This window comes from Schistocerca serialis, chromosome 9 (genome assembly GCF_023864345.2).
Source record: "Schistocerca serialis cubense isolate TAMUIC-IGC-003099 chromosome 9, iqSchSeri2.2, whole genome shotgun sequence".
Classification (NCBI taxonomy): domain Eukaryota; kingdom Metazoa; phylum Arthropoda; class Insecta; order Orthoptera; family Acrididae; genus Schistocerca; species Schistocerca serialis.
Window position 1 is genome coordinate 382,993,880 of NC_064646.1, and position 72,089 is coordinate 383,065,968.

At 39.9% G+C, this 72,089-nt stretch overlaps 1 protein-coding gene across 1 annotated transcript; it reads right to left on the reverse strand.

The window, feature by feature from the left end:
* Positions 1 to 5,720: 5,720 nt before the first annotated feature.
* On the reverse strand, positions 5,721 to 11,745 carry LOC126419626 (prisilkin-39-like). The gene is made up of 3 exons (XM_050086814.1): positions 11,614 to 11,745; positions 8,261 to 8,387; positions 5,721 to 5,893 (listed from the first exon to the last, which is right to left on the reverse strand). Exons 1-3 carry the CDS (start codon positions 11,743 to 11,745, stop codon positions 5,721 to 5,723), a joined length of 432 nt encoding a protein of 143 aa, XP_049942771.1.
* Between the last annotated feature and the right edge of the window lie 60,344 nt (positions 11,746 to 72,089).

A 72,089-nucleotide genomic window follows, 5' to 3' on the forward strand; every position in this document is an offset into this window, starting at 1 on the left:
ACACATCTTACGTCAGACAACATGCCTGTTCTTCTCGACTGCCTAATCCAGAGTGACGAACAGCCCGAAACACTTCGCGCGCCATACCAGACCCGAGCGCTTCCGAGGTGCTTCTCTGCAATTTCTCAGTCTTTTGTTTTTGATTCAAATTGTTTTTAACAATTCTGAAATGACTGATTGATAGTCAGCTGTTGAGAGATATTTATATTAAAAAGTGAAGTCATTCCAATGAGTAGGTTAACTAATAATAATAACTATACTTCAACCTTTTGGCGCCCTTGCTCCGAACACAGCAGCTAATCACAGAGAAGTAGCATTATGCAGGCGGTCTTTCTCACGAGAATGGTACCGAATCTAACATCAGTCACAGGTACCTCACACCAAATCTCCACTGCTCTGGGAACAGCTTCTTGAAGCGTAATATGACGGCTGACTAAGCCAGAAATATTAAAATGTTAAGATAATAAAATGTATTTTTTCTTAGAACACGAATTTTATTCTGCCTGTATTTCATACTGTCAGTATTGCTCGGTAAGGGTTTCGATTGTTGTTGCTGTTGTTGTGGTCTTCAGTCCTGAGACTGGTTTGATGCAGCTCTCCATGCTACTCTATCCTGTGCAAGCTTCTTCATCTCCCAGTACCTACTGCAACTTACATCCTTCTGAATCTGCTTAGTGTATTCATCTCTTGGTCTCCCCCTATGATTTTTACCCTCCACGCTGCCCTCCAATACTAAATTGGTGATCCCTTGATGCCTCAGAACATGTCCTACCAACCGATCCCTTCTTCTGGTCAAGTTGTGCCACAAACTTCTCTTCTCCCCAATTCTATTCAATACTTCATCATTAGTTATGTGATATACCCATCTAATCTTCAGCATTCTTCTGTAGCACCACATTTCAAAAGCATCTATTCTCTTCTTGTCCAAACTATTTATCGTCCATGTTTCACTTCCATACATGGCTGCACTCCATACAAATACTTTCAGAAATAACTTCCTGACACTTAAATCTATACTCGATGTTAACAAATTTCTCTTCTTCAGAAACGATTTCCTTGCCATTGCCAGTCTACATTTTATATCCTCTCTACTTCGTCCATCATCAGTTATTTTGCTCCCCAAATAGCAAAACTCCTTTACTACTTTAAGTGTCTCATTTCCTAATCTAATACCCTCAGCATCACCCGACTTAACTCGACTACATTCCATTATCCTCGTTTTGCTTTTGTTGATGTTCATCTTATATCCTCCTTTCAAGACACCATCCATTCCGTTCAACTACTCTTCCAAGTCCTTTGCTGTCTCTGACAGAATTACAATGTCATCGGCGAACCTCAAAGTTTTTATTTCTTCTCCATGGATTTTAATACCTACTCCAAATTTTTCTTTTGTTTCCTTTACTGCTTGCTCAATATAGAGATTGAATAACATCGGGAAGAGGCTACAACCCTGTCTTACTCCCTTCCCAACCACTGCTTCCCTTTCATGTCCCTCAACTCTTATAACTGCCATCTGGTTTCTGTACAAGTTGTAAATAGCCTTTCGCTCCCTGTATTTCACCCCTGCCACCTTTAGAATTTGAAAGAGAGTATTCCAGTCAACATTGTCAAAAGCTTTCTCTAAGTCTACAAATGCTAGAAACGTAGGTTTGCCTTTCCTTAATCTTTCTTCTAAGATAAGTCGTAAGGTCAGTATTGCCTCACGTGTTCCAGTATTTCTACGGAATCCAAACTGATCTTCCCCGAGGTCGGCTTCTACTAGTTTTTCCATTCGTCTGTAAAGAATTCGTGTTAATACTTTGCAGCTGTGGCTTATTAAACTGATGGTTCGGTAATTTTCACATCTGTCAACACCTGCTTTCTTTGGGATTGGAATTATTATATTCTTCTTGAAGTCTGAGGGTATTTCGCCTGTTTCATACATCTTGCTCACCAGATGGTAGAGTTTTGTCAGGACTGGCTCTCCCAAGGCCTTCAGTAGTTCCAATGGAATTTTGTCTACTCCGGGGGCCTTGTTTCGACTCAGGTCCTTCAGTGCTCTGTCAAACTCTCCACGCAGTATCGTATCTCCCATTTCATCTTCATCTACATCCTCTTCCATTTCCATAATATTGTCCTCAAGTGCATCGCCCTTGTATAGACCCTCTATATACTCCTTCCACCTTTCTGCTTTCCCTTCTTTGCTTAGAACTGGGTTTCCATCTGAGCTCTTGATGTTAATACATGTGGTTCTCTTATCTCCAAAGGTCTCTTTAATTTTCCTGTAGGCAGTATCTATCTTACCCCTAGTGAGATAAGCCTCTACATCCTTACATTTGTCCTCCAGCCATCCCTGCTTAGCCGTTTTGCACTTCCTGTCGATCTCATTTTTGAGACGTTTGTATTCCTTTTTGCCTGCTTCATTTACTGCATTTTTATATTTTCTCCTTTCATCAATTACATCTACATCTACATCTATACTCCGCGAGCCACCTTACGGTGTGTGGCGGAGGGTACTTATTGTACCACTATCTGATCCCCCCTTCCCTGTTCCATTCACGAATTGTGCGTGGGAAGAACGACTGCTTGTAAGTCTCCGTATTTGCTCTAATTTCTCGGATCTTTTCGTTGTGATCATTACGCGAGATATATGTGGGCGGTAGTAATATGTTGCCCATCTCTTCCCGGAATGTGCTCTCTCGTAATTTCGATAATAAACCTCTCCGTATTGCGTAACGCCTTTCTTGAAGTGTCCGCCACTGGAGCTTGTTCAGCATCTCCGTAACGCTCTCGCGCTGACTAAATGTCCCCATGACGAATCGCGCTGCTTTTCGCTGGATCATGTCTATCTCTTCTATTAATCCAACCTGGTAAGGGTCCCATACTGATGAGCAATACTCAAGAATCGAACGAACAAGCGTTTTGTAAGCTACTTCTTTCGTCGATGAGTCACATTTTCTTAGAATTCTTCCTATGAATCTCAACCTGGCGCCTGCTTTTCCCACTATTTGTTTTATGTGATCATTCCACTTCAGATCGCTCCGGATAGTAACTCCTAAGTATTTTACGGTCGTTACCGCTTCCAATGATTTACCACCTATGGCATAATCGTACTGGAATGGATTTCTGCCCCTATGTATGCGCATTATATTACATTTATCTACGTTTAGGGAAAGCTGCCAGCTGTCGCACCATGCATTAATCCTCTGCAGGTCCTCCTGGAGTACGTACGAGTCTTCTGATGTTGCTATTTTCTTGTAGACAACCGTGTCATCTGCAAATAGCCTCACGGAGCTACCGATGTTGTCAACTAAGTCATTTATGTATATTGTAAACAATAAAGGTCCTATCACGCTTCCCTGCGGTACTCCCGAAATTACCTCTACATCTGCAGATTTTGAACCGTTAAGAATGACATGTTGTGTTCTTTCTTCTAGGAAATCCTGAATCCAATCACAAACCTGGTCCGATATTCCGTAAGCTCGTATTTTTTTCACTAAACGTAAGTGCGGAACCGTATCAAATGCCTTCCTGAAGTCCAGGAATACGGCATCAATCTGCTCGCCAGTGTCTACGGCACTGTGAATTTCTTGGGCAAATAGGGCGAGCTGAGTTTCACATGATCTCTGTTTGCGGAATCCATGTTGGTTATGATGAAGGAGATTTGTATTATCTAAGAACGTCATAATACGAGAACACAAAACATGTTCCATTATTCTACAACAGATTGACGTAAGCGAAATAGGCCTATAATTATTCGCATCTGATTTATGACCCTTCTTGAAAATGGGAACGACCTGCGCTTTCTTCCAGTCGCTAGGTACTTTACGTTCTTCCAGCGATCTACGATAAATTGCTGATAGAAAGGGGGCAAGTTCTTCTGTTACCCAAGGATTTCTACTAACCCTCTTCTTTTTACCTACTTGATCGTCTGCTGCCTTCACTACTTCATCCCTCAGAGCTACCCATTCTTCTTCTACTGTATTTCTTTCCCCCATTCCTTTCAATTGTTCCCTTATGCTCTCCCTGAAACTCTGTACAACCTCTGGTTTAGAAAGTTTATCCAAGTCCCATCTACTTAAATTCCCACCTTTTTGCAGTCTCTTCAGTTTTAATCTACAGGTCATAACCAATAGATTGTGGTCAGAGTCCACATCTGCCCCTGGAAATGTCTTACAATTTAAAACCTGGTTCCTAAATCTCTGTCTTACCATTATATAATCTATCTGATACCTTTTAGTATCTCCAGGGTTCTTCCATGTATACAACCTTCTATCATGATTCTTAAACCAAGTGTTAACTATGATTAAGTTGTGCTCTGTGCAAAATTCTATCAGGCGGCTTCCTCTTTCATTTCTTAGCCCCAATCCATATTCACCTACTACGTTTCCTTCTCTCCCTTTTCCTACACTCGAATTCCAGTCACCCATGACTATTAAATTTTCGTCTCCCTTCACTATCTGAATAATTTCTTTTATTTCATCATACATTTCTTCAATTTCTTTGTCATCTGCAGAGCTAGTTGGCATATAAACTTGTACTACTGTAGTAGGTGTGGGCTTCGTATCCATCTTGGCCACAATAATGCGTTCACTATACTGTTTGTAGTAGCTTACCCGCATTCCTATTTTCCTATTCATTATTAAACCTACTCCTGCATTACCCCTATTTGACTTTGTGTTTATAACCCAAGGTTTCGATATTACTCAAATAGTCGGTTCAATACCGGCAGATTGCGCACATGGGAAAATGTTAATTTAGCTCGGAACGTATTCAACATTTTTCGACTTTTCTGATCACGAAAGGTTCTGTGAATTTTTCTATGTAAGTGACGGGTCCCAAAACAAAAAATCTCTTAAGGCGTTAGTGTTCCCGCCGTCTGTCGTATAAAAGTTCACTACATCGTTAAGTTCAGTCTGCATGTAGATGAGCCCTGCCAGATTCTTCCTTTCCCATTATCGTGCTTTATATTTTCCTCAGTGAAAGTTTATGTTTATCTTTCGTACTATACTGTGCTTCAGTACTGGTATTTCAGAAAATTCGCTGTAGACAGAAGCCAAGTAGATATTTAGGTATCTCAGTGGGTACACATTAGATTTCGAATATTAAAATCTGGGGTTCGATGCCCCGTCGGTTCTCGGGTCACTTACCACTTCATCTCAGGCAATGATTTAGGTATATGAACAATTACGAGTTGGACCGTCGTTCATGAGCCATATTAAATTGTAATTCGTCCTATAATTAGCTTGGTAAGTCAGATTGTCAGAGAAAGGCCAAGTTATACCATCTGCAATGGCCACTAGAGCACCGGAGTATCAAGCCGACATATGGATTGAGGGCAGGTTTACCTTCCAGCAGAAGTAAATTTTCTTTGCCCGCGTACTGAGCACAGTTAATAGTCGGCATAGAAAAATACGCCAAAACTCTTGCTACCTCATATGAAATAGTGTCACCAGATCAATACATAGCAATTCAGACATGCTGAATTCGAGAGGCGAGTATTGTGCAAACACTAACGGAATAGGCATAGAATGTGGAAATAAAACAACTGTTTCTTTAGACTTTTGCATTTATTGTGTGGATTATTGAGGAGATATCGAACAATGGCGATGGTTTCTGTTAATTTTGGCTGTAGGTGTGGGAGTAATAAAAAAATATTTGGTATGTACAAGTTTCGAAGTATCCAAGTAGTTTTTTGGTGGGTAGTCGTGGAATGGGTGTGAGTCGTCAGCTACTGCTCTTCACCAGTGGCTGTGACCGTGGCCATAGCCGTGACCATGGCTGTATCCGTGGCCATATCCGTTGCTGTACCCATAGCCGTATCCAGGGTAGCCGTAGTGGCTACCGTAGTGGGAGCCGTGTCCAGGATAGCCGTGGTGTCCCCAGCCTGGGTAGCCGTAGTGGGACGAGGAGCCTGCAACATTAGGAACTTGTTTCAGAATGACGTACACGTACAGTAGTCGCACACGGTGTCCAGTAAGTCAGGTAACAAGGGCTGCAGTAGTCGTGTGAAACTTTTAGGGGCGGTAGTCCTCCGATAAGACTGGATCAGTAGGAAGATACCTCGTAAGTAAATCGTGACTTTTCGTTTCATATGTGTGTTCCAGATTTGCCCCAAACATTCTACTGTCCTGTTATATTGCGTTTATCGTCCTCGATGATAATATAAAATTGTAAACATGAATGAAATGTAACTGATTGGCGTCAGAGAAACGCAACCCGTTCCACACTGCAATGATTAAACATCTTATATGTCCCGATGCGGACAATGGACCTTCTTCATATGGAAAGAAATTCAAACTTGTATCATTCAACGTTATATGCGTGTAACAGATGTCCCTGTAATCGTCATCATCCTCATTATTGCGCTGACGTCAACTATTACCTCTGGATAATTAATTACTCCAGGTTTCCCCAGCACGAGCTGTATATATCCATCTTTCCTTATGTCGTCTACTCATCTTCGGTTAGATTTTCCAATTACGCAGTTTATCACGAGACGCCCAGCTCCATTTTAATTTAGAAATCCTCATCCTATATTCTTTCTGCGTGTTACTATAGGTTTCTATTGTTCCACGCACGATTTCCTCGATCATATACAACATCCCCCCCAACCTTCCTCCAACTATTTCCATTTATGTGCGAGGGCCTTTAACCTTTACTTTACTACTCTCCTTCTCTTATTATCAACGGTATCTCAAGAACAACTTCGAAGACTCAGATGAAGAATCACGCAACGTAAGGAAAGCAATACACAGAAAAATCCTTGTATACTAATCCATTCACCAAGAAATTAATGTGAATCATGTCTATACTGTTTAAGATCATCTAGATGCTAGAATAAAAATAACAAATTAATAATGTTGACGTTTGTTGGTTGACATTAAGTCGAAAAAACTGAAGACATCATCTGTAAATAATATTAACGAACTGTCGATGAGACGGTTATTGCGTGTAAAACATTGTAACTGATATGCTTTGTTCCTGTTAGTTTATAGTTTCACCATAAACTTAAGGACAGAAGCTCTACCTTTAAGTTCATGTTCTAACTATTGGCAACTTTGTCAGGACGTGTGCGAGTAAACGGTGGTAAGTGTCAAACACACAGCGCGAGTAGTAGTAAAGCGTGTGATGTTGGTACCAAAAAATGGTATTCAGGGACGATTTGTGCAAATCCGATGATGATGTGGATAACTGTGACTCGGGTAAAGATACTGAATGTGCTTCTGGACGCAAATACAATTCAAAAATTGTGACTACTCAGATAAATGTGAATACTTATTTAAGCAAGTAAACAACGTTTAATTGAGTCCCTTGCAGTAATTTGTCCGCAGCTCGTGGTCTTGCGGTAGCGTACTCGCTTCTCGCGCACGGGGTCCCGGGTTCGATTCACGGCGGGGTCAGGGATTTCCCCTGCCTCGACATGACTGGGTGTTGTTGTGTTGTCATCATCATCATCATCATCATTAATCCCCATTACGGTCGGAGGAAGGCAATGGAAAAACACATGCGCAAGGACCTTGCCTAGTCGGCGGTGGGGGTCTCCCGCATCATTCCCTACGCTCCTCGGAGTGTGGGACCTCATCATTCATTCATAGTAATTTACATCAATATATGTGAATGGGTAACAGTAGAACTGTTAACGTCATCCTCAACACAGGTGGTTGCTAAAATTAACTTCGTATTATATTGAATTGTAATACGTTTCTGAGATCACTATACTTCATAATTGCAAAAATTGTTAATGAAAATCTTAAAATCAAAAAGTGAAATAATTCGAATCTTTTAAATTTGTGTTTTTAAGAAGTTCAGCAGTAACGTTTCGTCAGTTCGCCCAGCACATTAACTATGGTAGGTAAATGCTAACCCGTGTTAAGCGCACTCAGTTTTCAAGTAAACAATGTTAAGCACCCGTTGATGAACTTTTAAGAATAAAGTTTTGGGTGAATTCATCATTTTTAAAATATATCGTTATTGTAGATATACTTTGTATTTGAAACAACGGCTTATCTGAAGAGAAAATATCACGTTGCATGAAATTAAAATACTTTAGTTATCAGGTTTTATTGAAACTTTACTGTGCAGTTTCCCAAAACAAACAGCTTGTTCAATACCAAAGTTTACAGCCGATGTTTTCAGTTAGGAAGTAATATGTTTTGCAGAAAGCAACTGATGAGAAATTTAGTACTGTTTCACATCTCGTAATCATGTGACTGGTTTTGTCCCATGACAGAAAGTGATGCCTGAATTACCAGTCACACCACAAGCGTCTCGTACTCACCGTGGTACCCGTAGCCAGGGTACTGGTAGCTGTGCGGGTAGTACCCGTGTCCGTGTGAGACGGCCAGAGGGTAGGAGGCCTCACAGCCACACAGCAGGGCCAGGCAGGCCACCGCCAGAAGGCACACCTGCAACACAATAAGTTACACGGGACATTCAGTACGGGGCGAAGTGTGTGGTGAAGTGAACTGTTATTGTTAACGTTCTGCGTTGCACATCTTGACCTACGAAAGACAATAAAAATGGTGTCGCGCCACCGCCACGCTCAGGCGTTAGGTAGTTGGTTTCATCTCTGGGTTGTGTGTTATAGTTTCGTTACAACCAGTGCTTTTTTTCTAAAAAAAAAGTTTGAGGGTACTCCGACGTTGGATACAATGCAGCGAAATTTACTTATAACCGAAGCATGGGATACCACCCGTCTGCTTTTAGTCATGACGTCATCAACATGTCGAACGACAAAAATAAATAAATAAATAAAAATAAAAATTCTATCGGACTCTTCAGTTGGCTTTATTACAGCTCAAATGAAGCCGAGAAACACCCAAACATACAAGAGAATGTGGTATGGAACACTTCAGTTTACGTCACCTCAAATGAAGCATGCGATTCCCACCATCCCCTGAACAATAAAAGAAAGTGATATCGTACACTTCAATTGACCTATAATACACCTCAAATGAAGCAGGTGAGTCCAATCAACCCTCCGACATACGAAAAAATACAAGGAAATATTACCGAACACATATTTTTACCTATAAAACACAATTTAAAGACACAATACAACAAAAACCATCCACACCTATCACTGGTATCGCTCGTATTGCAATTATCAACACGAAAAGATGAAATAAAAAATTTACGTCCGTGAAAAAATCTTTGGCACTATTCCAAGTGCACAACATCGTAAAAATATTACTTTACTGACGAAAAAGTTTAGGGGTACGCATCCCCAAGCGTTCCCCCAGAAAAACAGCACTAGTTACAAAACATCAAAAGACGGATAGCACCTTTTGTGCAGGGTATACGAATTTTCAGAAGAACGAATGTGATATAATGAACTCCTAACAAAAAACAATAAATGTTAATCCTTAACCTCTCGTGGAGAGCGAGGTCGTAGAAACGAAACACCTCTTCAGATCAGGATGATTGCATGATTCGTTTTCACAATTTAAACTAATGATTAAACTTTTCTATTGTATTCCCTAGCACGCAAACAGATGAACCACCAGGTTTCGACGTACGGAAACCATGATCCAGAAACCAACAAACAAAAAACTCACAATAGGCTAAATCTAAGAAGACAAAAATTCCCGATGTCTACGTAGCCTAATGTTGACCTATGCGCAAATGTTTCCGGTCCTCCCCCCCCCCCCCCCCTTGCACCACCCCAAATAAAAGAATAGTCTTCTACATTTCCAAATCATTAAACAGATTGCACTTCGCACTGCATTCCACATCATTTTTTACTATCCAACAACTGATCTCTTTTTTGACTATCATCAGCACCTTTACAATTTGTAAATAAGTTATACAGAACTTCAACCAGTCACTTTTTGGGTAATTATGCTTTATTCCATGGACCAGTTTTCGAACCATTTCAGGTTCAGATGGTTTCATGAGGTTACATCATTACTGGTAGCATAATGCTGGGTGCTGGCTTTCGACAGTATAGCCAGCTTTTTTCGGTTAGTGTCCATCTGTCTGCCTCCATTTTGATGTCCGGTAGTTAAATCAGTACAACCAAGCTTGTAAAGCGCATGCTGGATGCTGGAAAAGTTTCGCTGTCAAAGTGTAAATTAATATAGTTTGTGTGGAAGTGTGTGTACTGATATAACTACTGGAGATCAAAATGGAGGCAGACAGATGGATACTAACCGAAAAAAGCCGCCTATACTGTTGAAAGCCAGCACCCAGCATTGTGCTACCAGTAATGATGAAACTTCCTGAATCCAACTGAAGATGAACCTGAAAAGGTTCGAAAACCGGTCCATGGAATAAAACATAATTATTCAAAAAAGGGACTGGTTGCAGTTCTGTATAACTTATTTACATTCAATATACAGTCAGGGTTCTAAAATATCCGTAATGGATAAGCATAACCTTTACAATTAGCACATATTTGATAATGATCTTGTCATTTCATCAGTTCTGGCAATCTGCCCCACCTGTAGAGAATCATTTCCTAAACTTTGCACCTAACGTCCATATTTATTCTCTTCAAAGGACATTTTACCTATTGCTTGATCATCAAACTATTCCATCTTTCCAGGTCTAGAAAAACGCTCCTATTCTCCTCATGTACATCATTCCCTGACACAGCATTCCACAGTAACACCCTCACTACCGCCCACAGCTAACCCACATCGTATCTTTCAAATATATGACTCTCTCCTCTTCGTCTTTGCTTTCTCCACATACGGGGGAATTTTACTGATTCAGAATAATAATTAACTTCATAATTCGAACAAATCAAATGATTTTTGTGTAAGTCAGTCACATCACCTGATTTTTAAACTAATCTCAGTATTATACAATTTAACAAAATGACAAGCATATTGTTTCATCCTTGTGTAATTTTTTATAAGTTCCGTAATCTGTATCACTTAGAACCCACTCTCCAGTCAATTTGGGCTAGGCGGTGGAATGACAAAAACAAAAGAGTGACAGAAGGAATTAGCTGTGGAATTATCAAAAGAATTATTCGAAGATTTTAACTTAGAAAGTACGGTACCACCTCCATCGGCGTTTCGTCCGACTAAGAATTTAGTGCCCAAGCCACTATACTTTCTTGTTTGCCGAAGTTATGCAGTGTATGATGAAGGATGTATTAAGAAGGGCAGTATATTCTGTGCGGAGCATAACTTGTCGGAACTAATTTCTAGCATAGGATCAAAGAGTGTCTGAGCAGGCTACGCTCCAAGTGCTTCATAGATTTAGGTTGCTACCTTCTTTTTATCTTGGCACGTATGTTACCTAAGTTAGTTTGTAGTACTGGAGAAGAAAAACGCAGTAGAATTTAGAGCTCGATTCTGTTAATTTTAAACTACTATTTGGCTCTTTATCGTACTATTTGGATTACTGTTGGCATTGTTTTTTATGTGACCAAAAGTGGTGCGATACCGAAAATTCAGATTATTAGTAATGTAGTCTTCTCTAGTGCACGGTATACTAGGAAAATATTTTGTTGAAATTGTACAAAATCGAAAAGACAACGTTATAAGGTAGACCACCATATCGACGAGGTACCAACCAGCCTGCTGTCAGGAAACAGTTCTCTCTATCTTGTAACTATAAGAATACAGGTAAGCCCATCGAGTCCAGAAGAGAGCAGGAATGAGGTGAGGTGGTACTTACCAGTGAAAGAGCGCGAGCCATTGTTCTTGTGGACTGAGGGCTGACAGTGAGGATGTGTGTGGAGGTGGCTGCTTTATACCCAGCAGGACTGCCGACGTTGGCAGTCTCCAACGTTAAACAAGCGGCAGACATGTTGGCTCAACCCTGCTTTTTCGTATACACAAAGCGGGAGGAACAGACTGGAACGTCACACATCTGCTCAAATGTGGGCTTACCATATGTTACTTGACCGCACTTTGAAAATTTCCCATTATTTTCGGTACGTCTTCCGTATAACATTGCTTTCAAGTCCACAAAGATAGGAATTGGTTTTCATCTTTTGTTTGTGCAGTGTGTACCATTCGTGATCGAAGATGCGCGATAAACTTTCTCAAACACAATAAATCCTAAAGAGGAGACAGATAAAAGGCAATACATAAATAATTACATACCAGCGTCTACTTAATCGTAACATTCAAAATTGTCGATAAAGCAAGATCTTTATTCAGGCAAAAGAAAAATTTAGCAGAAATTTATCGAAAGTAAACAATGAAAATGAAATACGTTTCTTCCTCTCTGAGTTCTACAAATTTGTACACAATAATTTGGTAATGAAGTTACAATAATTATACAAAGAGAATAAACAAAATGTCCCAAACGGAACTAATGATTCTAAACGTGCTACTTAGTACAAATAACTCATGAGCTACGTTGCTGCAAATATCAACACATATATGGATTGAGAGGAAGTAAATAAATAAGTGAAAAAAACTTAATTTGAAATCAAGTAACTGATTAAATACGTATAAGTTTAGTTATTTCCCATCACCTGTCAGTCATTATCGAGAGTTACAACAGAAACGAAGAACCAAAAGTAATGTAATATTGTTGCCCTATCCATAGCATCAGGGTAAATACAACTTCTACGAAGTACTCCCTCTCATTCGAAGATAACACAAGCTGACCAGAATATTGACCCAGTAAGTACTTCTAAGTCGTTAAAATGAGAAGTCATTTAAGGGTGTAAGAATTATGCTATCACCAAAGTGAATAAATAATATGGAATGTAGTATTGCAATGTCGTACACAACAGTAGTAACCTCCACATGGAACATAAAATTTTGTCATGTAGTAACACAGACTTTAAACTATGGAATAGCAAATTAGAAATACAGGGCTTCAGTCAAAATGTTCATCATTTTCTGTCTTTACACCAATCTCCCCAGCAAAATTTTAGTAGGTCTCTTTGAAAACAGTCTCCCCTATACCCTCTTTACGTTCGTACGCTGCTACGGTGGTCCTGTCTCCCCAAGCAAGCCGGTAGGCATCAAACTCCTTATTAAAATGATCATGTAGCATCACAGTTTCGAAATGAGATTTCTTAGAGAAGAAAGTGGAAAATATAAGAACAATAACAAAATCGTGATGGCATCTAAATGCCCTATTGTCCAGATTTTCCGGAGAATTTCCTAAGTTGCGAGGTAAATGATGTTGCAAGAATTTGCGCCCCAAGAATTTCCGTTTGAAATTTCTCTTTCTCCTTTTCCAAAAGGATGTGGCGTGGCTGTGTATAACAGAGTTTTCTGCATCACTTTCTTTGTCCAGTTCGAGTTGGACAGTAGAAGTGTAGCATATATATATTCAAAATAATATGTAAAGTTAGTCACTACCATTCAAAGTTGCAGCAATAAGACCATAATACTTCGAATTGTCTGGTGAGAATTCTTATTTCAGTGAGACTTATTTTGATGCCAGAGAGATTATTGATGTAATTATTCTCTTCCATTAATTCGTTGCTAGGATCCGGTTAAAGCTAATGATGAAGAGTACAATAGCTGGCCCTGACAAGTTCCCATAGGAAACGTCATCTCTCATAAAGTCTTCAGGCGAAAAGTGAATGTCGTTAGTAACGTAGGGCTCCAAAGGTAAAATTTAGATGTGTTTGGAACACAACTACGATCGCACAGGTAACTGCAAAAAAGATGACTACAGTATTCAAAAGAATTATCTTAGTTAGCAGATCCAGAAACATTGGTTCCAAACGAAGAGGAAAGATAGATTAGTGTTTCAAGACGAACCCGTTAGAAACAAAGAAGATAGGTAGATTAGTGGCCATCGTGATATCGGCAATGAGGTGAGTGAAGACAGAGCACAAGTCAGAGCAAGGATGGGGATAGAAAAGGATCGTTCCCGCTTTAAAGAAATGGCAACGGCAGTCGCCTAAGTGATTTACGAAAACCAGAAATGAAAAAGACATGTATACCTCAAAAATATGCTCTAGCGCATCGCTGAAAAGGTCGCGAGATTATAGCCCATAGTATACATTACTTAGAAATGATGTTAACTGAAAGCTCACTGAGCACTTAGTAGATAGTCACGCAAGGAAATTAGGTCGGTCGTTATTTAATTATTTGCGTGTACCATGTATTTAATTGCGAGCTCTCGCTACGGTGTTTGACGGGTCAGTTTTAGTGTCATAATGCATTTACCTAGTGAAAAAAATGACAATATGCTGACCATTTACTGGATTTATTAAGTTTACTTACATATTTATTGATATAGTGTTTTAGATTTAACTGTATTTTATCAGTCTCCCTTCTCTTAATCACACGCATATATCCACACACATCGCATGCGCGTACGCATACACCACACACACACACACACACACACACACACACACACACACACCGTGCTACCACGCAATCAGATATTATGCTATGAAGTGCAAGAAGTTGTCAGGCAGATGTTTCAGATTGTGTTTGAATTTAATCTTACGAGTATTATGTGTTAAATTCTTTAAATCACCGTGTGGATGATCAAAGATTTTTATGGCTGAATACCTCAGTTCATTATGTTACGCACTATCACTATATTTATGAAAGTTACTATAGTTTCCGAACTGTTGTTGATTGTTCTTTATGGACTTCAGGAGGAAGGAAGTTGAGAGAGATAAGGTAAAGCTATCTACGGTAAAGTAAAAACGAATTTCGAAGAACCAGAAAGTAAAGATGTTAAATTATGAAGTGCAGAAAGGATTTATTCTTAAAGTACGCAATAAGATGAAGATAGAATAGTGGGATAAGAGCTGTCGAAAATTTAGAAAAAGAGAAAACGAGAAAAAATTTGCGAAAAAGATACAAGTCGTGCAACAACGCAGGCAGAATTTAGCAAATCACTGATCTAACTGAGCTTAAAGTCAGCTGTTGCATCGGAGTAACTGAAATTAATGGGTGGTGTTGGCGTTATAAAATTAAACCATCTAATAACAAAAATCTTTGTAATACAAGGAATCAGATATCCCGTAAAATATTGTCATATTATTGTCAAGAAAAAAGGTATGGATAGATGAGAAAAATATCAATCAGCCTGACATCTGAATCTTGTAAACCATGACATGAATAATAGAAAGAAACAAATACTGAAGAAAGACGGGAACTAGGTCATTTTGATTTCGGGGAATGTAAAATTACATCTGGTTACGCATTTAGTAAGGAAAAGAAGAGTAAGGGCTAAACGGGTTATCTTCATACCAATGTCAATTTATATGATAATTTGGCAACGTCACTAGGAATAAGATGTTTGCAATGCTGAGAAGAAAGAACGAAAGATTTTGGTGTAATTTTCCGACGACGACAAGAACGTTAGATAGGTAACAAACATTCATGTAGGCAAAGTCTCGGAAGGATACAGGCGATTTGATCCCCAGTTCTCTCGAGTGTCAGTGTGCATTGCTCAGCTAAATATTCAGAAGAATGTGGATAAAGTTAGTAGAAATAGTTCTCAAAAACCATGTTCGAGTAAGAAAAATGGAAGAATATAAAAGGCAGTGTAGTAGCTCAACATCTCTATTGCTTAGGTTGTAGTCAAAGAAAGGCAGAAAGAAGTGAAGGAAAATTTCAGAAGGGGTATAACAGAACAATGGGGCAGATACCAATGCTATGTTTCACAGGCGCCGAGGCTTTTGTGGACGGAACGAAGACTTGCCGGAGAAGACTTGCCGGAGGGCATGAATGGAATAGTTAGCAGATAATAGGTGCCAGGGGAAGAATAGCTGCAGTTTAGATGATAAAGAGCAGCACACAGAAAGTAGCAGAACAAGCGGAAGAACGAGATTACAGTAATCGCCGAAGCAGTAAAGATATGAGAAATTGCGGAAGAAAAGAAATTTTGATGCAGTGGGACCTGACCGTGGCGTTAAGCTGAGACATTCCCCTAAGACAGACGTCTGGAGTACAGTACTCTGTGGAAGGGAAAGGTGGCTAGGGGAAATTTAGAGTAGTAGAAAACAGAAACAGTTAAAATTTGCAGCTAGGGAAGGACATTAAAACGAAAGTGTACAGTGCAGTGCAGAGGTGCTTGAATAGTAAGGAAAGAAGTTTGTGGAACAAACCTACGAGAACAGTGAACGGAATAATAATACAAGACGGCAAAGACCCATCCTAGTTTCATGGTTCACTTGGTACAATGTAGCAAAAGCAGTGAGTACAATACTTTTGCAATAAGAAGGGACGCTGACAGAGAAAAGTTTGTAGCAACCCGTGCAGCTGTAAGAAATGAGATGGGTGAAGGCTACAATAATTTTCACAATCAGATCCTTGTGCAAGACTTATCAGAAAATTATACGAGGGTAAGTCTATTATTATCCGCAATTTAGTTATATTTTTGTTTATTTCGGTAGTACCATCGTTTTACGTTGATGACACATGCTTTGTTTATTTGTTGTTATGTCTTTGCACTTTTCAAGCTGCTAGGTTAGTTTCGTTATCGCTGCCGTGCTGCTAATCACGGCTGCTCCGCTGTCTATTTGCACCAACGTTCAGTGATCCGTTTTTTGTGGTCGGAAGGCGTATCAGGCACCAAAATTCACCGAAGACTTTCGGTACAGTATGGGAACAGTGTTTTGCCACAACGGAGTGTCTACGAATGGATTGAAAAATTCCGAAATGATTGCACAAGGGTTATGTACGATGAAGAAGCCGGACGACCGTTTACCGCCACAAATGAAGAAACCATTGACGTTCACGTGAAATGATTCTCTTAGACCGACAGTTAACTCTTGACGAAGTGGCAAATCGTCTGCAAATTAGTCACGGTTCCGGTTACGCAGTCAGACTTGGGTTTCATAAAATTTCTGCAAGATGGGTTCCAAAACAACTCACACAGTTACATAAACAAACGCGCTTGGACAGCTGCAAAAAACATTTGGATCGCTGTGGTGACGAAACGGACAACTTCTTAGATAGGATCATTACTGGTAACGACACATGGATCCATCATTACGAGGCGGAGAGTAAACTGCTGAGTATGGAATGGAAACAGCCAAATTCGCCGTGCATGAAAAAGTTCAAGACCCAACCGTCGCCGGCCGGGGTGGGCGAGCGGTTCTAGGCGCTACAGTCTGGAACCGCGCGACCGCTGCGGTCGCAGGTTCGAATCCTGCCTCGGATGGATGTGTGTGATGTCCTCAGGTTAGTTAGGTTTTAGGGGACTGATGACCTCAGACGTTAAGTGCCATAGTGCTCAGAGCCATTTGAACCCAACCGTCCGCAGGAAAATTAATGCTTACATTTTTTTGGGACGACAAGGTCCAGTACTGGAACATTATGGGGCAAGGGGCACAACAATAAACAGTATACGTTAGAGTGAGATGCTTACTGCCAGGCTAAAGCCTACAATTCGAAGCAAACTCCGAGGATTGCTGACAATTGTTGCACGACAATGCCCGCCCGCATACTGCTGCCCACACTGTTGAAACGCTCCAGAAACTCAAATTTGACGTACTGGGGCTCTCCATATAGTCCCGATCTTGCCCCTTCTGACTATCACTTGTTTCGTCCACTCAAAAAAGGCATTAAGGGGCCGTCGATTTGCCTCGGAAGAAGCAATGAAAGAAGCGGTGCATTCATGGTTCGCAGCACTACCGAGAACCTTCTTTTTTGAGGGCATCAGGAAGCTTGTACAACGATGGACCAATTGCGTTGAAACGCAAGGAGACTATGACGAAAAATGATGTTCTTGTAAGTTTCCTATTTGCGGATAATAGTTGACTTACCCTCGTATATAGTTATGGTCATACGTGGAGTCAATAAATGGACTCAAAACTTGCATGCAATGTTTCGTGGATCCGTCACGTGTCGAACAGAATGCGGAAGACAGAAAGCAGAAACTAAAAGTTCTATCCTTGAAAACGTATTCATTCATTGCGAGCAATATTTGACCATCGCATAAACAGAGAAACAAGCGATATCGATATTAGCACTCTCGGCATGGTAAAACAAAAGTACTTAGAGATAATAATAGGCCAGGCCGTGGTGGAGTTCCAGTTGGATTGTACACTGACTACGCTACAGAAATAGAGCGTTTCCTAGCTCAAACATAACGAGATCGTCTTCACAGCGAATAGTCCTGTTTAACTGGAAGTGATCACAAATCACTCTTGTTCACAAAAAGTGTAATGGATCCCAAACACAAAACTGTTAAAAACCAATATTGCTAACTTCCATCTGTTGCAGGCTCCTAGACCAAATTCTAAGCTCAAACGTTCCTAGACAAAAGCAAACTTCTCTTAAAAAATCAGCTCAGAAACAGAAAGAAGTACTCGTCTGAGACATAACTTGCTTCATTCGTAAATGACATCCTGCGAGCAATCGATGCAGTTGAGGAGGTAGGTTGCATCTTCCCAAATATCCAAAGGCGTTCGACTCTTCCACACCGTCGCCTACTAACCAACATAATACACACATAAAAAAAAAAATTGCATCACCCCGATTCCGAGAATTCCTGAAGATAGACGTTGACTGTGGTTATTGTATCACAGACACAGTTCCTTTGACTGTTCAGACATGTCATTAAACTCGCCCAAATATGAAAACAACTATGCAGGAGCAGCACCTATTAGACGTGGGGGGTCCGACGGCCGATCAGTTTCAGTCATTCCACCAGGAAGGAGGTACACGGCTCGTGTTGTCTGTTGTTCAACCATGCCTAGACGGTCAATACCGCGGTTCGATCACGTCCGCATTGTTACTTTCTGCCAGGAAGGGCTCTCAACAAGGGAAGTGTGCAGGCGTTTCTGAGTGAACCGAAGTGACGTTCGGACATGGGGGAGATAGAGAGAGAGGAACTGTGAATGTCATGCCTCACTCAGGCCGCCCAAGTGCTTCTACCGCACTGGATGACCGCTAACTACGGATAATGGCTCGGAGGAACCCTAACAGCAATGCCACCATGAATCACAATGATTGCTCACTGCACCTGGTGGCCATAGTTGGAACTGGACGGTGGCGTTGTGATGCATGGAAATGATGCACCCCATACTCGGGACATTAATGCTACCAAGTTTGGTGCCCTTACGGTAATTAGTTTCCGTGTTATACGTGTTAAATAGGGAAAGTTTAATTATAACCACCCCGTATATGTATGTATGTATGTATTGTTATTGAAACTATGTCAGCCCCTCCATGGCTAGAAATCTATATTCCACAATTGCTTGAAAGCAATTCCAGTGTTCAGACTGGTGGGCTATGTAGTTTTTTTGGGGGGAGTTCAAACGGCCGTGAAAGGATGCAGTTACAGGTGTCATACATGTGTTTTCCTTTCTCTGCAGTGCATCGAAAATTGATAAAGCAAAGTAGTTTATCATATTTAAGAAACATTAATCTATTAAATAGTAAGGAAGAGTAAGCCTAGAGTAAACAGTCGCTCCTGCATGCACTGTAACCCAGTTTCAACTACAACTTCTAGAATCTAGTGAGGTAAGGCGATACTTTTTTCTCACATACAGGGAGCTGCGTGAGACGGAAAATGTGCAGTGCAGTTTTAGTTAATGTCTGTCTCACAACTATGTTTTCGTGCCATGTGTTGGGACACCTCCGCCGTTATCGTATTTCTCAGTGGCATCCATCCACTACTGCCGTTTGTTGACAATTGATGAGCGGCACGCCTCGTTTCTGGGACGTCGAACGTCAGCACTACCGTTCGTTCTGTTACATAACACAGCTCTGCCTCAGTGACGTGCTAACAACGCACTCTTACCGACTTGCAGAACTGTTGAGCTAGAAGTGGAGCAACTTTGCCAGCCTTTGTGTTCGAGATTTCGACGCCCACTAACGCTCTTTTGTGTATCTTTTACTTCAGCTTCTGTTTACATTAATAAATGTAGAATCAGTATTAACTGTCCGTAAGATAGGAAGCGCAGGCTTAACGTAAGTTAGTACAATAAAAAATCTGTCTCTAACGAGATTTCATACCATCGAAACAGTTCTTAATTGACCTCGAAAATGCTTCAAGGTACTTTCACTGCAAAAATTAACAGTGAATGTACCTTAATAGCACATGTCCGAACCAATTTCGTTTTGATGGTAACATTGTGCTGTCTCTTTAAATGGTGGCATATTTATTTTTTTGGTTGTAACTGTTTTTCTGTTCTTCTGTAATTTCGGCTTATTGTAAAGCACAAGATTACAAGTCGTAATACAGCAAACAAATAGTTAAAAAAAATCAACGTTCTTGTTGGACTGTTATAACATCCACGATATATACATATATATATATATATATATATATATATATATATACTTATAATGTGACAAGTGGAATATGAACGTGTGGAAAATTACGTAACTCAATAATATTCATTCAATTATGTAATTATTTCTTAAAAAGATGATACTTATGTGAAACAGAGACAATATTTGTCTCACATTCTTTGTTAATCTATGTCATTCTTTTCTTTTGTTTTGTACGCTTTTGTCGTCTTCTTCTGATGTACGTCGCCGACGCAAGACGCGAATCGATTTGAGGTCTGTTGAATGAAAAACATTTAACGAAAAATTATTGTAGTTTTATGTTCATTTGCTGGTAAAAAAACAAATAGAGCCAAATGCGTTAAAACTATTTATCATTAATTATTTAAAAATCACTTCCTCTTTTAATTTTAATTTTGTATTAATTGTTTTATCATAGCTGCAAGAAGCGCAGCCATTGTTAGTTGCGATTATATAGCAACTTCGTCTGTACTTCTGATCGAAATATCAAGGGTTTGTGTTAAACTAATTTGCAAAACAGTATTAATAATTTTTCTGGTGGCATCAATTTAAATGATTAATTATTTATTGAGCAAAGGAAAATCTTAATTAAAAAAGAAATCCTCTATCTTTTGTAGGCCGCCATCTTAACTTTTATCTCAGCGGCAAATTTAAATTACTTGAAACTGCAAACAATATTCCGATGTGTAAGAAATAAATGTACACCGGTGGTACTGAACTCTATTTATATAATAATAAAAAAAAATCGAATCAGACTGCATCTTCTAAGAACAGCGCTGATGGTATTTATTGTTGCACAAGATTTCATTGCTGATGTATGTAGCCAAAATTAAACTACGCACGAATCACGGAGAAAAATATTTCTGGTAGCATACGTCAGTGTTGTGTGCGGGTGGTATTCTGTGGTTCCTTTTCATGATCAATTTGCTAAGAATAATTAAATCCATCGAAGACAAAAATTATAAAAGCTCTGATGTACGATCTGTAGTTTTAGTGATATGAACACAACTTACAGTCAACATTATTACACTACGTCAGGTGGAATTCTTGTGCAATTTGAACAAAATAATTATCTGGGAGAAGTTGTAGTATGAATATTGCATTATACATGTGTATAATATTGTCAGTATCATTTACAAAATCAAATCAATGCAACTACTAAATATCAAAGTGAATTCAAACCGCAGAATACCATAGAATATCATATCATCCATATTCATTGCATTTGTCCATGTTGATGATACGCAAAACGGTCACACTGTCACTCTTGTGGTAGTAGTGAACGGCTCTTATCCATGACCGCGTAACATGATGCATAGATTTGTGTCATTACAGGCCCGTTGAAGTCAGTCAACAAGGGACAAACATAACAGCATTGACTTAGTTAAACGTGCTTGTAACTAACATATGAAGGGCTTATTTCAATAGTGGTACAAGTTGATTAACTCCATCTTCTGCCTATAATGCTTCTAAAATTAATGATCCAAACAAACAGAAAGAAAGGTTCATCTCTAGCAAGCAGCCATATGTTTGAATATTTCTGGTATCTCAACTGCAGATTTTGCAACGCTCATTTAACTTTAGGACTCTGTATCTCAAGATGAACAAAAATGGACTTGTACCACTATTGAAATAAGCCCTTCATATAACACTGATATCAGCTGTTGACTCTATTACCACAAAGGGTGGCACAATCGTACGTGGACGTTGCTACTTTTAATCTGTTTCTATGCGTTATGGACACGATGGCATCACAGTCCAATCATGAAGCTTATTTTTGTCCTCCTACTACCCAATGTAACAGATATCTTGAACGACTCCTTACCCAGAAGTGTTTTCCCTGGACATAGGGCCACCATCTAAGCAAGACGTTGTCACCGTGACTTCTGATTACCGATTTATTTGCATTCTTCCGGCACTGTTGAAGATCTTAAAATATATAGTCCATATACAGCTAACTCACTGCTCAACTACAAACAAACTACTAGACGAAGACCAATCAGATACCCGCAACGACTGCAGCAGTGTACTGGAAGCGTCTCAAATTTACTGAGCTTGCCCATATGGGTTTAAAGATTGAACACTAGCTTGGAAAGGTGATGGAAATAAATCGTTCGCGGTTTTTTTTCACATCTATGTCGACATCTGTACATACTCTGCAAGTCGCATCATGTTGCGTGATAGAGGATACCTTGTACCACTACTAGTTATCTCCTTTCTTATTCCACTCGCAAACAGAGCAAGGGAAAAACGATTGCCTACACGACTCCAAATTTTTGTGATCTTGGTGGTCTTTATGCGTAATGGGTGTTGGCGACAGCAGAATTGTCCCGCAGTCAGCTTCAAATTCTCAGTAGTGTTCCGCAAAAGGAACACCGTCTTTCCTCCAGGGATCCCCACTTCCGTTCGCGAGCATCTCCGTTAGTACTCGTGTGTTGATCGAACCTACCTGTAACAAATCTTGCAGCTCGCCTCTGAATTGCTTCTCAAGGGAACCAGCCCAGTATTTACATTTACCAATTTAGTGTAACAACGGAAAATCTTTATATGCATGCCTGAAGTGTGATACGAACCACTGCCCCCCTCCCCCCGAACACGAATTCCGATGTGTGTTGTTCTCTGCAGCATGTTGCTCAGTCTTTTATTCTGCATTTCATTTAGAATGGTTGCTATTGATGATCATGATAATGTAAAAGAAAATTCACATAAGAAAGTGATCAAGACAAGTATGAAAATGTACCGACATAGAAATGGTTACCATGTATCAATGAAGTGCCGTACTCTGAAAACCGAACATTTTGCTGTGTCAGTGTTTGTTTTTAGTGATTCAAAAATAAAGACACTACGTAACGACATGAAGGAAGTACGATTCCCAATACGTAACTGTACTGTTCCAAAAACCGTAATTTAATAATATAGGTAATATTATCTTACTTGTAGGTTATACGGCAAGTTACGTTACATGAATATTTGACTATCGGTAGCGCGAGCGGTTTCTTTGTTCTTGGAATAAGAAGAAAAATCACAATTTTACATAAAGTCTTGTTCTGTAGTTCAATAAACTCCCTTTCATCGCTGCATCAGAGATGGTCGCTAAGTGCGACGAAAGTACACTAATTTCTGCTTCGATCAACGATCTTTGTTAATGTCTTATGAGAAGGAATTTTCAGGATTTGTTCTCCGTACAGCACCCTACCATTGCAGCGTCCACTTCAGAAAAGACAGTACATTCAACCTACAGGGGTAGAAGTACCAGCCACGATGTTTAGTGACAGAGAAAAAAATGTTGTCATGAGTAAAGCGTGATTGCTTCGAACGTTTTCAAAGACTGGCGCCGGTGGAAAGAAGTAGGACACCGTATTAATCTGCAGAGTCTCAAAATCGTGAAAAAAAGCCTTTGAACCTCGCAATGTTCCCATAGGACTGTTTCCATGGATCGAAACTGGTGTAAAATGGTTTCCATCGAATACTTGCGTCATGCGGCAGTCAGTCTAGGAACATAATATGCCTGAAACAGTTTTCGGGAGCTACTGAGGTGTCTGCCATGCATTTGGAAAGATTTTTACGCAATATTCGCGTTTCACTGTATGGTTTAAATGGCTCTACGCACTATGGGACTTAACATCTGAGGTCTTCAGTCCCCTAGATTTAGAACTACTTAAAGCTAACTAACATAAGGACATCACAGACATCCATGCCCAAGGCAGTATTCGAACCTGCGACCGTAGCAGCGCCTAGAACCGCTCGGCCAACCGGCCGGCGTTGTGGAAAGCGTGTGACCTCTTCTCACTACTATGGCGACATGTGGCTGGACCATCCACTTCACGAGATTTAAGTGTTAAGCATAAAATTAAGAGCCAACTAGACCGTATTATTCGTAAGGCTTCTGTATAGTTTCGAAGCAGCCATGGTCATTTCGCAAGATGTGTGCTGGAGGACGTAATGTGTTACCGTACCCTGGTTGTAAAGGACGCTCCCGGTGATAAATGTACGAAAATGGAGCTTAAATCAAACGGGCGACGTTTTGCTTACGTAGAAGAGATTCACAGCGGAATCACAACTCATTTTGAACACGATTCCTGCACAACTTCAACCACTGGGAAAATTGCTGTTAGCGTTGCATGCATTGCGAGGGGACTGTTTTAAAGGTGATGTGGGAGAGGTATACGTAAATTATATTTTCTGATTTTTTATGACAATATCCTCGGAAATTTAGGGCAGCAACTCGTGTCTCTCTACGATAATTCTATATAGTTGCTCTCCTTCTTTGTGATGGCTTCCTACGTTGGAAAAGCTTTATAAATCAATCTAACCTAGCATCTTCGTTCGTCTGAGTAATAGCTCGGATAACTACGAAAGATGACACTGGATGAAGTTGTCTCAACTTTGAGAATAAGTCGGACACTGGTAGATTCTGGAGAGTAAGTGGCTCAGTATTGAGTAACTGAGATTGGAGCTTATACATTTTTCTGTTCTGTTGTTGAAAGAATTTACGGTCTACACAGGCCAGACAAGAACTGAATTCTCGATACCTGTCGTCAAATTTATTGGTGTTTCACCTAGTTATAAATGCAGGTTATAAGCATACATGTGGTACATGTAATACGATGGAAAATGTATGCTGGTGACCTCCACTTACATCTAAGTGCAAGATCAATAAACTTAGACAGGTATCGAAAAGTTAAACGATGACCTGTGTGCGTTATGAAAATGGATACAGAATATAGAGTTCTAGCTCATACCAAACAAATGGGAAGTGGTCCGGGTTGATCATTATTGGCTCATTAGTCAGAATTATAGGGAATGCGTCTGTCATCTTTGGTCCTAAATCGAAAAAATATAGATTTCTGCCCCTCAGCAAAGAGTCTGTAATTGACGAAGATCTAAACTGAGCTGAGCACATATCTGCAGTGTACAAGAAAGCATCAGAATCTCTCCGTGTCCTAAAGAAAGATTTACCGTTGTAATGTGGAAAATAAAGTTGTATAAACGCTTGGACATCTGATTCTTGTTTACAGCGATTTATCCCACAGCGTCTTCCTCAGGAAACGTGATGGCGCATGGAACTGCGTACGATATAACATATAACAGTAACGTTTGACTTTTTGACCACAGTTCACTATCTTATGCACAGTTGTCCTAATTACATGCAGATAAGCGCTTATGTTTCCGTACACTCTGTGTTCTGTGCCGTCTCATCAGCGCACACCGTCATATCTCTCCTCAACCTAACGCTTTAATCCGAACAAGACAGCAGAAACTAGCACTCTCGTAACATGAAAATCCCACAACATCACACAAGTACTTATTCGAAGCCTATTTCAATATAGGGACCCAGCTTTAGAGTGACTCCCCGACTGTATCGGAGAACTGGATAGCAACTGCGACTCCAAAAGATAATTAATGATATATCTACTACAGCAATAATAATGTCTGCCCTTGTTCCTGCATGCACTCGCCAGGCAATTAGAACTGTATATATTTAGAAATCAGGTCTTATTCTCTACCCACAGTCCTTAATTGGTAACGTCAATCTAAATTCCTCTCCGTCATTACCAGCAGCAGCAAAGTTACGCAGCTTCGGCTGTTGATGGATTCACTTCCGAGACAGTTCGCCTGTTTAAGTACTTTGGGAGTCTTTTAGTAACGATAACAGAACGGAAATAGAACTACACTTTTTACTGCCAATAAAATTCCTCTGGACCGTTGACAGCATTGTAAATATATAAAATTGTCCGCCGGCCGTTCTGACCGAGCGGTTCTAGGCGCTTCAGTCTGGAATCGCGCAACCGCTACGGTAGAAGGTTCGAATCCTGCCTCGGGCATGGATGTGTGTGATGTCCATAGGTTAGTTAGGTTTTTAGTAGTTCTAAGTTCTAGGGGACTGATGACCTCAGATGTTGAGTCCCATAGTGCCAAGAGCCACTTGAACCGTTTATAAAATTGTCCTTTGTTTCGGCCACTGTTGCAAGAAGCCTTCCTCAGGGCTTGTGTTGAGATGACTCCTGAATGAGAGAGACTTATGATCTTGTATAGATATTGTGTAGTATAGTACATAGTATAGTACACCTGTGGGTTGCTGAATGTTTACTGGATTTCAGGATCCAACGAAGGGGTTTAAGCTGGTGATCCTCACGCAAAAAACCTTACAGTGTTCATCCAATTCAGACGCTGATGCTGCGAGTGCACTTAATAGCTAATTTGAACTAATTAGAAAAGATCACACCTAGTTTATTATGTATTTTTATTTAGAAATGGTATCAATTTAACGCACAACACCAAAAACAATAAATAATGTGCATATAAAATGACAAATAACGAATCCGTATCCTGAAAGCTTACCCTAAGCCAGTACGAAATATTCTTATGCATCTTTTGCCGTTGACTTTTAACTGAGGATGGATTATTTTATTTTTGTGGTCCCTTACATTCGAACTTTTTGAATAGAAGCAGGACGAAATCTTCCAGGCTGGTGCACAGTGTTAATAAGTCAGTAAGATTACAAGAGTGAACATTCCGGTGGAGAGTGGGATACTGTTCGCAGGCTGTTATTAAGCCACTCTGCCAACAATGGCAGCACAGCAGAACGTGAAGAGCTGCTTGCGTAGTGGGTTTCAGAAGGAATGGTAAGTATTGTAGGAAAAAACTGGTTCAGATGACTCTGAGCACTATGGGGCTTAACTTCTGAGGTCATCAATCCCCTAGAACTTAGAACTACTTAAACCTAACTAACCTAAGGACGTCATACACATCCATGCCCGAGGCAGGATTCGACCTTGCGACCGTAGCGGCCGTGTCCACCTTCTTGCCTTTAGTCAGGCTTACGTTCAGTATGCTGTATGTGAGTGATGCAGATCAATATGCTGTAATGTATACAGTAAAACGTTTCCTCGAGACAAAGACGTGAAATTTGCAAAACATATTCTAGCTGTCGCTTGACTGTGGGCTCAGGCGCGAAACTAGCTACGGGGAAACAGATCTTTATTTCAGAACGTTTGGCTGCCTGCAATTATTTCTTCAATGGCGTTTACGAAAACAGTTGTTCTGTCCTCTGTCCATCATGAACAAAATGAAGGTGCTGTAGATATGTATGTCTGTTTTAATTTTTGGTTTGGAATTTAATGTGTCCTTGAGTTTACGTAGCTGACTGTGGTAGTGACTGTGGTAGTGATTTTTTGACTGTGGTAGTGATTCGTTCGTCAATTCCACTGTAGCGCTTAAGAATTCCGCAACTATTTACAGTTAATGAGTATACCGATATGATATTTGTGTTCGGCTTTTATAATGGAAACGCTACTGCCGCTTGTAGAGAATATGGCGGTCGCTTTCTTAATGGTTGAGTACCGGATTCAAGAGTGCTTATTCGTGATTTCAGTAAACTGGGTGAGATTACGATAGACCGTAGTCCACCCAAACTTGCAAAATCATTGAACAAATTGCGAATGAAGCAGCAGACATTACTGATTTGCTAGAACGTAGTAAGTCAACAAGCACACACGTATTATCCTGACGTGTTTCACATACAAGAAAATGGTGGACTTCGTATGCACGGTCTTTATCTCCATCATTTACTGCTGATTCAACAAATTTGGGAAAGAGATGAAGGTAGACGCCTGGAATTTTGTCGTAGACTCATTGCAAATCACCATCCATCCATCCATGGTTCAAATGCCTCTGAGCACTATGGGACTTAACATCTGAGGTCATTAGTCCCCTAGAACTTAGAACTACTTAAACCTGACTAACCTAAGGACATCACACACATCCATGCCCGAGGCAGGATTCGAACCTGCGATCGTAGCGGTCGCGCGGTTCCAGACTGACGCGCCTAGAACCGCTCGGCCACACCGGCCGGTTGCAAATCACCGAGTAATCCCATTAATGCTTTTCACTGATGAAACCACTGTCTCTTGTGACGGTACTAATAACACTCGTAACTCACATCGGTGGTCCGACAAAAACCCACATGCCTTTCTGGAGATACATTGCAAGTACGTTGAATAGGTCATAGACAATCAGTTGATTGGGCATGTTGTGTTACCACATTGTCTTACAAGGCCCCTTTTTCCAGAATTTCTTGAAAACTAGCTTCCAGCATTATTGGAAAAGATTCTTTTCGCTACAAGTATGGGAATGTTCCTCAGTACGACGCGACTCCTGCACTTTCTAGTCACCAGGAGACACATCATCAAAGCCTGGAATTCCCCGCAAGATGGATAGGCAGAAATGGATCACGTTTGTTGGCCCCTAAAGTTCCAGGTGGTTACTCCTTTCGATTTCACTTGTGCAAAAGTTTCCTAAAAAGAGGTAAAGACAAAAGACAAACTGACCGTTCGTATTATGAATAGAATCGCCCTCAAAAACGAACGCCAAAACGACCTCAGAAGAGCTACACGTCGTGCTGTCAAGAATATTCGAAAGTGAAATTTATAAAAATAAAGTTCGAATTTGGTCATTTGCCTTTGTTTAACGCCTTCTGTGGATGTTTATCTAGGTTACATTCTCACAGTGGTACCTCTGTAGTCAGTAGAAATGGGGCTCATATTATGTGGAACGCTTCATTTGGATTTTCTTATATTTACACCTTCTAAAATTTTTACTATTCCTCCTGAGACACGCTGTAGGTACTTTGGAAGTTGGGGACAACTAGTGGCAGATGTCAGTCGTGAGCGCGGATGGTGAATCGTATATTAATGGAATTGAACATGTCAAGTTGAAACTCATTTCTTCGAGACAGGTAACGTGTGCTATATCTGACGGTTGAGCAGTTGATGAGAACGATCCAAATCAGCACATTGTGCTTAACTGATAGAAAATTTGTCCTTGTCGAGGGAATAAAAGAGCATAGGAACACATCGAATACACCAATACTTCGTTGGAAACGTTAAAAATAATAAAAAGTACTTATACGGATGTCATCTTCAGATCTGCCAAGAATGGGAAACGTTCCGTACAAGTAGACAACAGATCCGCGACGAAAGTGAAAGCTTACCGTTACTGACTTTCTCTGAATTGCTACTTAACACATAACTCTCTGAATTGCTACTTAACACATAACTTAGCGCCAGCGGGGACTGCAATTAACAGCTTTCGTCATCTGATAACATTAGTAATATTCGTGAGTGTACCAATAAAATCAGCAGTTCGTGTAATGAAAATGTTGATAACGACACATCCTGTCCATTTAGCAATAGAATCTGCAAACAAAACATGAAATTAATATGTCTCTGTTCGTTTTCAATCGGTATGGTCCATTAAATCAAAATTCCTTAACTTTTTCACTTTTTTTTTCAAGTTCTCACGATTCTTCTCAAATATGGTTTCTCTATTACAGTTTCATAATATAGTCGTAGTGTGAGGTCCCAAAATTTTTCTATCCTTTGCATATGAATAACTCAGAGATGTGGTGAGTTAACCCATAGGCACGAACAACCAAGATGAGCAATTGTCTCGAGTCCACCATATGTGGTCTCAGTTTGTGTTACACACTGTACAAAAAGTGCCATACAGAAAAAAAACCGATTGCACGTATTCCATGCGTGCATTGTTTTCTGGCGTTCTAGTAAAGTAAGTTATTGAACATCTCCCTATATAATGGTGCTTGTAATGCGGCATGAGGGACATGGTAAGAGGATATTCGGATATTCACATACAGTCAAGCGGATGGGAGTGGAGCGCAGCATACTTCGATGACATGAGTCTGAATTGCATCATAACATTCTAGTCTGGCAGAACTTTGTGAGTTCAGTGACAACGTAAATTGTTTTGATATGAAAAGTTCAGCAGCTTAGCTTATCTTCGAATTACCTACGGCATTTGGTCGTGTAAATCGTAATACAGTATCAAGTAAAGTACCATTTTGTCGAATTATTGGTCAAGAACATAACTGATTTACTTCGTTTTCAACAAACCGTAGACGGAATGTTCTGAAATATGATTAAAGTCTATCACGAGACGCCTCATGGATACGGTATTATACGGCAAAATGTGTATGAATTTGTCACAGAAACGACTATAAAAATATCTTCAGGAAAGAACTGGTTTCTGCAATAATTAAAAGGTCCATTGGCAACTAACCCAAATAGAATGTGTTTTAAGTAGCTGATAGTGCCTTTAGTCATGTCCTGGGCACAAAAGTTACAGGACAAACTCAATGTGGGAGCTTTTGAAAGAAAACGAGAGAAAGTTAATGTTAACTTATGATGGGAATGGATAGTTTCCAGACATCAGTACCTTTACTTTCCCATGTAGACTGATTTGGTGGGTTCTTATTGTCGCAGAAAACACAGAACAGTGTAATGACATATCGTTGCGGCTTCAGGGACAAGCTAGGGCGGTATTCACGAGCAGCCAAACGATTGGAAATGGAGCGCAACATGGATTTATCGAAAACCAGCAGTACAAACGGAACAGATGACTTTAGCCGCCGTTTTTGAATATTCGTATGAGGCATTGATATTTTACTACAGAATTTCGTTTAAAGTGTTCGAACAGATACTGAAAACCTCCCCAGGACAAGGTCCAGGTATGTGACCCGTAAGTGTGTCGATATGATTCCCTGGATGCAAACCACTAAACGTCGTGTGTTTGGAAGAAACTCGGTGGTGAGAGCCTGAATACGTCACCAGTGGCACTCAAAATTTTGGGTTTTATACTGTCAGTGGTCTAAACCACTGAAACGACCTTTAACAGCGGTGGTGTCATTCACCTACATTGCTAGCAAAAATACCGGTTTGCACTACAATCTTGCACGCAACTGCGTTAATAGACGCAGCTCCCCATAGTCCACCCAATGAATCTGTATATTTATCTTCCCTGCTACTAGTTTCGTGAATTCACTCTTATTTCATGTCGTGCTACAGTGTTACTCAGAACTATGTAAACGATGTGCAACGTTGCCCGAGTTAACCTTCCAGTACGAGTAAAATGCAATGAGTTTTTTAGAGTGGTCAGATGCAAAGTTTTTGAGTGACTTTTTATGGCGTGGTAGTGAAATATTTAGAATCGTTGCTTGTACCCTTTGGATAACTACAAGGTTTCCAAGATATGCGTTGCCAGCATTGTCGGGACCACATTCATAGCGTAGGATAGGGCACAGTTAATGTTTGTAAGTGCACTATCGTCAGTTCACTGCCCTTTGGCTAATGGAGTATTTGTTTCGACACTGGGAAACATGCTTGTTCAAATGGTTCAAATGGCTCTGAGCACTATGAGACTTAACATCTGAGCTCACCAGTCTCCTAGAACTTAGAACTACTTAAACCTAACTAACCTAAGGACATCACACACATCCATTCCCGAGGCAGGATTGGAACCTGCGACCGTAGCAGCAGCGCGGTTCAAGACTGAAGTGCCTAGAACCGATCGGCCACCACGGCCGGCTGCTTGTCGAAGTCTCGATATTGTACTGTACGTAGTTTCAGTCAGTCAGTGAAGGTGCTCTTACCTCCTTAGAATAGGCTAGTCATATTGTTCGACGATTACTGAACTGAGCGCAGTATGAATCGCATATTTTGCTTTATACTGTAGCGAAACTTTATAGATGGTGTACACCGTATATCAGGTTTTTTAAATATAAAAATAAGTTCCTAGTTAGGAAATTAAATCAAATGACACACATAACTGACAATGCAATCAAAATAAATAAACCCTGCCTCAAGAGAATAATCAGAACACAGCGGCTTCATAGGGCAGACGCCTCTCTCTCTTTGCAAGGGAATGAAAGGCGCTGAAAAAAAAAGTCTTGCAAAACAGGTAATGCGAGGACATACGGATTCGTAGGCGTTGGATTTCCAGTAGCTATTGTATGTACATGACTGTTTAACTTCGTGGTAAGAATGTGTCCTCTTATAAATTTTTTCATGTTTGCATGCTTGTGAAGACCACAGGACACAATGAGCCTAATATCGCAGGCAGCAAAAGTAGTTCTCCGAATTTTAAATAGGAGGCTATACGGAACGCTGGAAGAAACACTTAGTGAAGAACGATATGGTTTCATAAGGGGAAAGGGCATACGAGATGCCATTGGAATTCTAAGAACCATCGAAGAAAGATACATAGGAAAGGGCAAAGGAGTGTGTGCTGTCTTCATATAGCTCGAAAAGGCCTTAGATAGAATACAATGGGATAATCTGTTAGATATCTTGAAAAAGAAGGGAGTAAAGGGAAAAGAGAGAAGACTGATCGCAAATTTGTACCTGAATCAGAAAGCTCGGGTACGAATAGGTAATGGATTCTCTGAAGACAGCAAGATTGGGAGAGGTGTTACACAGGGCTGTTATCTCTCACCCATCCTATTTAACATCTATCTGGAGGAAGTACTGGAAATCTGTTTGGATGGGACCAGAGGCGTCAGGACAGGTGGGCGGGAAATTGAATGTATAAAGTTTGCAGATGACATGGCGATCCTCGCAGAAAATCAAGAGACGCTGACTCAAATGCTAAATGACACGAATGAAGCCTCTGCAGCATATTGTATGAAAATTAATCAAAAGAAAACCGAAAGCAGGGCATAGGCCTGAAGAAAAGATAAGTGAAAATTAAGTTATGGTCAGAAATCATAGAACATGTAAGAGCATTTAAGTGTTTGGAAAGTTGGATTAAAGAAGACATGAATTGCCAACAGGACATGTAAGTGAGAATGGCTCTGGCGAGAGGCATTTCGAAAGCAGAGAAGACTCCTAATTAGTTGGTTAAACAAGGAATTAAGGAAGCGACTGCTTAAGTGCTTAATATGGAGTGTGGCCTTGTATGAAACAGAAATGTGAACTTTGAGAAAGCAGGATGAGAAGAGAATTGAAGCTTGTGAAATGTGGATATGGCGCAGAGTGGAGAAGATCAGCTGGACTGATAAAGGCAGGAATGAAGAAGTACTGAGGAGAGTTGGAGAAGAACGGAGGACGCTGCTGACGAACAGGAAACTAAACTGAATAGGGCACAATTTAAGAAGAGAGTGCCTTCTAGTAGAGGCAAGTGAAGTTTACCTGCCAGGAAAGAGAGGGGAGGGCAGGAGAAGGTTCCAGATGCTGGCTGATGTCAGCAGGCCACAAGAATGAAGAGGAACGCAAAAGACAGAGTAGCATGCAGGGCTATGCAGTCATAACCTGCCACAAGGCAGACAACCCAATGATGATGACATATATATTTCATCCGATAAATACAATAAATACATTATTTGCTCGTCTCTTCTGTGTCATTATATTGACGTGTGATGTTGTAAATCTCATAATAGTTACACTACGAATGAATAGAAGATGACAACACAGTTGAGTCATAATAGAAACCGAAGGAGTCGGTGGAGGAAAATGCTACCCCCACTTTAGTACGGCTTAGTCTCATCACTGTGTGTTGTGTATAAGGATACACCACATGCTGGTAACGATTACTTCCGTATACATCGATAGGAAACGCTACCTACAATATAGATTATATTGCCTTATTGTATTGATGTTCTTGTCTTTGAAATTAACGAAACATAGAACATATAGTAACGCAAAGTACTCTCTCGTGGGTTAGCATTATGTTCCGCAGATGCGTTCAGTTATGGACGCGAGAGAGATATATGCCAGCTATACTGAAACACAAAACATCCACACATTGAACATCTCAGTACAGCAAGTCTGTAGAGAAGCTAAAATAACAAGAACAGCGACAACGGCTGTGAACTATCGCTTTCATTACGTAGTCCTTGTGTCTGTTACATATTCGGAGAGCGGCGAGTAATGTTTGCCGATTCAGCAGCGCGCGGTAAGTGACAGCATGAGACCCACCGTCCACGGTCGTTGTGCTTCCTGCGAGTGATCGCTGACGCAAGAGTTACTCAGAATGCAGGCGCCTCGTTTCTCAACGGGAGAACACGTAAAACAATACCTTACTACCAGCGGCCTTTCGCAAAACATCTTTGAAATCAAAGACTTTTGTGGAATATCGCGTTAGACGTACCTGGATACTTGCCTAGATTCAATAAACCCTTCCGCTGTAAATATTTTACAATATTGCGGACTCAGTAGTGGGATAAGAAACAGTGGCGTATGGACAGAATTTTCATTGAAAATTATAACGATCTGGTTTTAGGCTTTAGAACAGGTGATTTGTCTTCTCGAGAATTTAGACTACCTACTACCCTTCTTCATCAATACTTAATGGAATACATGTTACGTCGATGTGACATTAAGTTCAAAATTATTAAGTAGCTAAACGATTTCTTTATTTTTCTCTACATTCTTTTTAAAGAGGTTTTAGGAGGTATTTTAGGTCTCTCTGAGTTTCCTACATTCAACTTATGATCACACTAGATAACACAATTTCATGATCACACTAGATAACACAATTTCATGTACAACAACAACCAGAGGGCTTTCTTTTTATATGTATTCTGGCAGCGGCAAATGTTGGGGCAGAGTTGGACAGTCAGAGCGCAGATCTATGATAATGTAAAAAAGTGAATAAAATAGAAAAAAATACTAAAAATAGGAAACAGGATGACCTGGAACCATAGGTGACTTACGTTTATCGCCTTTTTCTTAAAAGTTAAACGAACAGATAAAATATTAACCAAGAACGTGATCGTTACGTAGATATTAAAATAACGTTTATCGCCTTTTTCTTAAAAGTTGAACGAACAGGTAAAATATTAACCAAGAACGTGATCGTTATGAAGATATTAAAATATCGTATGGAATTGCTCTGCTGGATGTGGTGACTTTATGGTGGAAAATGTGAAGAGACGGATCTGAGGGTTCGGAGAAACGTGGGAATACGCGATGCAATACTGAACCTATGACGTATCTTACAAGATAGACTGAATTCAAATAAAACTAAGTTTATTATATTTATGGATTTCGAAACGGCTTCTGACAATGATGACTGGAACATGTTTCAGGGAATTCTAAAACTGACAGGAACAAAATTCAAAAAAGCGAACGTTATCTACTAATTATACAGAAATAAGACTGCATTTCCAATAGCTAGTGGGCATTAAAGGGAGGTACTATTTGAGAAGAGAGTGGGAGACGGTTTTAGGTTATCCATGTTATTTTATCTGTATTAGAGCAAGCGTAAAGGAAATCAAGGAAGAATATTAAAAGAAGAATTTTGTACTGGAAGAAGAAATAAAAGCTTAAAAGTTGCTGGATAATATTGTTACACAGTCAAGGGCGGAAAATACTGTGAAAGACGTTTGCAACAAATGCGTACTGCCATGAAAAGAGCTTGTAATATGGACATAAGTGCCTTTGGGAGATTATGGAAAATATAAACTGATGACTGAACGGAGGTTTTAAACCAGTATGTACATAAATTATTTTTACCGTAAAGCATATCTTTGTCTGATATTAAGTTTTCGATGTGTGTGTAATTACGCATAATCTTAATAACGCTTAATATTTTTAGTGTGTAAATTATATATGCTGTCATTTTCATTTCGAGTGTTGTAGTACAACACTGGTTCATGCCAGTCTTTTATATCTAAATGACTTTCTATATTGTTTTATTAAGCTGTATTTTGAAGGCACATAAACAAGTAGCGCCCCTTGTGACTTCCTGAGAGAAAATGGAATCTATGACTGCGAGCTGCGCATCGGGTTTTGATGAATGTAATAGCATTTTCACGTCGTTTTGCGGCAGTATTTTCTGAGATCGTAATTCCTAGAAAGAATTAAAGTTTGGAAATCATTCTCACTGACCCAGAGAATAGACACTGCCTAGATTCCGTGTCGCTATTATTAACGTTTCACAATCGTATCAGGAACACCGCAAAGTGTTCCACGGCTAACTAAGACGGTGCAGCGTCTTTTATTGTGAAGTAATATCCTGGGTTTCGATTTCAAAGTGCCAATACTAGCATATTTGTGGAACTTCATCTTTACGTCTTGTCACGAGCTTGGAGCATTATTAACCTGGAAAAACCTACCGTAGTATTTAATATTAAAGAATCGCGAAGGCGTTGGCTATTAAAGAAAAGAGAGAAAAAATTATTACTAATGTCAGTACCTTTCACTTGAAAGTCTGAACAGATGTGTTGATGTAAGAGCTTTCCTTCAACTGCCACAAAAAAATGAGTGACCTGTTACCTTCCTAAAAGTAACTAACTTGATGGGTTTTAAATTTATTTTAACTAATTTAAACATTAATTCTGCTCATAACTTAAAGCAATTCCGTTTTTTTGTGCAGTTATACAGTAAAAATTACCATAATTCCATAAGAAAAAAGGACAATGCCCGTATCTCGCCAATAAATGAAGTTGTAAAAACACAATGTTTCATTACATTGACTATTTGTCTGGATAAAAAGATTTCAGATATCCCTAACGAATCAAACGTTATTTGAGGAGCAAAAGTTAGGCGTCTCATCCTATTACACAAAATTAAATTTATCGTTATAAGGATTCTGAGCCAACGAAATTTGGTGGCACCATAATGTTCTCAGAACACAAGTGAGATTTTCCATGTCTCGGGGAACATCTAGCGAAATTTTGGGAATGTTTACAGCAGGAGTATAGAGACTTGCTACTACTGTGGACTGCAAAATCCTCATTTGACTACCTGAGAGCCGGAAGCTCTAAAGAAATAAGACAAATCATACACACAGTTAGTTCACATCATTTGTTTCACTAATATTCACTCCACTCAAAAATTGTAATTCCAGTTATTTATTTTTACCGACACATTAGTTACACAATTTCATTTGGAACACGACACTACATTGTTTTCACAGGTGGTTTGATTTTTTCCTCAATTTTTGTCGTTGAGCTGCTCAGAATTGACTCTAAATTATCGTTCGTCAAGCGGTTCCTATTTTTTGATTCGTTAATGTTAATTGTGGGAAACGTTTGTTCAAATATAGATGTTGACCCAAAGAGGCTAGAGCACTTTAATGTGTTAGCTACAATTATGTTATAATTGTTTTCATCGACACAACGATAGAAATTCAAGGGATTTGCTTCGTAATGAAAGAAGAATAAAAAACTACAAGAACGAACATTGAGGAACGAACACATGTTTCAGCACTTTTTATGCTGTCTTCAGTGGGCTTGTTTATTGTCCTTCTTACATGGTGCTTTTGGGTATTTTTGCTAGTAGCTCCATGTGAAACGGAAAATAAACAAACCCAATGAAGACAACACAGAAAGTGCTTAAACATCGCAGGGTGGAAACAAAACTACAAACTTGTCTTGCGTAAGGCGGATTTTATGAAATTTTATTGGCAAGTACTTTCATGATTGCTGATAGTACTAGGTGCCTATGTTCCACGCCATCCCCAGCTGATTATCAGTTTGATGGATATATGACTTTATGTTGATCTTTACTTATTTTAGGGTTCTGTTGTCTGGTAATCGTTTAGATCTGTTGTACGATTTTGGACGTTATTCTTTGCTGGGACATATCGTATGTAGTACACACGCAAATGAGGCGTGATACGCAGACTTTATTCATATTTGTGACTGGTTTTGACTTGTACTTAACTATTCAGAATGTACGAAAACTTATGCGTACCTTTTCAACATAGCTATCTAGATGTAAATATGGCAATGTTTGATACGGTATTTGGTTCTGTTCATTGCACTCCCGACGCATTTGGAATGTAACTTAGTTTCGAATAGCTGAGATTTTTATGTTACCTGGCTCCATTTGGACCTTCAATATACGTCGTTACGCATCTTATCTGTTTTGTACTTCTTAAGTTACGATGTTATATATGGCATACTTTGTACTTGCATTGTCTTTGATTGTATGATCTTTGGCTTAGTGTTGTGGCTTCTTGACTCGCAATTGTGTGCTGGACAGCTAGCATTTCCCTTGTTGTTGATTGAACCATTGCTGTATACTGAATACCTATGTTAAATGTTTCTTACGTCTCGACAGTGTTGTTCAACCGTATCTGATGGCATGAATGACTTGTGACGCTGCCAAAGAGAAAGAAAAAAAAGTAAGTGTCTGACGTTTTCGACTGAAGTCTTTTAAGGAAATTATGTTCAGTTTTTATGTTCATGACTTTCTTTGTGTTTCTGTCGTACGTACACCACTGTGAAGACGGTCTACGTCCGGAACTGGCCATGAATGGGTAATTTACAATACAGTAGTGTGTTCATCATGCATTTTTACAATTCATTTGAATTAGTTTATACTCCGACCTCCTAAAATATTTATAATTCCTTGTGAAGCAATCTGTATCAATTTTTGAAGGTGTGGACAGATAGTGACATGCCAGTTGTGAGGACGGCTGGTGAATCGTGTCTTCATGCAACTGAACATGTCAAGTGGAAACTTATTTCTTTGGAATACGTAATGAGTGCTTTATCTTAAAGTTGATTAGTTGATCAGAACGAAGCAAATCAGTACACAGTTTTTATGTGACGCAAAATTTGTCGATGTCGAGGGATAAAAGAAGACGATAGCTATTCTCTCTTCTTGTTGGATAGAAACATATCAAACACAGTACTGACTCATTAGAAACGTTTGAATTTTCTTTAAAAAATTTACTTACACAATTCTCATTTTCAGAGCTGTCAAGAATAGCTTTTCACACATGGATATCCGCGACTAAAGTGAAGCCTTACTTTACTAACATTTCCTGAATTGCAATTTAGCCTTCTGTTACTTAGCGCTCATCGGAGACTGCACTTTGCAGCTTGGTCATCTAACGACATTAATAATGTTCCTGAGTATTCCTACAAAATCAGCAACTCGTTTCCACTGGATAGAATATACTGCAAATGTTGATCATGATACATCTCCTCCATATAGCATTAGAATAGGCATGTTCCATAAAAAAAATTTCCTCAAGTTTTTCACTCATTGTGTGTATTAAAGTTCTCGCAATTCTTCTAAAATATAGTTACTCTGTTACAGTTTCTTCATACAGTCGGAGTAAGAGGTCCCAAAATCTTATGACTTTTATTCTTTGCGACTCCCTCGTTTGTACGTCTCAGACCTAGATTGTTTTTAACGCAAAGGCAGTAACAACCATGACGAGGAATTCTCTCGAGTCCATCAGAAGTGACTTCAGTTTGTTTTACACGCTATAAAAAAAGTGTCATACCGAAATAGTAGCCTATTCTATGTATTCTGTATTTGCGTTACTTTCTAAGATCCTTGTAACGCTATGTACTAAACATCCTTGTTTATAAAGCAGAGACGTGGGGACGTGGGTCTGAATTAAGAATGAGCATTCTAGTCCGGCAACTTTTTATGCGACGAAAAACTTTTTTTTAGCCCGTGTATCGTAATACAGGGTTAAGTGAGTTACTGTTTTATCAATTTATTTGTTACGAACATAACTGGTTTACTTTTTGTTGAACATCTACATCTACATCTGTATAGATACTCCGAAAGCTACTGTAGGTAACATTGCGCAGGATACCCTGTACCACTTGGTTGTCATTTTCTTTTCTGTTCCACTTGTAAATAGAGCGATGGAAAAACGATTGTCTATATACCTCCGTATGAGCCCTGATTTCTCGTATCTTAACTTCGTGGTTCTTACGCGTTGTGTATGTTGGCAGCAGTAGAATCGTTAGGCAGTCACCTTCAAATGCCGTTTCTCTACATTTTTCTCAATAGTGTTTCTCAAAAAGAAACAGACATAATGTTCAGATAAATTATTCAACTAAATCTCAGCGGGACGCCGCATTATAGGAATCAGGACCCGTTTAATTTATAGATTTCATTCCAAACGCTTCTATCTTCTGTCATTTGTGTTACCCTTATCTTTTGTCTGAATCTGAAAGAAAATCCACTGTTGTTGGCTGGCTCTGAGCACTATGGGACGCAACTGTTGAGGTTATTAGTCCCCTAGAACTTAGAACTAGTTAAACCTAACTAACCTAAGGACATCACAAACATCCATGCCCGAGGCAGGATTCGAACCTGCGACCGTAGCGGTCCTGCGGTTCCAGACTGCAGCGCCTTTAACCGCACGGCCACTTCGGCCGGCCACTGTTGTTCTTCTGGCTATAAACAAAGAGAACACAATGTTCATTTTGTTTTGTACAACGCACATAGAGTATAATTTCGTTGATGAATATGGTTTATTTTTAGTAGAGCCTTCTTAAACAGTTAAATTAATGTACTTTCGCCTCGAGAAAAATTCTTGATTTTCAGGACATCTAAAGCATATTTTCATCTACTGAAGGCCAATGAGAGAGTTCACTGGCTAAACAGAAATCATTGCACGAAACAAAATGATTTCGTAGATCCAACATTGTAATACACATCTATTCAGGCCGTTGAAACGTCTTCCAGCGCCATCATATTAAAGGTTTTTCTCATTTAAATTGTGTTCTGAACAGTTCTTTCACTTTGAGGTTGATATTCTTAGGTGCTAGGAAGAGTTACTGAACCGAATTAAGGCTAAAGAAAGGGTTTAGTTGATAGGACACATATTGAGACGTCAGGAATCACGAAGTTTGTAATGGGGCGAAGTATATGGGACAAAATTGCTGAGAGAGACCTGGGTTTCGCAGCAGTATGCAGTATGCAATTTTAAATGAATGTATGTTGCAGTGCTTATGAACAGATGAAAAAGCTTACAAATGGCAGAGAAGAGAGGAAAGCGGAATCAAACCGGCCTTCTGACTGCAGACCACAACAAAAACAATAACAACAACAGCAACAGTCTTAGGTACAATATTAGGTGGCAAAGTGAATATGTATTTGACACCGAAAGAAGTGGAAAATACCTTCAGGAAGGACTGTAATCTACATTTATTAAAAGCTCCATTAATAATATACCCAAATGAAATATGTGTGAAGCAGTTGAAAGCACCTCCAGAGGGAATAGAACATTAAGAGACAAATTTGAAGTGACTGCTGTTTATATGTAAAGGAGGAAAAGTTAAATGAAAGTATGCTGGGAAATGGATGGTTTCTAATCGTCAACACATTTACTTTCTGTTATTTCCTGACATAATCTGAGTGGAGACAAGCAATCTATGAAAATAATAAACTTTAAAGATTTTGTATATAAAAGCCTTCAGTAGCCCAAATGATATTTTAATAGCAACTGATTACTGGTTTCAACAATATTTTGTGACAAAGACCGACTTTGCGGTTTCTTATTATCGCAGATACTAAAGTGCTGTCAAATTATATACTGATGTGGTTCGAAGGACAAATTAGGGGGATAGCCACGTTCAAGGAAGGAAGAAAGGATGCTTAGGGTTCGGCGTGCCGTCGACATAGACGTCATTAGAGACGGAGGACAAGCTCAGATTGTTCCAGGGGTGGCTGTCGGCCGTGCCCTGTCAAAGGAACCATCCCTGCATTAGCCTGAAGCGGTTTAGGGAAATCACGGAAACCTTAATTTGGATGGCTGGGTCTGGACGAGAACCGTGGTCCTCGCGAACAAGAGACCTGTGTTCTAACCACTGCGCTCCCTCGCTCGGCTATTCAGTTATAGTAAAGCGAATGGAAGAGGAGCACAGCGTGAGTTTACCGAGCACTGGCAGTAACAAACGGAACATATAACCTTCGCACATGTTTGTGAGAGCTAATATGAGGCAGGATCCTTTTATTAAAGAAGTTCGACAATCGAAAGTGTTCACATAGACACTGGAAGCTATCCCAGTACAAACTGCAGGTATGCAACCCATTAGGCTGGTGAAATGTTCCCTACATGCAAATCATGAAACGTCGAGTGACAAACAACGTGGGCAGATGTTGGAAGCTTTGGAAAAAAAAAACTCGTTTCTGATGGTCTTTTATAATACGTTACCAGTGACACTGAAAATTCCGGCCTTTCTACCGTCAGAGATCTCCAATAGTGAAAGCGACTTTTCCCGGCGATTGTGTTAACCTGCAGCCCACAAAACGCTCATATGTCACAGTCCTGAATACGTATTCTTTGTATTTTTTCAAACGATTTCAAAGTAAGTTGCTTTAACCACTATGTTACTCACTTATACTGGTTGTACCAGCCTTGGGTATTCTTAATAATGTATCTCTAATTCCCTTCCTTCACACCTATTTAATGAGTACACAAACAGGATTAGTAAGCTAGAACTGCTTGCGCTACAGTCTTGTATCCAAATCCGTTAACAGACGCCGCGCATATTGGCCATGGAGTTTGAGGTGCCATGTCACGGATTGCGCGGCCCCTCCCGCCGAAGGTTCGAGTCCTATCTCGGGTATGGGTGTGTGTGTTTGTTGCTCTTAGCAAAAGTTCGTTTAAGTAGTGTGTAAGTCTACGGACCTATGACCTCAGCAGTTAGGAATTCACACAGATTTGAACATTCGTTAACAGATTCGCCGCAGTTCCCTGTAATTTTCACAATAAATATGGATGTTCATTCGTATTCCCCGCCACTGATTTTGTGTGTTTTCTCTATTTCATGCCGCTGTAAAGCGTTACTCAAAATTATGGATACGATGAGCGGAACTGCCCTAGTCTACTTACTCAGTAAAATGTAATAATGCTTTTAGAGTCCGCCCCGATAGCTGAGTGGTGCGCGGTAGCTCAGCGTGTTCGGTCAGAGTGTTAGCTGCCCTCTGTAATAAAAAAAACTGAGTTAATGGATCAGCAACGAACTTAAACGGATGTCTTACGATGTCCGCCCCGAGCAGACGCAACGAACAATAGCGAAAAAAAAAAAAGATGCCGGCACGGTAACTCAGCGTGTTTGGTCAGAGGGCTAGCTGCACTCTGTAATAAAAAACTGAGTTAATGGATTAACAACGAACTGAAATGAGTGTCTTTCGACGTCCGCCCCGAGCATATACAACGAACAAAAACGAACAAAACAAGATTATAAAAAAAAAAAAAAATTTAAAAGTGGTCAGCGTGACGGGTTGCCCACCTACGGGCCCGGGTTCAATTCCCGGCTGGGTCGGGGATTTTCTCCGCTGACTGACTGGGTGTTATGCTGTCTTCATCCTCATTTGATCCACATTCGGCGCACAGGTCGCCCAATGTGGTGTCAACTGTAATAAGACCTGCACCAAGGCGGCCAGACCTGCCCCGCAAGGGGCCTCCCGGCCAATGACGCCAAACGCTCATTTCCATTTCTATTTTTTTTTAGAGTAACCGCGAGCAAAGCTTTTGTGTGTCTTACTACAGAGTGCTGTTGCAGCAATCCGAATCGTTGTGTTTACCAGTACGATAACGTCGAGGGAGGACGACAGTTCAAATCCCCGTCAAAACTCCGCTGACGAGCTTCAATCAAGAACGCCCGCGCTCTCACGAGAGAGAGAGAGAAAGAGAGAGAGAGAGAGAGCGAGAGAGAGAGAGAGAGGTCCACTAGTTGTAGCGAAACGCAGAAAAAGGCTCATAGTAAACATCTGAGTAGAAAACAACTTCAGAGAAGCTGCAATAACAAGAACAGCAACAGCGGCTGTGAACTGTTGCTCTCATTACGCAGTGATTGTAGTTACATACTCGGAGAGCGGCGAGTAATGTTTGCCGATTCAGTGCGTGGTAAGCGACGCTTCACCCGACGCACCGTCAGCGGTCGTTGTACGTCCTGCGAGCAGGCGCAGCCACGAGAGCTGTTTAGACCGCAGGCGACTCGTTTCACAACGGGAGTACAAGTGAAACAACGCCTTCGTATCAGCGGCTTTGCACACAAGTTATATGAAATACAAGACTTTTGTGGAATATCGCATTAGGCCCGCCTGGATAATTGCACAATGTAACACTACCTCACTGTCTCAAACACAGGGAGTTTCAAAAATAATAAACGTATTTCGAATGCATATGTTTATTTAACTTTAAGATACACTAATACACACATATTTATGATCTCTCAAGTTCAGAGACCGAGCGAGGTGGCGCAGTGGTTAGCACACTGGACTCGCATTCGGGAGGACGACGGTTCAATCCCGTATCCGGCCATCCTGATTTAGGTTTTCCGTGATTTCCCTAAATCGCTTCAGGCAAATGCTGGGATGGTTCCTTTGAAAGGGCACGGCCGATTTCCTTCCCCCTCCTTCCCTCACCCGAGCTTGCGCTCCGTCTCTAATGACCTCGTTGTCGACGGGACGTTAAACACTAATCTCCTCCTCCTCCTCTTCCTCAAGTTCAGATTACAGATTAAATTAAAAATTAAAAACAGTCTTGATCGAAATCTTGTTAAAATATTTTCTTATTGGAGTGACTGACCGGTTTCGACTCTATGAAAGAGTCATATCCAGACTCCGGAGCGTTGGATGGACACTGCTAGATGAGTTCCGTCGACCCTCGACACTCGTGTAACTGTTCATAAAATAAAATATTTTAACAAGATTGCGATCAAGACTGCTTTTAATTTTTAATTTAACTACCTTTAAGATCCCTGCATATGTTTCCAAAAATTTCAGATTACAGATGTTCAATGTGTCCTCCATCAGCGACACGAACAATATCACATCGATACTCAAATTCCTCCAGTACTCGGGCAAGCATGTCCTTCGTCACAGATGTTATCGCAGTACGGATCCGGTTCTTCAACTGTTCCACGTTCTGTGGGAGTGGTGGTACATAAACGTTGTCTTTAACGAAACCCCGTAGGAAGAAGTCAGAGGGTGTCAAACCCAATGACCGTGGAGCCCAGCTGGGACATGCTAAGTCGCCAACTCCTTGACGACCAATCCAACGGTTCGGTTGAGTTTCATTCAGATAGTCACACACTTAACAACTCCAGTGAGGGGTGCCTCGTCTTGTTGAAAAATAAAGTTGTCTTTGTACAGCCTCGGAAACAACCAGTTTTGTAACATAGCGAGATACGGCTGACCGTTAACCGTGTTTCCATCAAAGAAGAGTGGGCCGTAAACAGATGATCGGAATATCGCGCAAAACACGTTGATTTTTGGCGAATCTCGTACATGTTCAATGGCTACCCAAATGCGAACGTTGTGTTTGTTTATCTGATCACTAACATGGAAAGTCGCTTCATCACTAAACACGATGCATTGTGTGAAAGTGTTACCATTGTCAATAGCATCCAGAATCTCGTTACAAAATGGCACACCTTTGCGTTTGTCATCAGGACGCAGAGCTTGTAACAGCTGTAACTTGTACGGATTCATAACCAAGTGACGTCTCCAAACACGCCAAATTGTTGTTGTAGGCAGTTGTAACTCCCGACTGGTACGACGAGTTGATTTTGGAGGATTGCGTTGGAAAGCAGTTTGAATTCGTGCAACATTTCCTTCAGGAACACGAGTACGGCCAGAATTCTTTCCTTTACATACACATCCTGTATCTAGAAACTGTCGATATCATCTGCGAACGTTCCACCTATTCGGAGGATAAATTTGGTACTTCAATCTGAAACGTCTTTGCTCTGTAATCACGGAATTGCACTTCGCGAACTCGACATCACAAAATGATTCCTGCTGCGGACTAGCCATATTAAACATATGACGGTTACCAAGCAAAACAGAAGACAACTGACATCTAGCGGGTATTAATATAAATTAGACAATGTATTCGTTTCTTCAATAGCCCAGCCGAGGCGCAGCGATCGACAGTTTGGACGAAATAATACTTTGTAGTACGTATATTCCTTTTGAAACACCATGTAATTAGCAGTGTTCGGAACCCTGTCATGAAATAATAAAGAAGAAAAAATGTGAGCTGATGGGGGTTTCATTGAAAACGCTCTATAATCGATGGATGGTTCGTTTTTCTATCGCGAACTGCGTCTGGAGAATTCACGCACTAGCTGTTAGGCTTCTTCACTAAGGCTTAATGGAATACATTTTATGTCTATGTAATGTTAAGGTTAAAATTCTTCAGCAGCTAAACGATTTCATTGTTTTAACTTTACCTTTTTCTTAAAAAAAGTATTAGAAGATTTTTAAGTGCTCCTGTGTTTTCTACCATCAGTTTATTGCTCACGTAATCTTCTGTAGAACGTCGATTAAACGGCTATACTTTGATTCATATTCTCTTAGTACCAAATAGTGGGACAGAATTGAACATTCAGAGCACAGCGCCATGGAGAAGTAAAAAAAAAGTAAATATGAAAAATAAAAAACCAGACACTTTTCTGGAGATAATGTTAATTTAATTATATCGAGTTACCATAAAATGTAAACGGACAGGTAAAATATACGTCGAGAACGTACTCGTTCGGTATACGTTCAAATTGGCTGTGGAATTCCTTGCCATGAAGTTGTGACATGTGTGTGAGATATGTGGAAAGTGTGATCTGAGGTCCCGCAGAAATATAGCAACAGGCGGGGCAGTACCAAACCTACGACGTTTATTAGAGGATAGACTGCATACAAAAGGCAACAGTAATTGTATTTGTAGGTTTAGAAACAGCTTTTGACAATGTTGACTGTAACACTCTTCAATTCGAAAGGTACAAGGCATAAATTACACAGAAACCAGACTGCAACTCTAAAAGTTGTACTTGCTCTCTTTCATGTTATTATATCTGTAGAGGTAATGGGTATCAAAGAAGAATTTTGAAACAAGAATTGCAGCTCTGGGAGAAAAAATAAAAGCTTGAAGGTCTGCAGATGATATTGCAACACTCTCAAAGGCGGCAAAGGACGTGAAAGATAAGTTGCACCAAAAGCGTATAGCCATGAAAAGACCTTGTAACCTAACATAACTAATTTAGTGAGATTATCGGAAATATAAACTTGATGGTCAGACTGAGAATTTAAATCTGTTTTTGCCGAATCGCAAACCAATAATTGTGTAAATTATCTGTGCTACAATGCGTATAACTTCATCTGATACTGCCTATTTTATGTATATGTAATTATGCCTAATTTAAATAACATTTAAAATTTTTAGTGTGTAATTACATGTTCTGTCATTTATGTTACAAGTGATGTTATACTCACAACACAGGTTCACTCTCGCCAGTGTTCTGTACCTCGTATCTATATTATTTTTGTAAGTTGTCTTTCGGAGATATGAAAAAGTAGCACGCTGTTTAGATTTTGTGAAAGAAAATTTAATCTATGACAGCGCGTTTCGGTCACGTTTGATGAATGTAATACCATTTGCATACCATTTTATAGTAATGCCTTACGATATCTTCAGAGTTCGCAGATACTACACATAACTGAAGTTTGGGAATTGTTCTCCCTGTGCTGGAGTGTCGCCACTACCTATAGCGGACGAACAAAAAACATGGAAACAGTAAAACCACGACACAAACTTCCAGCGTGGTGGAGTAACTTGGGTCAGCAACTTCTGTTAGTCAACAGAACGAAAAACCAGTCCAGGTTGCAAATACGTTGTATTTGATTTTTCATTCGATGACTAGTTTCCTGCCGAGACCAATTTTCAAATCAACATAAGAAAGTCGAAAATGGCATTTCCGAAGATGTCGAAAATTTGCAATACATTACAAATTTTTTGACATCTTCGGAAATGCCATTTTCGACTCTCTTATGTTGACGTGGAAATAGGTCTCGGCTCAAAACTAGTCATCGAACGAAAAATAAAATATTTGCAACTTGGGCTGGTTTTTCGTTCTATTGAAATCCACAACACATTACCATGCCTAATATTGTGTAGGAAAACCGTAGGTATCAGAAACAACTTCTGGTCGCTCGGAACGGATGATTTCTGGAAGGAATATGATACCTTCTCCCTGGAAAATAGTGGCATTTCCAGGTAACGTGTATGGAGTTGAATAGCGATCGTGCGTCCTTCTCTCCAAATTAGACGACAAAGGAGAAGTAATATTGATATCTGGTGACTGTGGTGACAGGGGAGACGTGACAATTCATCCTTGCGCTCACAAAATCAGTCCTTGACGATACGAGAGTGTGAACAGGGGCGTGTGGTGTCGGAACACATCACTACGGAGAACAAATATTGTATCTTCGGACGGACCTGATCAGCAAAAATGTTCACATAATCGTTGGCAGCATGCACCTTGTAGAGTATCCATGGGACCCATGGGATACCACTGGATTATTTCCCAAACAGAGTGAAACAAGACTCATCCGACCAAATGACTTCCCTCCATTGGTCCATAATCGAGGATTTATGGTTTTTAGCCACCACGTCATTCTGTTACGTGCATTTGCACCACTGATGATTGGTTTTGGAGTCGCAGCTCGCCTTCAAATTCCCTGCTTGTGGACCTCTGTTCGTGTTGTTTTGGTGGTGACTGGGATCGCGAGTGCAACACTCCGCTCTGCACTGACTTTTTCAGCTGTCTTCCACTTATTTTTCTTCACAATTCTCTTCATCGACCGTCCGAGCACACAGGTTCCCCCTGCATTGTGACTTTGTGGATGTTGTTTTCCCGCTTTCCCTGTATTCAATATGAATCTTCGACACGGCACCTCTTGAAACACCAGACCCGATATAATTAACTCACAACTACACAGAACGCTGTTCTGACAGTTGCAACGTTCTGAGCACACTCCACAGGTGCCGTTCGTGGTCAAATGCAACAGCGTAATCACCAGGCTTGGTTAGCTTCTAAATTTATGTTCAAGCAAACGTTTGGCGTTGTGGTTTCATATTTTTGTCCTCGCGCTGTAGGTCCCAGTTAACTCATGTCGTCAGCGTTCGATAATCGTATCAAGAACGGCGCAAAGGGTGATGCAGCTAACTAAAACGGTGTAACATATGTTGTTGTGAAATCACATCCTCTGCTTCGATTTCAACGTGCTAGTGTTCACAAATTTGTGTAACTTTACTTTTATACCTTATCATGAACCCAAAATAATTTTAACCCGGACAAAATTATTGAAGTATTTGATATTAAAGAGACATGTAGGCATTGATTGTATTAATAAAGAGCTAGAAAAAGAAATGTTAGTAATTTTACTAGTTCTCATTATAAGATTTGACATGGGATGCTCATGTAAGAGGTTTCCTTCAACAATCACAAAAATGAGTAATTTATCTACTTCCAAAAAGTAAGTAACTAAACGAGTTTTAAATTTACATTAACTAATCTAAAGATTAATTCTGCGTGCCACATAAAATAGTTATCAAATTTTCGTTACGTACACTTCCGATTTTGTGCATGTATTGCATTGAACTGTCTCGTCCAATTCCGCTGTTACAGCATCGTTTTCCTGTTTCTCCTAGGGTTAAAAGTGTGTTGTGTACTGAGTTACAATCTTAAACGGCGACATAAGTGATGATTACTACAAGCAGTCACATTGCCTCAACCCTAGGAATTCGGAGAACATACCGGGTAAGCCAGGAGGAAAGGCATATGCTTTGAGGAGTGATAGTATAAGTGAATCTGAACAAAAAGCTTCATATGGATATATGCCCTATTCCGAAAGATTTTCGAAGTAGAACACATTTTCAGTAAATTGTTATTTATTTTCTGTATTATGCAGACACTGCCATAGTTTACAACGTACCGCAGCAGAAGTTGTGACGAACAATTTGGTACTATATACTTGCGATCCGTCAAGTCGGGAAACTGCCTCAGATTGCCTTACAAAAACACTCGATCTACAGCGTATGCGCGTCGTGTGTGATTTTCAATATTCTCGCTCTCTCTTCATGCGCACTATTAGTCCTAGACAAAAAATGAATAGGGTCTGTTTGGCGAGGAAATTTAATGTTATTTAATTTTGAGCTGCGACACGTTTTCGCTAGAGGGTGCGGTTTCGAGTTCTTCAGGAAAACGTACAAAAATGGCATTAAATGTATTCTATCTCGGAAACCATTCGTAATAGGGCATATGTCCACATTAAGTTTTTTGTTCACAATCACTAGTACCATCATCCAACAAAGCATGTACCTTTCTTCTTGAGGCACCCTGTATTCTGGGAACATTTCGGAGTTTCTTAAACGAAGTACAATTTTCGATAAAGATTCAAAATTCGTTTCAGTTAAAAAACTCAGGCGCCTCACCCTATTTATATGAAATTAAAATCATCTGTATGACGTTCCTGGTGTATCGAAATATGATAAGGACGAGGACGAGATTTTTGACACCATAATATTCTGAGAAAACTTGATTTTCCAGAATCTCGAGTAATATCCGGAAAAATTTTGTGAGCGAACAGATCAGTTAAATTGTTTGCCGGTAGTACAGTTTTTCTGCACTTTCTTTTCTTCGGTTGTACGCTTCCACTAGTCTTGCGCGCGCACACACACACTCTCACAGTGCCTTAAGCCGAAGCACGAGATGCATTTCTTGGAAAAAACGTTCAGCATAAATGGTGATGTCACTTATACAAATAAAAAGAGTATAGTTTATGCTTATATTTAAGAAAGATAAATGAAAGTCTATGCTAAGTCAAAGGCTAAAGGTAAACCTAGACTACGGCACTTTACTTTGCTTTACTGGAGGATCTGTTATGAAAGTTTATCAACAACATAATACTACTTCACTAGACGGAATGAACACAAACTTAAAAGATCTGGATAAAAAGGACTTAAAGTCGTTAAATCCGTTGCTAACTTTGGGTCTTACAGCATGCCAGAATGAATATAGACATTTACAAAAAACAAATTTGTTTACGAGTCTCAGCGCCAGTTAAAGCATTAAGTGAGGCAAATATAAAATATAGAGAAATGTTCGTAGAATAATTGGGCCTGTGACCGAGATTATCTGATTTCGCGTTGTTGGGTGCATATTTTGTGATCCAGCTTTGTCTGGTGAAACGGGCGTCTATCTAGGATTGAAAAGGAGTGGAGCGCAGTGAAAAACTCAAGCTATCTGTTGCAATACCTTATATGGAGCAACCGTGACCAGCTGTCTGAAAACGCAGCGTGGACGTAATAAACACAGTCTTATCGTCACAAACTTATATCTTCAGAATATGTTTGAATAGAGGTAGGTGGAACCTGTTCTCACACTAGTAGATGAAATTTCTTCGTTGAACTGCATGATTAACGGAGCTGTTCGTAAAGGTTTATAAGATGGCTGGTCACTGATTTACAGCAAATACTCTCGAAACAGACGGAGAGAAGATCATGAATTTTTGATAATGGAAGTTGCAGAAATGGTCTACATGTATACGATAGGCCTTGCTCCCAAAAATTAATTAAAATTAAAAAAAAATAGAAACGTTGTATTGTAAGGGAATACAGATAGTCAGTTAACTTTTCATTATTTTGCTGAATAATTTCTGTAGGCATTTGACAATGCAGTGATGATACTCATTACCACATCCTTGTAATGTCCTACTTACATTTCTGAAGTGATTTCAGTCAGAAGTATGACATTTAAAAATTACCAACCCAACGTTTCATTTAATAGTAATTGTTTGATTTTTATTGTAACAGAAACGGAAATATTCAACTGCTTGTAGTTTATGGTTGTATCTTGATAATTGTTCTGGCTTTACGAAGACGTAATTAGATATTAGTATGTTATTTGCACGAGTATTCATTAAAAAAAGACGTCATATATTCTTAAAAATGTTGGTTGTCATAATACCACTGATGCTGTATTGTAATGTTTTCCACCTCATACCTACTTGTACTATAAGATTTACGACGTAAAAAAGGACTGTAACTATGAAAGAAAAAAAATGAAATGTTTAGAGAAGTTAATAGTAATGACGGAGGTAAAGGCGTGCAAGAACGTCCATCTATACTGAGAAATTTCAGTTTCTAGTATCGTGCATGTGTGACTGCACAGTAAGTAATGTAAAAATTTTGTTTGAAGTTATATGCAGAATATTTGTAGGTCATTTCAACGGAAAAATGCTTTTTAAGATAATAACAGTAGAACATGGCCTTGGAACCCGAAATCTAGATAAAATAAAATTAAAGTTTGTGAAACATAGACGATAAATGTATTTTGTCTTGTAGAAGCAGAACGAGTTGGCAGAAAGTTATGCGATTTGGTTCTGCCTATTTTTGAGGAGCACAAATTCTACTGTAGTTCCTTCCCAAATATAATTCAGCCCATTTGTGCCATTATCAGCGGGTATTTGTTTTCATTGCGAGTCGAAAGGTGTTAAACCATTTGACAATAATATTAGGAACTGATATATTTGGCATAAACTTTTTCATTGTTTCTATTGCGGTTTTGTATTGTTTTTGTCACAATTAAAAGTTTGATTCTTTTAAACGCGTTGCTTCATATTATTTGAAGAGTCTTTCAGGATATTTTGAGGTTGATAGGGAATTCACGAAAATCATTTCAAGGGTTCTTAAGTACTCGTAGGTTTGTCCCTACATTTAAATCTTCATGAACATACTCATAACGTGAAAACAAAGACAGAAATTAATTGTACAAGTTTATTTTCAAACAGCATTGAAATTCGTTTAGAAGATACTTCATAAAGCACTATGTCTATGCTCATCATATGCGTGTGGGCACAGATGATATTCAGTTATTTGTATCCTGAATATAGCCCATCATTTAAATTTCTTACTCTCTATTGCTCTCTCTATGTGTCTGTGTGTGTGTGTGTGTGTGTGTGTGTGTGTGTGTGTGTGTGTGTGTGTGTCTGTGTGTTTTCTTCTATCTACTGTGTCTTCCCTGTGTATTTTTTTCAGTTAGTGTAATAGAGCTCTATTGCATAAAGCTGATTCTACTTTTAAAAATCTGTTTTCCTTTTTTCTGCTACTTTCTTTGTCATACAGACATCGTATATAAACTCTGAAAATTAATTTTTTGGTATTGTGTGTTACATAGATAAAGCTGAAAACAAAGACTACAAAGATGGTAATTTCTTATCACTTGACTGGCTTCTTTCCTTCCATTCGTTTATGAATAGTCCTAAGACGTAACGATTTGAGGATTTATTCTTTAAGTCTGTACGTCCGTAGCATGGTGCTTATGCTGAATTCCATCATATGTTGATAAATGACATGTAAGGAAATGAATAACACAGGGTAAGTTATTTTTGTAATAAGGCTTTTTATTAAATAACTTAATTTGATGTTGACGTCACACTTTTGTAGTTGTTGCAGCAATTACAGAACGTAACTGTACATCAAATTCGCCTATGTGGCAACCATCATCAAGATAATGAAGACAGCAGCTCCGTCATTCACAGGACGACCCTCTCACTCACCAACCGCCGTACATCTGCTTCGACTGGTAGTAAGGGTAGCCTGAAACAATAATAGCATTTAGCGTCAAAGCCGCGTGTGGGCGACAGCATATATGGGCAGCAGTAGAGCATCCCTTACCAGTGTCAAAAGACGTAACATTTCTATCAAATACTTCCATTATTTCAAATAGTAAATGTACAGGGTTAAATATGGTCGTAGTGTTGTTGTCTTGATTATCCCTGGGAGCATAAGATTTTAGACACGACAAAAACTGAGGCTTGATGGCTCGTTACACGTCTTTGCAGGGCCAGATGTTTCATTGTAGAATAGAAATACATAGAAATTTTAACATATAAATTAATACTGGTGATAAGCCCACGAGAAATATAACTATGCTTCAGAGTGTGCCGATAAATACGTGGAATATATGAATGGTGGTAAGGTGATGGTTAAAGTTAGTGACGTCCATGTTGTTTTCGTCTTCTTTATATCACATATGAGAAAAGTTGACTAGCGGTGTAATAACACTTGACGTGTTAAGACAAAAACTGAGAAGCAGTTCAGGATGTTATTAGTTATTTTTCAAAACTTAGCACTTTTATCTTTTCTTCCATAATGTGTAAATCAGAAACCAAAGAAGAAGTAGCTGAGTAACTACATCAGCCAAGCTGATTTTCAAATAGTGCTAAAATTCGGCACATGCACCTTAATAGCATTTACAGTGCCTAAAGTAATTTCGTTAGCGTCTAGGACACATGCTTGATGCAAAGTCTGGCCCCATTTAATGATATTATTTTGCTATTAGATTTCATCTGGTAGTCTTCTTTCTATTTCTTCCTTAATGTGGAAATCGCTTATCGTAATGTTAATAAGACTGAGATTTTTTTATATTCCGTATATTTAGTAGTAAATTATTGTTATTATTTCCAATATTTTTGTTATCTGTTGCTTATGGTTCAAATGGCTCTAAGCACTATGGGACTTAACATCTAAGGTCATCAGTCCCCTAGACTTAGAACTACTTAAATCTAACTAACCTAAGGACATCACAAACATCCATGACCGAGGCAGGAGTCGAACCTGCGACCGTAGCAGCAGCGCGGTTCCGGACTGAAGCGTCTGGAACCGCTCGGCCACAGTGGCCGGCTGTATTGCTTATGTACTATGAATATGTTGATTCACTAATGATTTTTGGGTGAATCAAAAGATCCCCTGAAGACCCTAATTTTATCAGGTGAAAGAAATGCATATATGAATCACTATTCAAGCATATTTGCTCGTATGAGTGCTAAATTTAAATACTACAAAATTTATTTTCTAAGGGGTTTGTTGAGACTGTAGCATTGTGCAGAAGTGAAACATGGACGATGGATAGCACAGATAAGAGTGGAATACAAACTTTTGAGGTATGTTGCTGCAGAAGAATGATGAAGTTTAAACAGGCAGTTCAAATAATTTGGATGTGAATAGGTTTGGAAGTGCTGAATTGTGTTTGAAAACTTGACAAAAGTAACGGAGTGCATAATAGGAAACATACTGAGATATAAAGGAGTAGTAATTTTGGTACTGGAGGGAAGTGTGGGGACTTAAGAGTGTAGAGAGGGACTAATGACTGACTACAGTAAGCAGGCTCAAGTTGACGTTGTTTAGAAGAAGTTACAAAATAATGAAGAAATGTGTTCAGGGTTGACTAGTGTGGAGAGCTGCAGCAAACGAGTCTTCGGACTGAATACCTCAACAATAAGGCTTGTGATGTTCCCAGCTAGCTGAACATATGGTTTACTTACCAAAGTATCCGTAACCAGGGTACTCGTAGTCCATGGGCTTGTTCCCAGAGTACCTGTCGTACGGGTACTTGTGGTGGTCGGGATCCAGTAGTCTGACGATGCCGCAGCCGAAAGAGGGGAACGCCTCAGAAACTGCCAGCAGCATCAGTAGGGCTGCTGCCACACCGAAAACCTGCAACAGTCGGCCCAACCAGTCTTAATGCTGAACGCAACAAGCTGTGAGGGGTGTGGTCGCGTGGCGTGGTTGACGGCAAGACCCCCAGAGATATAGCAGTCGACCTGAACGGAGAGTTCGAAGGTTGTACGGTCTGCTGCATTCCTGTGTATTCGGAGCGTTTTGTTGTTGACAAGGACAAGGTGAGATCTGTAGCCAGTATTCATCTTCCTCCTCCCACGAGCAATTTTAGTTCTCTTCCACTTCTCATATTCTGGTGATTAGTGTCGCCTCTAGTCATGGGATTCCGGGTTTCGATTCCTGGTCGGGTTGGAAATTTTCTCCCCACAGGATTGGGTGTTCGTGTCGGCCCCATCATCTGATCTCATCATCATCGATGTGCAAGTCGACCAAGTAGCTCCAGTATAAATACTTGCACTAGGCGGCCAAACTACACCAGTTGAGGTCTCCCAGAAAATAATGCCATAACATAATTTGATTTCATTTGAGAGAGCGTGCTGTTTGACGTGCGCCCAATTTCAGAGCCTCGGTTCTTTTCAGTCAGATACCAGACAAAGCAGTTCCCAATTGAGAATAAAAGGGAGCGATTTACCAGTTCCGGAATTTGCCATACAACCAAGGGAAACCTCCGGAAAACTTTGGTCTAAGCGGGGAGCTATTTCTTACTTATCTGTGAGACAATGTAGTCCGTTGTTGCAGACCGAAATAAATAGAAAAATGTGTGTGTATTGAATGTATGAATGTGTGCTGTGTGGTGCTATCAAAGTCCATGCGACCTTGTTCTAGAAGGAATGAGAAACGAAACAATATATAAACTGTTGAGGAAAATAGGAATGCGGGTAAGCTACTACAAACGGCATAGTGAACGCATTATTGTGGCCAAGATAGATACGAAGCCCACACCTACTACAGTAGTACAAGTTTATATGCCAACTAGCTCTGCAGATGACGAAGAAATTGAAGAAATGTATGATGAAATAAAAGAAATTATTCAGATAGTGAAGGGAGACGAAAATTTAATAGTCATGGGGGACTGGAATTCGAGTGTAGGAAAATGGAGAGAAGGAAACATAGTAGGTGAATATGGATTGGGGGACAGAAATGAAAGAGGAAGCCGCGTGGTAGAATTTTGCACAGAGCACAACTTAATCATAGCTAACACTTGGTTTAAGAATCATGAAAGACGGTTGTATACATGGAAGAACCCTGGAGATACTAAAAGGTATCAGATAGATTATATAATGGTAAGACAGAGATTTAGGAACCAGGTTTTAAATTGTAAGACATTTCCGGGGGCAGATGTGGACTCTGACCACAATCTATTGGTTATGAACTGTAGATTAAAACTGAAGAAACTGCAAAAAGGTGGGAATTTAAGGAGATGGGACCTGGATAAACTGGCTAAACCAGAGGTTGTACTGAGTTTCAGGGAGAGCATAAGGCAACAATTGACAGGAATGGGGGAAAGAAATACAGTAGAAGAAGAATGGGTAGCTTTGAGGGATGAAGTAGTGAAGGCAGCAGAGGATCAAGTAGGTAAAAAGACGAGGGCTAGTAGAAATCCTTGGGTAACAGAAGAAATATTGAATTTAATTGATGAAAGGAGAAAATATAAAAATGCAGTAAATGAAGCAGGCAAAACGGAATACAAACGTCTGAAAAATGAGATCGACAGGAAGTGCAAAATGGCTAAGCGGGGATGGCTAGAGGACAAATGTAAGGATGTAGAGGCTTATCTCACGAGGGGTAAGATAGATACTGCCTACAGGAAAATTAAAGAGACCTTTGGAGATAAGAGAACCACTTGTATGAGCATCAAGAGCTCAGATGGAAACCCGGTTCTAAGCAAAGAAGGGAAAGCAGAAAGGTGGAAGGAGTATATAGAGGGTCTACACAAGGGCGATGTACTTGAGGACAATATTATGGAAATGGAAGAGGATGTAGATGAAGATGAAATGGGAGATACGATACTGCGTGAAGAGTTTGACAGAGCACTGAAAGACCTGAGACGAAACAAGGCCCCCGGAGTAGACAACATTCCATTGGAACTACTGACGGCCTTGGGAGAGCCAGTCCTGACAAAACTCTACCATCTGGTGAGCAAGATGTATGAAACAGGCGAAATACCCTCAGGTTTCAAGAAGAATATAATAATTCCAATCCCAAAGAAAGCAGGTGTTGACAGATGTGAAAATTACCAAACTATCAGTTTAATAAGTCACAGATGCTAAATACTAACGCGAATTCTTTACAGACGAATGGAAAAACTGGTAGAAGCGGACCTCGGGAAAGATCAGTTTGGATTCCGTAGAAATCTTGGAACACGTGAGGCAATACTAACCTTACGACTTATCTTAGAAGAAAGATTAAGAAAAGGCAAACCTACGTTTCTAGCATTTGTAGACTTAGAGAAAGCTTTTGACAATGTTGACTGGAATAATCTCTTTCAAATTCTAAAGGTGGCAGGGGTAAAATACAGGGAGCGACAGGCTATTTACAATCTGTACAGAAAACAGATGGCAGTTATAAGAGTCGAGGGACATGAAAGGGAAGCAGTGGTTGGGAAGGGAGTAAGAAAGGGTTGTAGCCTCTCCCCGATGTTATTCGATCTGTATATTGAGCAAGCAGTAAAGGAAACAAAAGAAAAATTCGGAGTGGGTATTAAAATCCATGGAGAAGAAATAAAAACTATGAGGTTCGCCGATGACATTGTAATTCTGTCAGAGACAGCAAAGGACTAGGAAGAGCAGTTGAATGGAATGGACAGTGTCTTGAAAGGAGGATATAAGATGAACATCAACAAAAGCAAAACAAGGATAATGGAATGTAGTCGAATTAAGTCGGGTGATGCTGAGGGAATTGGATTAGGAAATGAGACACTTAAAGTAGTAAAGGAGTTTTGCTATTTGGGGAGCAAAATAACTGATGATGGTCGAAGTAGAGAGGATATAATATGTAGACTGGTAATGGCAAGGAAAGTGTTTCTGAAGAAGAGAAATTTGTTAACATCGAGTATAGATTTAAGTGTCAGGAAGTCATTTCTGAAAGTATTTGTATGGAGTGTAGCCATGTATGGAAGTGAAACATGGACGATAAATAGTTTGGACAAGAGGAGAATAGAAGCTTTCGAAATGTGGTGCTACAGAAGAATGCTGAAGATTAGATGGGTAGATCATATAACTAGTCAGAAGGTATTGAATAGGATTGGGGAGAAGAGAAGCTTGTGGCACAACTTGACTAGAAGAAGGGATCGGTTGGTAGGACATGTTCTGAGGCATCAAGGGATCACCAATTTAGTATTGGAGGGCAGCGTGGAGGGTAAAAATCGTAGAGGGAGACCAAGAGATGAATACACTAAGCAGATTCAGAAGGATGTAGGTTGCAGTAAATACTGGGAGATGAAGAAGGTTGCACAGGATAGAGTAGCATGGAGAGCTGCATCAAACCAGTCTCAGGACTGAAGACCACAACAACAACAACAGACTCATTATTGTTCCTAAACATCCTTACCTCATGGTAGCTGCTTTAACAGCTACAGAACACCAAATACTGGAGTACCTGTTACACGTTAGAAGATACGTAGTTCGGCCTTTACAGTGATTGACACAGCACAGTGTAATATCTCATCCATGAGTAGATTCTCCCAGAAGCATCAAAGAGCAGTGTAATGTGCAACTGTGTGTCCACGTGTGTATTATCTGTATTACATTTCATTCGCTGCCACTAAAAGGGGAGCAGGCTACCGGAGCGATGACGCATTGGAGAGTCATGAACTTTCCAGACAATACCAGGGGGGCAGGTAGATGAACAAAGGGAACTTCAGTTGGGAATATCTACGAGAGCATTTCTCTTACAGCCAAGGGAAACTTTCTATAAGCCTAGGCCAGAACCAGGAGCTGGGGACTCTGAGGAAATATGTTAGAGATAAATAATCGAAGCCTAGGTATAAGACAAGCATCACACGTAGAAACTGTGTATATGCCTTGACGCAGGGTAGCTCACGACGGGCAAATTACCCCAACCATATTCCTACAGTACTAGAAAACGAGAGCAGAGACTTGCAACAAACTTTCATATAATTTCAAACCTTTACAGACTTTTCCTCCCCACCCCTCTCAATAAAATGACGAAAGGAAGAAAATCATCGCTTACTAGATTCTCACCGTCTATGTAGTAAAGCTTGAGCAAAAAGCAAGGCCTCTTTTTAAGTACTCCTTCATTACTAACTCCATTCGCTACACTTTCCACAGACAGCATTCACATATACCATTGAATGTACCTCTGAAATTATATCATTGTACGACCCATAGATCAGGAGTATGGTGTCATAACACTGAGTGAGTGAAAAACTTGGTTTTGCTTGAAACGGAGCTCAAATTACCCAGACCTTACCTATGCAGTGTTTGATAATGACTGCACTTCGTGACTTCTAAAAAACTGTATACGTAATTTCAAACCTTTTCTAAACTTTTCCTCGCTTACATCCTTAACGACAAATATTTAACACTTCAGTTCATTTGTAATTTAAACAGACATTTGAAGCTGTTTTATACGTGGGAGTACGGTTTTTTAAAGAATCGACGGTGGGAGTTTTACTGGTATAAGACTATCATGAAACACTCACCAGCTGAAGAGAGCGCGCCATGTTGCTTTTGCGATGACAGTTGGTCACTGACGAGGTGGCCGCTGACCACACTTTTTATACCGAAACGCTTTCGTTGCTCAACGCTGGGAGCTCATTGTTCCCACAGTTGAAGCACACAAAGCTTGCTGGCGAGACAGTTCTTAGGACTGGACGTTGATGACAACACATGCAAAACCGAGAAGGTACGTTGCGATGGTACATGTGTTCGCGGCCTAATTTCAGTTTCTTGTCACCAGAATAGCACCATACATTTATTTCATCAAATAATGTGCATTCAAGAAACTTCTACAGCAACTTTGTCAACATCTGCCTTTTATTTTTATTCTACAGGTCCCTCTTGATTATACAAAAACTTTTACTTCATACTATCTTGGTTTCGGTTATTGGCATCTTCAGATCTGTTACAAACGGAAACAGGGTGTTACCAACTACGTTCAATTTACTGAAGCTAAATGTATAAAAGTCTATTGCTACATAAGATGAATAAAAAGTACTTTCACGATTAACAGCCATGCATACCAGCCATACATAAAATACAATCTTCTGATGTAAGCGTCAACGTCGAATTATACGTGTAGGTGTACTGTATATGCTGGTAATGATCTGGATGCGTTTGATATTTATACAAATAACTGAGGCCAGCAGAGGGCACTGTAGCTAAGGTAGATGAGTAACCAGTATCGCAAATTTAATAGTTAAAATCCAGTATGCGTAGTCATTAATTAAAATTACATTGCATAGTAAAATGTACTGACATTCAATGTGTGGAATTAGATTCATACTTAAAATCCACATAAAAAGTTCAAGTAGTAATAATGTGAGGCCCGTAGTCTGACAAGGAAAATACACAATTGGGGTAAAAGTCAGTAAAAAAAATTTAAAATTTAAAATCACATCTATAAATTAAAATCTTCGAGCATGACGAAACAATTAAACCATAACCGTAACTGTAAGCTAATTAACGAAACAGTGAAGATTTCCATTTATAGATGTGACTTTATTTTTAAACTTTTTTACACTGGCTTTTACACAACTGTTTATTTTACTTTGCCACCCTATGAGCTTCCCATTATTACTACCTGCACTTTTTATGTGGATTGTAAGTATGGATCTAATTCCACGTATTGTATGTCAGTACATGTTTTATTGTAAGAGACTCATTTTGCCATGTGAAGTAATTTTAAGTAATGACGATGATTACTGGATTTTAACTATTAAATTTGCGATACTGTTTACTCATGTACTCCAGCTATAGTGCTCTTTGCTGGGCTCAGCTATTTGTATAAATATGAGACACATCATCACCATCACTTACTACGTAACTACACCTATAAATTGACGTTGATACATAGATCAGAATATTTCATGGTATGTGTGGCTAGGGTGTAAGGCTGTTAATCGTGAAAACACTTTTCATTTATCTTATGTTGCAATAGGAGTTTTCTAGATTTAGCTTCGGCAAATTGAACTTAGTTTGTTACACCCTGTTTTCGTTTGTAGCAGATCGGAAGAGGCAGTAACCGAAAGCGGTAATAGTGAAGTGTAAAAGTTTTTGGGTGGTCAAGACCGACCTGTAGAATAAAAATAAAACGGTAGATGTTGACAAAGTTGCTATATATGCAGAAACGGTAATAGTGAAGCGTATAGGTTTTTGTGTGATCAAGACTCATCTGTAAAATAAAGTGTCACAATATGATCACGGACTCACTTTCAGACCTTATGTCTTCAACTGATCTACCATTTTCGTTTTCTTTAACTCGAAATTAGTTTTAATTTTCTGTTTCGAGCTACCTATCAGAATAAACTACTGTCGAAGCGATGACTTTGAGTATGTAGTACATACCGTTAATGTAAAGATAAACCGTAACCGGTCGTATGCTATTAGATTTATTACTAGTTTAGCTCTTTGGAGACGAACATATTCAGATACTCATTGTCCTAATGCCAACAAGTTAAAAGTTTTAATCTCCGCTTGGCACAATCTTCAACACGGAATGGTGCGAGTTGGATGCGTTAGTCAACTTTGCATCTCATTCTAGGTTAAGTTGAGTAGGGTGTCATACAGTATAGCCTTCGATTCAAAACCATTACGAGACGGGCTGAAGTTAACTCACTGTTTTGCCAGATTTTCATCTTCATTGAGGACATCCCGACAGACAGGACAGACCCCTGATATACAGAATCTTCTACAGAGAAAGCAATATTTTCGCTGTTGCTAAAAGCAATGCCATGCGGTGCTTCCACTCGATACTACCTATTAATGTTTTGACGAATCCAGTAAGATCTAGACCAAATTTCAACCTGCTATAAAGAGTACAAATAAGATTGTATACGTTACGACGTATGAAAATGTAGGAACTCTGAGTTACATGTTTAATGGTGTTATTATCCAACATCAGCGAGGACCTTTGGCTCAGTTGCAGATAAAGCAAGTGCCAGGCTTAAATTTCTTGGTAAGATGGCTAGATGATACCGATTGTCCACAGAACAGTGTGTTCATCTGCTGCTTGTTCTGTTATGCCCCTCATGTCTTTGAAGTCAGTTTCAAGCTACATTAAATATCGAATCGAGCATCTGCGAAGAAGAGGAGTGCAAATGGCAAGAGGTTAATTTCCTCCACGAGAATGTGCATCGCAGATGCTGCAGAATCTTAACTATCAGGACTTTGAAGAGGAGAGCCTATCACTTCCTCAGAACTTATTTAGCAAAAAATTGCATCCCGCATAGCCTTACCTTCTTGCATGTCGCTCGTGTTGCCGTCCTGAATGTAAAATTATAGTAATAACATGAGAGACAGAAGCATGTAAACAATTATCCTGACACGGCACCAAGTGAAGTGACGCAGCCGTTAACACCATCGATTCGAATTGGGGAGGGCGGTGGGTCACTGACGATATTGACATTGACTGTCTTTAACCGTACATTTCATTGCTTCTTCGTATGCTCCATCCATGAATCGAAGCGAAGCATGCATGACGTATTTTATAGTGAAAAGTACACCTTACCAAGCATTTAATAACGATTTGCAGAATAAAGTTGATGTAGAATGAACACTACAATTTATCATTCCTTAAAGAAAATGCACATTTATCGTTCAGTAATTTGGAACTGCTGTCATAGTCACTAAATAGAAAGCTACCCAACAATTTAGCAAATAGAGAAAGACTTCATAAATTGATTCAATTTCCGAAAAACGTGTCAAAATGGGCTTAATCGTTATCTACGTCTTTCAAGAATTTTGAATAGTGTGTTTCATTATTTCACCGTTAGAGAGGGAATCTTTTGTTATCGTTATGTGATCAAAGCATTAAGTAGTTTGTGTTGGGGTGTTTAGCGCAACGAAAAATAAAAAGATAAGAAAAAACCTGAAAAGTTAAAAAGCATTAAAATAACTATGAAGAAGAAAACTTCTTACGATCGGTGAATAAAAGTTGATTTGTTTGCCTATAGAGCAAATTTTCTGCCACCAGTGATGCTTTTATGTTTGCTCATATTTGCACGATGCGTTTTAGGAAACGATTTCTATTTTCAAGGGCGTTTTTCGTGTGCCATGATGTTTATTTGTGATGGTTTCAGTTATTGTTCCGCTATCTTTAATGTGATAATTAAATTGCTTGTGTTATTTATTTTAATTTATTTCTGTTTTCTTTAATGTAATAAATAAAAATTATAAATATTTATTATAGTAAAAATAAAAAAGTCATTTAATCGTTGTAGTAAAGAAGCAAAAGTATATATCACCTCCCACACAGAAAACATCACGAATGGCATAGCACACAACAAAACGGGATTCTTTTCCCGGAACAGCGTCGTGAAAAATTTAAATAAAATTAAAATTGCGACTGGTACCACAAAAATGTAACTTATAGGTCAACCCATTGATTTACAGTTGCAGGCTCTCATTAACCCTTCTATGAATGAAATGAGAGGATAGAAGTTGTCCAGCGTTGAAACGAAATTAGCTCAACGAAAATTGTTTCTAAACTGAAAATTATTCGCAGGAATAGTTAGAGATACAATAATTCGAATACGCATTGTGAATAGTTACACTTGTTCATTCACAACACTGTGCATAAGAAACTTTTTTTCATTGCTTTCAATTATATTTTTTCATTCTCGTGTCACACAAACGGACTCACACTAGTTTTGGATTCAGCAAGCCATCATCAGAAGATCTTTTTACAGCGAAAGAAAAAGATATCAAAATACTGCAAGACTAAATTAGATAATGAAACTGACATAAATAAGTAATTCCACACTCTGAACACTATGAGCACGTCTATTTATCTACCGACGGGACGTTAAAACATCAATCTTCCACCCTTCATTCTCTTGGCATGTTTAGACGCACTTTGACGAATTACTAAGTAGCGTACCCCAGTGAGGGTAACTGTGTATAGATGTATATTTCATTTTGTAATTTTATTTACTAGCGGTTTCATAACCTCTTTTTCACATTATTTTAAAATAAATCATCTGTGAAGAGCTGCTAACAAGTTGAATTTGGTTGTGGTAGTCCATCTGGCCTGACTGAAAACTACAGTAAAAGAATCCATTTAAAAGTCGATAATCATGTTCCCCTAATGCTAATGCAGTCGTCTAACATGTTCCCCTGTTTCGCTTAGAATCATAAGGCACGGTGTTTCAAGAATCAGTAAATCTGTTAACATTGTAAATTCCAGCCAACTGTTAGCTTGCTGCGAGTAGACTGTTCATCATTAGCTTTAGTCACGATTCAGTGTGTGGCTGACTGTGTGAGCCTTTTGACCGGAGTGTATACTGACGCTATTTATTTGTCATCTTATGACTTGGATCAGCGTAATTTGTAATATGAGCAAATGTATCAAGCATTTAAAAATGTCTTAAATTTTCAAATGACAAAATTAACCGTGGCGATTGATAGTACGGAGCCGCACTGTAAGAATACTAAATAAAGTGGCTCAACAGCCCTGCAGGTGCTACGCATCCAGCTTCAATCAAAGACGTATTTATTCTAGAAGTATGTTACAGCGCCAACTTCTCCCCTTACAGGATCGCTTTACTAAGAGCTCCATGTAAAATTTGAGAGATCAACCGAATACCATGTATCCACACACTCGGTTATCTCAGTTGATCTGTATAATTATTGACCTTCTGCTGCATACGAATTATATTGAATGTGACTTTTGGTATGCAACTTTTTAGAAAAGTATTAATCAAAAATATTAAATCAAAAATGCTATTTTGTTGGAAATGCGGAAATTTCGAAAGTGTAAAACACATGAGAGGAATATGCATTGATTAAGCAGCCTCAGGTGTGGAAAATCGTGTGAGTTTTAGCAGTGGCTACGACACTAGTTTCTAAATCAGAAGATAAAGCAGCCTTAGATCTCCTTCGTCTTCACTGTCTTCTCGATTCCGACCAGCTTATCTGTGGGATTAGCACTACAAAGATGGTGCGTTCAGTATCCTACTTTATAATTATCCGATCCGAGTTTAAGCTACGTACAACTCAGTTCGACATTTATGTGACAATAAACTCAATATTGATACCTCTCAGTGTCGTGTGTTACAGGAAATCAGGAGCTACATGTCAAGACTCACTCACTGGGTGTAATTACATATTTAGGACGTCTCCTGAACTGTCCGCAATGGATGAACGCACAAAACGCTGACAGTGTTTTACAAACATTCTGAGGGCGATGACTTCGCAATTGAATGCATTAACGCAGTTCATTCTTCTCTTCACGAACGTATAAGAACTGTAGGAGGATACAGGACAGCTATCTGAAATCTGACATACTGTGGAAATGTAAACTGTGTTTAAAATAACACAGGGACTCCAGCTCTTCCAACGGAGGCCATACACCCAGAAAAAAGATATTTAAGTAATTTGTTTTACATTTGACCTAATGAATAAGCTGCAGGAGAGGATATAATGGAACTCGTCAGTGATACACTTTTATTTTTGGGATAGAACAAGATACAATATTGAAGTCATCGCCAGATCGAACAATATTTGCACGACACACATTTTCATTTTCATTAATATTCAAACACATAACAAAGTGTAATTTTTTCATATTCAAATGTAAAAATATGCTACGAAAAGTTGTTTCTGACAGAAGATTTTAAAACTAAAAATGTGTCAAACATACATTCTAAGACAAAAAGAAGACGCATCACGAAAGAGTGGGACGGATATCGGTAGATGTGATGTGTACATGTACATGCAAACAAATGATTAAAATTTCAGAAAAATGGGATGATCTATTCAAAAGAAAAACCTTCACAAACTGACCAAGTCAATAACGTGTTGGTCCACCTAAGGCACTTGTTGAAGCAGTTATTCGGCTTGGCACTGACTGATAGAGTTGTTAGATGTGCTCCTGAGGGGTACCGTGCGAAATTACGTCCAATTGGCGCGTTAAATCTTCAAAATCCAGAAATGGTTGGAAGTTCCTGCATATAACATCCAAATGTTCTCAATTGGCGAGACATCCTACGATCTCGCTCGTCAAAATAGTTTTGAGAAGCATGAAGACAAGACCGTGTGCAAATGGGCATTATCTTGTTGAAATGTAAGCCCAGGATGGCTTGCCATGAAGAACAGCAAAATCGGACTTAGGATATCGTCGAGATGCTGTTGTACTGCAAGCTTGCCGCGGATAACAACGAAAGGAGTCCTGCTGTGTAGGGAATTGGAAACCTAGCCTATGCATGGCGGGCAGTGTGGGGTGCGACAATCAAGTTGGTGTCCCACAACTCTCCAGGGCGCCCTAAACACGTACTCGCTTGTCATCGGGGCTCAGTTCGAAGTGGGACTGAAGACAATTCTACTCCATTCGATGAGATAACAGGCCGAAGACATGTCTGGAGACGCCCAGGCACCCTTACAGCACAGCTGTACGTCGTCGATATTCTACGACGTTTTGTTTTCCTTGGTGGCAAGCCATCATGGGCTTACATTTCAGCAAGACAACACCCGCGCGCACACAACGAGAGCTACTAGTGATTTCTTCGATCTTGCCAAATCCTACCTTGTCCAGCAAGATCCTCGGATATCTCCCAACATACGGGGCGACAATTATTGAATAAATGAAAAAAAACGTAAATTAGTTGCAAACCAGGGCGTGCGCAGACTTTATTCATGTAAACGTCACTACAGATATTCAGAATTAGATTGTGACATGTTCGATACTCCTGTCATCATTGGCGATGATGTGGCGCAGACGAATAGAGAAATTTTGCGGGCCCGCTGAAGTGTCGGAACATCGAGGCTGTCGTTGACTTCCTGAATGGCTTTTTTGACCTCAGCAATGGTTTTGGGGTTATTGCTGTACACCTTGTCTTTAATACAGCTCACAAAAAGGAGTCGCATGTGTTCAGATCTGGTGAATATGGCGACCAATCGAGGCCTATGCGAGTGGCCTCTGGGTGCACCAGAGCCAGAATGTGGTCCCCAAAGTGCTCCTCCAGTGTATCTAACACTCTCCTGCTTCAATGGTATCGAGCTTCGTCTTGTGTGAACCACATCTTGTCCAAATCAGGGTCACTCTGGATAATGCGGATGAAATCATGTTCCTAAACCTCCACGTACTGTTTGGTAGTTACCGTGCCATCGGGAAGTATCGAACCCATTATTCTGTGACTGTATATTGCACGCCACACAGACACCCGTTGAGGGTGGGGAGACTTCTCGATCGCGAAGTGCAGGTTCTCAGTCCCACAAATGCGCCAGTTTTGCTTATTGGTTCAAATGGCTCTAAGCTCTATGGGAATTAACATCTGAAGTCATCAGTCCCCTAGAACTACTTAAACCTAACTAACCAAAGGACATCACACACATATCCATTCCCAAGGCAGGAATCGAACCTGCGACTGTAGCAGCAGCGCGGTTCCTTACTGAAGCGCCTGGAACCTCTCGGCCACAGCGGCCGGCTTTGCTTATTGACGAAACCTTCCAAATGAGAATGATCGACAACAACAAGGCGCGTGCGCGTGTTTATACTAATTTTCATCGTTCCCCGCTGCCAACTGTGGAGTTTGAATGTCCTTACGCAATTAGTTCAGAAGTTATGACGATTTCACTTCATATATTTCACTGAATGTCACCCTGTATTAAAGTTTGGAGCGTTATGGACAGTGCCCTCCAACCAGATCGGGATTTTGATGATCTAATGCGCCAGTTGTACAGAGTTTGGTACGGCATCCCTTGGGAGAAAGTCCAACAAGTCAAAGCCAGCGTAAGAACCAGACTTGCTCAATTTGTGATGCCCTTTCGCTTGCATAAATCATCCAGTTTTTCTGAAAGTGAAACCATTTAGTTTGTCTGAGCCTATATGTACAGTACATCCCCTTTAACGATTTCCGTTCCATTCGAATGTATCCTTTGAGTTGTCTTTTTTTTTTGTCACAGACTGCATTTGATGACTTAGAAAAATATCCATAATGATAATTACCGGCATAATTATTATCTCGACAGTTCTGAATGATCACTTGTAGCATTTATAATATGAACATCAAGATTATAAACTGCAGCCGGCCGCTGTGGCCGAGCGGTTCTAGGCGCTTCGGTCTGGAGCCGAGCGACCGCTACGGTCGCACGTTCGAATCCTACCTCGGGCATGGATGTGCGTGATGTCCTTAGGTTAGTTAGGTTTAAGTAGTTCTAAGTTATAGGGGACTGATGACCTCAGATGTTAAGTTCCATAGTGCTCAGAGCCATTTGAACCAACCTCTCGCATGTTGGGGTGCTTCATTAGTGTGAGTTCCCTTGCCTCTCACAATTTTGGATGCCTTATTAATGAAATTAACCACAAAGAAATTGTTTAAAATTATCCCACAATTGCATTACTCACCCGACTGTGGCGCTACCGTGGCCAAACTGCTATCTATGACTCAGTGTAAAGGTCGGTGCAATGCGATCAGACGTCACTTCACTTTCAGATTGTGAACCGTAAGCATCAACTGACGAAAAGAAATTATTCTTTAAGCGAAACTTGGCTCACTACCCTCCTACAGAGATTGGTAATATGATGTTAATTTTAGGCGACTGCCATAACAATTACGCTGCAGCTGCGCAATTATATGAGGATCGTTTCCCAAACAGACGACATCCAACCGAAAACATTATTCGAAATTGCACTCAACGAGCTCGAAATGGATCCATGCACCGTCCACCTCGTCATCGCGAATACAATGAAAATGACGCTCGTACCCTTACCGTATTCGCCTGTGTTCAACTGGATCCCGAAATTAGTAGTCGTGCAATTCAGAGACAAACTGGAATACAGAAATCAACTGTTTTGAGGCTTCTGAAGGCACATAGATATCGTGTCTATCATATCACACTGACACAGGCATTAACTCCGAAAGATATGCAAATACGAGTACTTTTCTGCCAATGAGGCTTGGAAATGATAAGAGGTGACAATGATTTTTTTAGATACGTTATGTTCACCGATGAAGCCACATTCAAAAACAATGGCGAATTAAATCGTCATGATTGTCATTATTGGTCCCCTGTCAGTCTCCACTGGCACAGACCCGTTGACAATCAACACAAATGGTCGTTAATTGTCTGGTGTGGAATTTTAAAAGGTTACTTGGTAGGACCGTATTTTTTTTTTACCGAAATGTTACTGGAGAATCTCATTTACAACTTCTCCTCGATGATTTGTTGGAGCTAATGGAAGTGTTGATTTAGAAACTAGGCAACGAATGTGGTTCCAACAGGACGGAGCAGCTCCCCACTATGCTAAAAATGTGCGGAACGTTTTAAATTTACGTTACCCTGGTCGGTGGATAGGACGCGGCGGACCAATTCAGTGGCCTCCACGTTCACCAGACCTAACATCTCCTGAGTCTTTCTTGTGGGGCTATTTAAAAAATATTGTTTATGAAAGACAGCCCACAACTCGAAACGATATGGAGCAACGCATTCGAAGAGCGTGTGCAGCCATACCACGGGATGTGCTGCTCAAAACGGTGGACAACTTTCGCAGACGATTGACTTTATGCATTGAAGCAAATGGGGATAATTTTAAACAATTTCTTTGTGGTTAATTTCATTAATAAGGCATCCAAAATTGTGAGAGGCAAGGGAACTCACACTAATGAAGCACCCCAACATGCGAGAGGTTGGTTCAAATGGCTCTGAGCGCTATGGAACTTAACATCTGAGGTCATCAGTCCCCTAGAACTTAGAACTACTTAAACCTAACCAACCTAAGGACATCACGCACATCCATGCCCGAGGCAGGATTCGAACCTGGGACTGTAGCGGTCGCGTGGTTCCAGACTGTAGCGCCTAGAACCCCTCGGCCACTCCGGCCGGCCATGTGAGAGGCAAGGGGATTCACACTAATGAAGCACCTCATGGGAACATCATTCCACTACGTCCATGTCGTTGTTCCTGGGTAACGCTAAAAGTAGGATACAGTACATTTTGTACAAAAATAGCTTAAATTGGCGTAACGAAAGAATTGGTGCACGTTTTTTTTATCGATTTGATGCGTCTTTCTCGGATCATTCCAAATAAATCAGAGTTCTTCCCCAATTTTAGGTTTTTCTTGATTTCAGCGTCATCTGTCAGTGGTTTAAAAAATGTTTCAGACACAACTTGATTACTTTCTTATGAAGAATCCGAATCTGCAATAAAAATGGGAGTTTCCATTTAAGATTTAAAAGTTGCTCCCCGCCTCACCGAAGGGGCGGGGGCTGGAGGTCACGTGTAGTATCATTTGATGTCCCACTTTGAGCTTACGAACTTGTCTTACCCACTATTTTTACCCGATGTATAGTTTTCGTGATAATCTTATCCGAAACTTCAGATGGACCACCCTGTATAAGCATAATTTTTATCCCTTTGCAACGAAGTGGGTTAGAAGTTACTGTTCGTTTTCGGCTGGTACTAAACTCCTAGTAGTTTGTCATTTTAATCGCCGCTACTCATCTTACGCAGGCTACGTTGGAGCCGTAAGACGTGAGTCGCCCTTAGCACACATTTCCAGTACACAACGCCTAGTCAGCAGTGCTATTGTCTATGCGTAGTAACCAGCTCTGCTCGCTTCAGCAGTTATGTGTTTCGTAACGTAGGTGTCCACCGTTTGAAAGCAAAACGTCTTCAGTTGTGTACCGAGTTGCTCACAGCAAATAAACATTGTGACCAAAGACTTCTGTTGTGTGAGCTGTGCGAAATCACGACACCACTTTCGTAGTGCGATCTACTCGATCCAGGCGTCTATACATATACATCAAAATACAGGATGGGCAGAAATAGTCTAAAAAGCTTATATCGGTGTTTTAAACTTACTGGAGAAAATAAAAAGCCGAGTATTTCGGAATACTTAGCCAGTTGGCCAAACCTTTCTTTCAGACTTTCTAACATTATGTGAACGACAGGGTAGCAAAACTCGATTCTCTGTGTCTCCTCTGAAAGTTGAGCTCTGCAAACCATTTCGTCACGTCCATAATCAGATTGCTTCGCCTTCTTGGGTATTCTCTTTTCCTCAAACTTTGACTCAGTCCGTAAACTTTCCGTGGTCTCTTGCGCTGTTATCTGCGCACTAACAAAACCTTCTTCACGGAAATTCTCAATAAACTTCACTTGACTTTCGAGGGATTTAGTTGCTACTTTCACGTCCATGTTTTCTGCTTGTAGTACCTTACTTGCTGCGTTATTGGCAAAGAGATGGTCGTACAATATGACAACGCCTCTAATGAACTCGAAGCTTTCTAATTCGTTCACAGCAAGCGAGTGTGCTTGGCCCTTTGTTATCGATTCAACAGTTCTGTTGCTCACCTCAAAATCTCTGACTTCTCTTGTCTGATAACTTATAGCTTTGACACTCTCTACCCTGCTTTCCCTTCGAGTAGCACGGGTAGCAGGGGCTGTATGGCGTGGACTGGGCGTTTTTTAGGTTAGAGGGTCTCGGGAAAGCACAAGAAAAGCTTCAGTCACAAAGGGTGCAGTCTGAACACAGGAAGAACATAGATACAGGAACCATAGGTATAACAGTTGTAAATTGTCGTAGATGTGTTGGGAAAGTACCAGAGCTCCAAGTGCTAATAGAAAGCACTGATGCTAAAATCGTTGTAGTCACTGAAAGCTGGCTAAAGCAGGATATGAGCTCAGCCGAAGTTTTTACGAAGAACCTAACGGTATTCCGAAAGGATAGGCTAAACACGGTTGGCGGAGGCGTGTTTGTTGCTGTCAGAAGTATTTTAACTTGTCGCGATATTGAAGTAGATACTTCCTGTGAGTTAGTTAGGGCAGAGGTCATTGTTGACAACCGGAATAAAATAATAACTGGATCCTTTTACCGACCTCCCAATTCAGATGGTACAGTTGCTGAAAGGTTCAAAGAAAACTGGAGTTTGATTTCAAACACATACCTGAATCATACGATAATAGTTGGTAGTGACTTTAATTTACCCTCGATATGTTGACGAAAATACATGTTTTATTCCGGAGGTAA

Excerpts from the sequence above, each read along its gene's own strand:
- LOC126419626 (XM_050086814.1), bottom strand. The coding sequence starts at position 11,745 with ATGTCTGCCGCTTGTTTAACGTTGGAGACTGCCAACGTCGGCAGTCCT. Across the intron at positions 8,388-11,613 it reads TGGCTCGCGCTCTTTCACTG|GTGTGCCTTCTGGCGGTGGC; the intron begins GTAAGTACCACC and ends ATTGTGTTGCAG. Across the intron at positions 5,894-8,260 it reads CCCTGGCTACGGGTACCACG|GCTCCTCGTCCCACTACGGC; the intron begins GTGAGTACGAGA and ends CTAATGTTGCAG.